Source organism: Talpa occidentalis, unplaced genomic scaffold, assembly GCF_014898055.3.
Source record: "Talpa occidentalis isolate TD23 unplaced genomic scaffold, MPIMG_talOcc4v2.1 talOcc4.5, whole genome shotgun sequence".
Lineage (NCBI taxonomy): Eukaryota > Metazoa > Chordata > Mammalia > Eulipotyphla > Talpidae > Talpa > Talpa occidentalis.
The window spans coordinates 109,043,417-109,115,505 of NW_023604861.1; the positions used below are offsets into that span (position 1 = coordinate 109,043,417).

The 72,089-nt window shown below is 34.8% G+C and overlaps 1 long non-coding RNA gene across 1 annotated transcript; it reads right to left on the reverse strand.

Annotated features, from left to right (window-relative positions):
* Window positions 1-21,659: 21,659 nt before the first annotated feature.
* On the reverse strand, window positions 21,660-53,993 carry LOC129146930 (uncharacterized). Its single transcript, XR_008554314.1, has 4 exons — window positions 53,904-53,993; window positions 53,452-53,497; window positions 23,081-23,148; window positions 21,660-21,810 (listed from the first exon to the last, which is right to left on the reverse strand). It is a non-coding gene; the product is annotated as an uncharacterized LOC129146930 (long non-coding RNA).
* Window positions 53,994-72,089: the final 18,096 nt, after the last annotated feature.

Sequence of the window (72,089 nt, forward strand, 5' to 3'; positions counted from 1 at the left end):
ACATCTGCTTTTGGATTTCAAGGAACTCACCCACATCTGCAAAAGGCTGCTGTGTAGGTACCTTGCCAGTTCCACTGTGCTGCTTAGAGGGCCTACTGGGCTACCCAAGCTCACCCTTGCCCGCCTGCCACCCTGCGGTGCCTTTTTGGCCTATTTCACTGTTCTCTGGGCTCGCCTTCCATTAAAATCCAGATGCTATAATCATCTGTGTCTCTTCTGGGAATTTTTGGCTTTGTTCTGCTGTAATCTGTGAGTATGCAGAGGAGATGGATCCCAAATCTTCACTCTGTTGCCATCTTTCTCTGCCCTTCAGCCTTTCTGTCTTTCAATTTAAAAGTGCTAATCAAAATTATTGCTATTTTTTAAATAATGTTGAAAGATGTTGTATGGGGGAATATAAAAATAAAATTTATTATTTAATAAAAAAAAAAAAGAAATCACACCAGTAGACCTTAATTATCTTTCCTGCTATCATTCACATGTATGTATACTTACATAATTATAAACTTACCATGCATAGGATGTCACATCCTTCTTGGTATCATTTAAAAGTCTCCTATATTTCCCTTTAATCTTCATAACCATCATCCACAATGGCAACAACTTATTGGCTCATGTTGACATTAAATCTTATAATTGACTTCTCTCTTCGCTTTGATCTGTTCAAATTGGAGTTGCGGGGCCTCACCGGTGGCGCAGCGGTTGAGCGCTGGGTTGTGAAGCTGCCGCAGCCTCTCCAGCCCCGGTTCAATTCCTGGCTGCTCCCCAGCCACCGGAGGAGGGTCCCACATGGCACGCAGACCTCTGCTGCCACCCGCTGCTCCCCTCAGCAGTGTACTTCGGTCCTTCTGCCTGCTCTGCTCCCCGCTCTGGCCCTGGTGAATTCTCTCACCCTCCCACGCTTCTGACTTTACCCAGTGCTTGTATAAATAAATAAATAAATAAGTAAATCTTTAAAAAAAAAACAAAAAACAAATTGGAGTTGTGTTTTTCACCCAATTTTTTTATACTTTCTCAGACTAGTTCTTTTAGAGCTAAATTTCTGTTATAATTATCCATTACTGTATTTCTGTGATTTTTAAGTTGTATCAATTTACTGCTATAATTAATGCTATCATAATCCCACTTTCTATTTTTTATATTGTAAACTTAAAAAAATAAAAAGCTGATGAACAAGTTGTTGCTCTTGGTAAAACTGGAATAGGATCCCCAAACTCTGCCACTCCTGCCCTCACCCTTTCTTTGTCATCTGTGATAGAGGCCAAAATTTCTGGAACACAATTTTTTAAAACTATTATCTTAAATGCTACATAGACCGTTTAGTCTTCCACAAATCCTTACTTTGTTCCTTGTTTAAACAAGGCCATTAGGGACCTGAGAACTTTTAGCACCATTTGGTCCCCTAGTAGAATTGTTTTACTGAGCTACACTTTAGAATATGACTCTTGATTTGCAGTTCTGCTGAAGAACTTTTTGAGTTCATTTAGTAGAGTCACTTTTACGAAGCCCCATAAGAGAAATTTTTATCAAACTTTAATAACAGCAGGAAATAAAAGCTTGGTTCTAGTTATTGGTATGTTATATTAGGGACACTAAATCTTATAATTGATTTCTCTCTTTGACTTGATTTCTAGTTAGAATGAAATTTGTGACCCAATTCTAACAGTTAGCACACTACTTCTTTGTGTAATAAATTTACAGGATTTTCTATCTTTTTTATTTTGCTTTGATTTCTTTACTTCATTTCTCCCACCTTCCATATTTTCTACAATGTACTTTAGAAACTACCTGTGATTATTTACTGCGTCAAGTCTCTGGTACTGGAATTACTGTGTGAATGTTTATGAATCTTCTTGTAGCCTTTGATATCTATTATATTTGTTTTGAAGAGACTCCAACTTACTTCAAGATATTTTTATTATGAATTGTTCATGAATTAAATGAAAATAATATGAGCCAAACCTATCCAAGATGAACATACCTGCCTCATGTGATTATTATGAGAATTAAATAAAAGGATATATGTGATAGCTCTAACTAGGTACATAGCATTCATTAATATTAGCCACTATTAGACTGTTTTCTAACCAATCACATTACTTATGCCTTTAGTTTCCATTCAATAAAAAAAATTACAGGCTGTATTTGCAGCAAATGATTGAGCAGCAGAAAACTTGTTTTTCTTTACTAATTGTGTCACCAATATCTTAAGAGTCCTTGGGCAAGTAATAGTCACCTATAGTATTCATTTTAGCCAACTGAATTTCCTCCTGCAATCTCCCTTTACCTGTGCTGTAATTGCCCTGGTGAAATGGCCAAGAGATACAGTTTAAAAAATTAATGTCTATTAACCAAAAGACAACAGGTTCTCAACTACATAGCTGTGTAGGGCTTTGTTTGCTGCACATAATGAATGAAATTATCACAGTGTTTATTTTCACCCAATAATTAGTTTTTAATTGCAAAAGGTAGGAATTACTGCCAGGGCTTTTTCTTTATTGAGTTGACTCCATCTCCCCGCTTGGGGATAATGCACTGTTTACCATGGAGTACATGTTGTTTACTGCAAAGATTACTTTCACACTCACATAGTTCTGAATGGTAAATTAATTCAGGTGGAGACTCTCTATTAACATGTGCAGTCAGACTAACTGTCCACAAACTGCAAAAGCAGATTTAATTTCTTTAGTAACAGATTGAACAATAAAGATGTGTCAACTTTGTCTGAAAATATGTACTTCGCTGTAGGTGAAATAAACTGCATCCTTGTTTTCTTTGTAAAAAAGAGAAAAGAAAGGAAAAGAGTTCATTTGTTATGCATCCCAACTTTAGAAAATTAATGTGTCTATAGCTAGCTGTAGTTTAGATTTTAATTGCCTGTTTCACAGTAAACCCATTTCCATAATACAATGACTATATTTCATGTTTTATTTGAAGTATGTGCTCCTAATTCTAGTTAACAGTTTTTAGTTGTTTTTGTTTATATAGTTTATTTGTGCCTCTTAATAAAAATCGCCACGATGAGTTTAGGCTCTTTACAGGCCTCTGAAATGTTTGCATCCCTTTCTCATTATTTTTGAACAAAGTCCAACTATAAGAATTTGGTCAATAAATTGTGTTTTAAAGAAAGAAAAAAAAAGTAGTTTAGATGTATAATCTCCCTGACCTTTCCCTATCCCCCCAAAATAACCCCAACCAATTTACCTAATAATACTTTACATCAGTGATCAATCATTTTCTTATCTCACTGAAGCTTTAACTGGATATCATGAAATGATAACATCCAGATCTATTAAACATAAGAATAGCATATCAATATGTAAGGAACAGTGAAAAGAAGTTGCATGTTAATAACTTTGAGGCTAATCTTGCACATCGAAAGCTTTGAATTATCTTCCTTCAAGGTCCCATGAAGTACAATAGGAACTACCTCAATGGAGACAGGTGTGCCTAAAAGGGTTGTGTGCTAAACCCCAACACCACTTCAACTAAAGCAACTCTGCATTTATTTATTATATCTATATATTATGTTTATGGATCAGATTTATTAAAAAAAACCCACAAAACTGTTGGCATCCAATCATGTTAATTTTACAAGTTGGAAAATTGAGATTCAGAAAAGGTAAAGGGCCTGCTCAGTTAGCGTTACCTACATTTGTAGCTTCGTCTGTTTACATCCATGTTGAAACTTTTTGCCTAATCTGACTTAATGACACTAGACTCATATTTTTTGGTACTGACAAGATGTCCTGTTGTGTAGGAGAGTACAAACATTTTATATCTTTCATTTGGAATACATGAATTTCCCAACAGTTTATCTATTAATTAAAGTAATATTTACATATAATGTAATGTACATATCTTAAGTATACAGACTATTTGTATTTGTATCATGTTTTCCTGTTCTCTCTCCCCACAACTCTGGTAGAAGTAATCACTTCTAATTTTCATCATTTTGCCTATACTAGAGCTCCATACAAATGCAGTACAAAACACCTCTTTTTTGTCTTTTGATTTCTATGTTCAAAATAACATTTTTGAGTTTCCTCCATATCAATGCACATAGCAGCAATTGTTCTTTTTTTACTGCAGAGTAGTTTTCTATCATTTGAATATACTTTAATCTGTTCATTTGTTGATGAACATTGGGTTTTTATCAATTATTTGTTATTTATATGCTAACAACATTTTTACATAAGTCTTTTTGTGTGTGTTCATTTTTCTTGGGAAATAATTTTATATGGCACTGCTGGGTTATAATAAAGGAGTGTGTTTAACTTCATGAGAAAATGTCAAATAGTTTTCTCAATTGGGTATGGCAAGGTATACTGCCAGCAGCAATGTGAGAGAGTTCTATAGGCGTCACATCCTTCCAAAAATATGAATCTTTTAGATTTAAGTCATTTTGGTGACTATGAGACAGTTATCTTGTTAAAGTTTCAATTTGTACTTCCTTGTAACTGATGATGTTGACCTTCATTAGTTGCTGGTAAATCTTATTTTTTATTTGAAAATATATTCAAGTCTCATGATCATTTTTAAATTTGATTGTTTTCCTGATGCTATTGACTCAGTAATTATTTATTCTGAATATCAATCTGTTATAAAATACATGGTTTGAAAATTTTTTATCCAACCTGTGATTTGACTTTACTAATGGCAGTTTTTAATGAATAGACATTTTGATAAAACTCAATTTTGATAAAGCTCAATTCTCCATGATTTTTTTTTCTATTTTTGATTAATGTTCTTATGTCCAGGATATTTTTGCATACTTCAGAATATGAAAATTTTTATTATGATTTTCTGTAGAATTTTTATATTTTTAGCCTTTATGTATTGACCTATGAATCTCCTCAAATTATTTCAAGTGGTGTGAATTTGTGGTTGAGACTCAATTTCTTTCTCCACACTTAACAACCACCATTTGTTGAAATGGCTTTCTCTATTAAGATGTGTTGATATCTTTGTTGATAACCAGTTGACCATATATTTCTGGATTTTTCTATTTTTTTCCATTGATCTGTACATCTACTGTCATCACAATATCACACAATCTCAATTAATGTATCCATATAGCACATTTTGAAACCAAGTATATATGCCTTCCGTTTTATTGATCTTTGCAAGATATTTAGAATATTCCAGACCCTTTTTCATATATATTATAGATTCAGCTTCTCAATTTCTATTTAAAAGATAGCTGGAGTTTTTATTGGATTGTATTGAACCTATAAGTGAAATAGGATAGAGTTGAATCTTAATATTATCTTCAAATTACTCTATATTGTATACTTCTCTAGTGATTCAAGTTTAAAAACTCTAAGTGATGTTTTATTTTCAGTATAGGAATCTAACAGATCTTATGTGAAATTTATTTTTAAGTATCTGATTGTTTTGCTATATAAATGGTTTGCTATATAAATATATAAATGCTATATAAATGTTTTGCTATACAAATATAAATGGTATTTTATTTTCCAATTGATGTTGCTGCCAGTATTAGAAATAAAATTGACTTTTGCATGTTGACCTCATATCCTGTGATCTTGTTAAATTCACTTATTAATTTTATGCATTTTAAAGAAATTTGTTAGGATTGCTATTTAAAAAAATCTTGTTTCTAAATAGAGGTAGTTTTCTTCTTAATTGTTACAAACCTTTTGCTTTTTCTCCTTGCCTTATTTCACTCACTGAAACCTCTAGTACAATGTTAATTAGAAGTTGTAGTAATACATCTTTGTCTTATTTCTGATATAAGGCAACATTCACTATTTTACCATTAAGATGTTAGTTGTGGACTATGTAGATGCCCTGTTTTTTCAGGCTGAAGATATTTCTCTCTATTCCCAATTTACTGAGAATTTTTTTGTTTTAAATCAAGGAGATGTATACAATTTTTCAATTGCTTTTTGTGCCTATTATGATTTTTCTACTTCATCGGTTATTGTGGTAAATTATATTACTTGAATTTCAAATTTAAAAGTCTTGCATCCTGAGATAAGCTCCACTTAGTCATCACATATAATCTTTTGAATATAGTGTTGGTTTAGTTTTGTGAATATTATCTTAAGTTATTTGCATCTATATTCTTGAGAGATGTTTAGTCAATATTTTATTTTCATCTAATATCATTGTCTAGTTAATTTTTGTTGCCTTCTCAGTGTAGTTGGTGTTCCTGCATTTATACAGTCTTAGTTTGCATACTATATGCATTTCTACCTGTAATAGCTGGTAGTATTACCAATGAAAGTATATTTATGTAGTAACTTTTTAATTAAATAGCTTCTTATGCCCATTTAATGATTTTCTTCCTCTGATCCCCAATAGAATTTCTTATCAGGATAATTCAGTAGTCAAATTACAGTATATTTCATTATATGACTGTGGCTGTCTTCAACAATTATTTATTTTTGCTGTCTTAATTTAATTTTTTACATTTTTTTTCTGAATCTGCCACAAATTTCTTCATGGGCAGGGTCTGGTTTCAATGCCCTTTACTATCCACAATTCCTAGTACATTGCCATGATGTCTTGAGTACTTAGTAAATTTTTACTCATTTGCTCTTCTGTCAAAACTCTAAAGGAAAATGTCCTTTATTTGTCTTTAATTAAATCTTTCAAGAGTCCAGGGAGTACCCTTAGTTCCAATATCATTAAATTTGCTGATTGTCAAACCTCTATTCTTCATTAAAATAGATTTTATCATATCCATTTCTCATTCCACAATAAAATTTGAAGTATCACCAACTTCTATAAGTAGATGCCTTAACTCCTGCAGATTTGCAATTCTTGAACTTATTTTTTTTCCATACATTTACTTCTAAAACAAAGAACTATCCCTGTAAAATGTCCCTTGCACTCCTTATTTGATTACTTGTAGAAAATTATATTTGAGATAATTTTTAGAAAGATGGTGGAATATAATATTAACAAAGGCTTTGAGAAAATCAGAATTACAGATTGAAAATATACAATTAATACATACATTTTAGATATGGTGGTGGGTTCTTTTGTCATTATTGCCCCTTTCATTTTTGAAATGAGATTCTGTTTTGTTAACTGGATATTTATAAAAATTGATCAAATAACATTTACTTTCAAAATTCAGTATGTAAAATCCTATGTGTGGGTTTTTTTTTTATCTATAGTGATCAATTTGGGAAGATTAAAATAAGGTGGCCTACACTATACCATTTTCTACTTCCTGCTAATTCTATTCAACAAGAGAAAGGTGGCAGATGCCAGGTGAAATGGGAAGGACAGAGTCCAACCATGCCTCCACAAACCAGACATTCTAATAAAGGCAGTCTAATAAAGGCTTGAATACATATAAAAAATAAAAAGAAGCACAAGTCAATCCACTTACTTGTAACAATTTAGGAATAGACACATTGCCCAATTCTGGCCAATGAATTGTGGAAAGAAGTTGGCAGACGTTTGGTAGAGTCTTTTTCACCCTTAAGGGATGACTTTCAGGAGCATATACCTTTATCCTTGTGAATATAAAGAAGAAAACTGGTAGTTTTTTCTGAAAGATAATTTGACGCCATCAGGGGAAAGACTCATTTTCAAATCCACACTGTGGTTAGCAGAGGGAAGTAATAACTAGATATGCACACTTGATATTTTTTAATTTCTCAATTGGCTAGTCTCAAAAATTGCCCTATCTCTGGACTTTATCATTAGAATTAATTAATTACATTATTGTTAAGCCAGATCTTTCTTTCTTGGAGATAAAAATGTCCCTAATGTTATAACTTCATAGTTGCAAAAAGATAATGAAAACTGTACAATGTAAGTGAATATTTTTTGGATTAGGGAAATTCACTTTTCAAAAGGGTGGCACGTAGTCCACAATTGAGTGTAAACCACTGGAAAATGTATATACATCGGACAGATTTTAGAAAAATTATGGAATGTGTTAGAAATTGTGGTTTGAGTATTGTATTTGGGAAGAAAGCCAGACTGGAAAAGATCAAGGAGAAAGGTGGCTCGGAGGAAGTGGGTAGATAATATCAGACTCATTTTAATATGGATATGAGTTGCAGATTAATTACTTAAGTGAAAGCCTGATAATTCTCTTTTCATGGTCTATAAAATTTCCTATGTGGCCAAAGTCAAAGGAAAAAATATTAATTACTAAGTGGATGTGGTATTATATCAATAATTGCTGTTTTCCTAAGTAGAATGTATATATTTGAGCACAATTTAAGTCATCTATAATTGCTACTTGCTTTTTATTTTTATCTTTATTTTTTTCCTGTGTGTTATATGGCCCTGAGTGTTACAGGACTTTGATTAGCAGCACTTAATCAGTTTGGCAACAAAAAAATCATTTCTGTAATAAATACAGATAGAAGAAAGCAGAACAAAATACCTGTAATCTTATATAATTGGCATATTTATTTATTTATTTATTTTTTTTTTAAATATATTTATTTATTTATTTATACATGCACTAGGTACAGTCAGAAGTGCGGGAGGGTGAGAGAATTCACCAGAGCCAGAGCAGGGAGCAGAGCAGGCAGAAGGACCGAAGGACACTGCTGAGGGGAGCAGCGGGCGGCAGGAGAGGTCTGCGCACCATGTGGGACCCTCCTCCGGTGGCCGGGGAGCAGCCGGGGATCGAACCGGCGCTGCAGAGGCTGTGGGCAGGTTCGCAACCCAGCGCTCAACCGCTGCGCCACCGGGGAGGCCCTAATTGGCATATTTAATCAACCTTTAAAAGGTTCACAATTTTCAAAAATAAAAATATCCTCTTACCAAGGCCTGCTAGAATTTTGACGAATCTGGAAAATAGTCTGCCCAATTCATGCTTACCCCATCTAATCTGCAGCAGCAAATAACAGTTTCAGCTTGATATAACTGAATTCTCAATATGATCTCCATAACTATATTTACTGTGTTCACTGGGTTTTCTCTGCAATGGTATTTTTCTTTGTGTTATTTGTGCTTACTTCAATGATAAAGTTTAGAAAGAAATTTAAGTAGCTATTTCTATTGCTACTTTTTCTTTAAGGCTGTAATATTCCTAACTTTTTTTCTAAATAAGAAAATCAGGAGAATGATTCTTGAATATGAACTGGGCATATAATTATTGCATAATATATACACATTGCTTATTTTTCCAGAATGACATGGCACTGACAGACTATTTTCTCAGAATTCTGAATGTCTAGGGGCCTCCCTGGTGGCGCAGCGGTTGAGCGCTGGGTTGCGAAGCTGCCCGCAGCCTCTGCAGCGCCGGTTCGATCCCCGGCTGCTCCCCGGCCACCAGAGGAGGGTCCCACATGGCTCGCAGACCTCTCCTGCCGCCCGCTGCTCCCCTCAGCAGTGTACTTCAGTCCTTCTGCCTGCTCTGCTCCCCGCTCTGGCTCTGGTGAATTCTCTCACCCTCCCGCGCTTCTGACTGTACCCAGTGCATGTATAAACAAAAAACAAACAAACAAACAAATAAATAAATAATAAAACATGCCTCTATTAAATAAATAAAATAAATAAATAAATAAAAAATTTAAAAAAAAAAAGAATTCTGAATGTCTAGATATTTCCATGTCTGCTTCATTTCATTGACTGCCTTTATTAGAATGTCTGGTTTGTGGAGGCATGGTTGGACTCTGTCCTTCCCATTTCACCTGGCATCTGCCACCTTTCTCTTGTTGAATAGAATTAGCAGGAAGTAGAAAATGGTATAGTGTAGGCCACCTTATTTTAATCTTCCCAAATTGATCACTATAGATAAAAAAAAAACCCACACATAGGATTTTACATACTGAATTTTGAAAGTAAATGTTATTTGATCAATTTTTATAAATATCCAGTTAACAAAATAGAATCTCATTTCAAAAATGAAAGGGGCAATAATGACAAAAGAACCCACCACCATATCTAAAATGGGATAAAAATGGACAGTTTCATATATATATATATATACTGTATTTTGGAGGCATCAGGAAAAAAGAAAGAATGCAGAAAGAATTCATCAGCCATTTAAAAATACTTCACTGAAAATATGCCTTTAAAACTATTCCAGCTTTTCTTGGATCAACAGAGTCATTCTGTAGTTATTATCTCAAAGGAAGAAAAAAAGCTTGCTCTTTGGAAAGGAATATTAGATTTAGGAGAGATGTGGAATGGGTATGCATGGTTAAATGTTACAATTTTTAATTATAAATTTTGTATTATTACTTTGTAACTCTGTTTATTTCAGTGTTTCAACTTCTGCAGCTGTCAAACAAATATAGTATGCCTCAGAGAGGACCTGCAAAAGATGAAACAAAAAATGGAATTGGTCTGGGACAGGACATGTTGACTCAGTTCTTCCTGTTCACATACTGCTCCACTTCTGTGACTCCCAAGTGCTTGTTGTCTAAATGAGACTATGATATTATAACTTTGAGATGCAGTGACCGTTTATAGAAATTCTTTAAGACTTGCAATAGAAGACATAAAAACAAGTCAGTATTATAGTTCCGTGATGTACAGTTTGTAGAAAGTCATTAAAGCAGAGAGAAGTCATGAATCTGGAAAATATTATTTATTGTATTACTACAGGCAAAACTCCTGCTACTATTGATATTGAAGGCTAATATATAGAGATTAGCTCCACTTTTCAAGGTTGGTTACCTTGAACCACATTCCACATTCCACATTCAAGCTGGAATGTGAACCAAAGGAGACTAGAAGGATTTCTATGCCTGTAACATAAATAATACACAAATACAATTCAATAAAATACTTTGCTCTAAACTTGGTGGCATATAAAGAGCTGATAGAGATAATATCCACACTGGAATGCAAGCTTAAAGAACAAGATCACATATTCTGTTTAAATGGTACATCCTTGACTAGGTGGAGTATACTCAGTGTACAACACTTAAAAAAAAAATCTAAGAAGAGATTTTATGAATGGTGACAATGATAATGGTGATTATAGTCTAATAAAGCATGATAAATGCATCCAAGCCATTTTAATTGCCTTACTTCATCTTCATATCTCTGTGATGCATTAATTTTATCCCTCCTTATAAATGAAGAAACTGAGGTATAGCAAACTTAAATTATTTACCCATGATCACACTCCTAAACAAGAAACAGAGAGCATTTGAGTGTAGTAGTCTTTCCACATCACCAAGATGACCACAGATATCCCTGTGTGCTTACACACATGCTCCGGCTCTGGGTTCCTGAGGAGTGGGCAGGCAGAACACAGAAACCTGCTCACATAGCATAATTGAGAGAGAGAATACCAAATACGTCTCCTAAAGAAAGAAAGACATCTCCCACAGAACTTGACAACCAACACAAGCTTGAACAGACTTGTGAAACATGAACAAAATGAGGGAAAATGACATGTGAAATTATTCAGAGATGTGAACAGAAATGAAAGTCCAAGAAATAGAAATACAGAGGTGGAATGGAAGGGAGATTTTTCAGTTAGGATTACACTCCAGAAAATCAAAACGCACTCCAAGATAAGAATAGTCTAAACAAAATTTTTAGTTTTTCTCATTTTAAAAGCATCTACAGGTGTGCAGATTTCCTAGGGCTGTTAACAGTGTAGGCAGAGACTCTGGTTTTAACATGTGGTTTCAGTTCCAAGATAACCAAATTCCAGCTTTGTATCCACATGTTAGTCATCAGGAAAAGGAAGGTAGAAGAAGGTATATTCTACCTCGTATAGTATAATTATCACAAATTAAATACATTTCTAATTACATCAAGGTGGCCAGAACATACCCTTAATATCTAACTCCAAGGGAAACTGGAAAAATAACCTTTAATTGAAGTAGGCATGTACCTAAAATTAGCATTTTATTACTTAGAGAAAAGGGAAGAATTAATGTTGGGAGGCTGCTGGTAGTTTCCTCACGGGAAGAAAGGGTAAGTCAAAGTAAACAAATCCAGGGAAAAGCATATTGAAGTTATACAAGACATTACTCCACAATTGCTCCATTTTATTGACAGGTTAATAAAAATATTCACTAAAATGTGATAGTTCAGAATGAGATTACAAAGGAAATTGCTGAGCTATGAAAGTGAATTCAAAAGTGAAACTCTTAAGTAAAGGAAAAGAAATACCAAAATAATGATAGATTTGAGATTTTAGATAATCATAAAAAAATGCTGAGGAAAATAGTCAATATGCAAATTTGAAGCAAATGTAATAGAAACTAAAGTCAGACAGTAAAAATTCAACATGAGGATAATTTGTGTCTCTGAATGGAAAATTTAGTGGATAGAACAAAAGCAGCACTTCAAATTATAAGAGTCATTGAAAATAATTTGAGAATTTAATATTGAAAAAGAGCACTAATAGTGGGAAAAAGATACAAATTAATTGACATTACCATATACCCTCTTTAGGCTATCATGAGTGAATCTTTAGTCTTCTGGGTAGGAACATAAGGAAAAGATAAAAACAGAGAAGGATTAAGTTGGCTTCCAAGGAATCTATCTCAGCACTGAGTGACAGAATAACAAAAAGAAGAATCTGTTTGGTTTATAGAAGAGAGTGTGATTGGAAAAAATTAGCATAGGAAAGATATAGTTTAAATACAAACTCAACAAAGAAACATCCTCAAACATGGAATATCCCCAGACATGTAGCAGGCATTCATGTTCCTTTCTTTAAAAAAAAAAAAAAAAAAAAAAAAACTCAAGAAAAGGAAATACAACCCATTATAACATGAATAGAAATTTAAAATCAGGGGTGGAGAAATGGTATGGACAGCTGATATTCAATAGAGTCTATTTAAGTGTTGAATTAAAACAGGAATAATGAGAACTGTGATTATAAAATAGAATCTAGGTATTAAATGTTGATAATAAAATATCAATAATAGAACTCATAAAACTTGGTAGGTAGAGCAAAAAGCAAGCACTAATTATATCATTAGTGCAAAAACTACATTAAGGCCTCCAAATTTGAGACATGTTATCCAGAAGTACTTCACCTTTAATGATTTTCATAATCTCTCTCTTTAATCTTTTACGGTACTTTGAAAAATACTAGCTATCATGACAAAGGAACATTTATTCCACTTCAACAACTTGTTCAGTTTCACTTCACTTTCTCATTATTTTTGAAGTAAAATGAAATTAAAAATCTTCATCAGAAATAGCATTCTGGTTGCTCTGAAGGACAGTTGCCAAGAAAGCTGAATTACTTAATAATATTTGATAGGTAGTTGGATTTTGTGCAGTATTTGTTTTCTTATATTTAAGCATTGTTCAAATTCTTCTTATTGATATAAATCACTTAAATGAGACAGTAATTCATTTTTCTGGAGAATAAGATGGTCAGCGAAAGCCTGTCTCTCTGATAAGGTAACATTTATGAAAATATCTGAAAGGACTAAGGAACTGGGCTTCCCTGGTGACCTAGGGAAGAGGTTAAGTCTCAGCACTATCACTGCTGTGGTCTGAATTCCATACCCGGTCAGAGAACTATAGTGCTGGGTATGCAGCTATGGTGCTGCACCATGTGTACAGCACCCTCTCCTATCTCACTGGCTGCTCCCCTCAGCAGTGTACTATGTCAGTCTGCCTATTCTGTTCCCCACTCTGTCTCTGGTGAATCCTCTCACCCCCTGCACCTCTGGCTTATACCCCAGGTCTTCTACACAAAAATTAAATATACATACATATATATATATATAATTAAGAATTTTAAAATCATTAAAATAATAACTGAGGAACCAACAGCAAAATCACCAAGAGAGGAGTATATAGATGTATTCGAGGGACTTCTAGAAGGCTTTTGTGGTATAGTAGATTCTATAAGGTACAAGTGGTAGAAGTGAGAGTATGTGGTGTTTTACAGATCCTTATACTGGTTTTTATTCTGATTGAGATGGGAATCAAGTGTAAATTTTTTAACATAGGAATTTAATTTTACATTTAAAAAAGCCCACTAGATTTCTTTGGAGAGGGTATAATATACGGAGACAAGACTCAGGAGAGAGGCAAGACTTAAGGCTACTGTAATATTCTAGGTGAGAGATACTGTAGCTTAAACTACACGGGCAAAGATGGAGAAGATAGATCTGTGTGTTTTCATAAGGGAAATCTAATGTGAAGTGCTAATAGTTGGATTCATAAACATAAAAGAAAATGGATTAAATAAAACAAATTTGGTTGGTAACTGGAGGAATGGTATTGTCCCTTACTGAGATAGCAGTGGGAGGAATGAGTCTGAGAGTCGAACATAAATCAATTTTAGAGCTAATAAGTTTGGAATTTTTTTAGTATTGTAAGTGGGGAGGTTGAACAGCTAATTAGTGATTGAAGGATATAATTCATAGAACAGTTTTTGATTAAAAAGTTTTTCATTACATAATTCAAATAATCAGTATCGGATGGTATTCAAAACCATAAGCCTGAATGAACCACTCAAGGGTCAGTAGAAAAGAGGTTTAAGAAGCAGCCCAGCTATAGTCCAATGAGTATAGTGTTAGTGAAACAGACTAAGCTGTAGCCCATAGCTGAGGTGTTAGAAGAACCCATCAGGTGGAGTAGTTTCCTGGACACCAGTGATCAATGAATTTTGTTAGGAAAGGAATTAGCAATTGTGTCAAATGATACAAAAAGATTAAGAAAGATAAGCACTGAGAACTGAACATTGAATGTAGTACTTGGAGATGACAGGTGACTTTGATAGGACAGCTCTGATAGAATAATGGAAATGGGTATACTAGAAAATTAAAGGAGAGGAATTGAAATGGAACATGGCTATCATTTTATAAAGTGTTTGAAACGGGAGCAGAAGTATGAGTTAGTAGGTGAATGGGAGTTGAAAATCAAAAGGAAGTTTTCCTTTTAGAAAAACTATGGCCTGTGTGTACGTTTGTTAGAATAATTCATCAATGAGGAAGAAATTGATAATGGAGGTTGACATGGTAATATCTCTGAAAACTTAAAAGACACATACTCTTTAAACCAATAATTCCACTCCTAGGAATTTGTCCTAAAGGAATTTTCTTTTTCTTTAAGAATTATATATTTTTATACAAGAGCTAGGGTGTAGGCCAGAAGTGCGGGAGGATGAGAGGATTCGCCAGAGACAGAGTGGTGAGCAAAACAGGCAGAAGTACCGAAATGCACTGCTGAGGGGAGCAGCGGGGCATGACAGGAGAGGTCTGCTGCACCATGTGGGAATCTCCCTGGCCGACCAGGAATCAAACGCACACTGCAGAGGCTGTGGACAGCTTCACAGTGCTGCACTCAACCCTCTGCACTACCAGGGAGGCCCTCCTAAAGGAATTTTCACAACTGCAAATAGGGAACACTGCACAAGTATGTTCTTTGTAACAATCGTGGTAACAGAGAAAGACTGAAAACAAACTACATGTCATAAAAAGGGAGTGAGTGGGAAAATAAGTTAACATAGGCAAAGATGCAACTGTTAAAAAGAATGAAATGCAGATATGAAGATATCTCTAAAATGTGAAATAAAAAAATGGTACCTAGCAACACCTCATGTGAAAATGTGCTCAGATGTATTTTAGTAGCAGAAGTAGAAAAAATTGACTTAAGTGTTAAACAGTTTTGTATAATGTTAAGAGGACACTGAAGTTCACAAACTCTGGGTTTAAATTAAATTCTGGTTCTGACACTTTTGAGGCTATGTACCTACACTTGTAAGACTTGGTTTTGTTGTCTGAAAAAGGAAGATGAAAGTGTTTTGCAGATTAAATGTGGGATGGCAACTGGAGTTTTAGATTTAGGGTAGGAAGACTGTAGAAACCTATTCTTATCACTTACAAGTCTGTACATTCAACGTGATTTATGACTACTGATGTTAATCTAGGTTACCTGGCCAGTAATGCTGTCAGATTTTTCCACTGTAAAAGTACTTTCATCTTTTTATACTGTGTTCTTTGGAGGGAAATCTATATGGTATAACCCACATTTATGGGGTGGGTGTTATGCTTCACTCTTTTTTAAATTAAAAAAAATTATATTGAGATTTAATGGATACACATAACATTTTTTAGTTGCCAATATATATCATAATAATTTGACATTTGTATACGTTGTGAAATGATCATCAAAAAGTGTATTTTCTCAGCACCTTTCAAGTTTGCAATGCCATGTTATTGATTACACTCTTCATGCTCATTGAGTACAGTCCTCATTATTGATTACAGTATCCTCAAGGACACTATATCTCCTTGACTTATTTCTTTTGTAATTTATGTTTTTCACTTATAACTCCTTGACCCATTTCACCCACCTGTTACCCTCATTATATCTGGTAGCCCTCAGTCTGTTTCTTGGCTCTATGATACTGTTTTAGCTTGTTTTGTATTTTAGGTTATACATATGATTGAAAAAATACAGTGCTTGCTTCTCTCCCTGACATATCACACTTGACATACTCTCAAGATCAAGATTTCATTCTGTTTCTGACTAAGTAGTATTTCATTGTGTGTGTATGTGGTTGCATCACATGTTCTTTATCAATTTATTCACTGATGGACACAGGTTGTTTCCATATCTTGGTTATTATAAATTGTGCTGAAATGAACACAGAGGTACATACATGTAATTCTGAATTAGTGTTTTTGTTTTCTTTGGGCAAATACCCAAGATGGGATGGTTAGATCATATAATTATATTTTCAATTTTTTGAGAAACCTCCATACTGTTTTCCATAGTGGTTGTACCAAATAATATCCCCACCTATGCATTATCTTTTTAAGGGTAGAATATTTACAGAAATTATTTGGAATTCTGTTGTCCAGAAAATTTATTGGTATTTCTTATATTCACTAATTAATACACTTATTTGGTTATTTTAGTACAGAATCATGGATAGTTATATTTATTTTGTGTCATGATTTGATAGTATTTTATTTTGTTGCTCAAATGTTACATCTTTCACCATTAGGAGCTCTTTCAATTGCTTTTTTGTCCCTTTGAGTTATTCTCATTGTTGCTTTTATTTATTTTTCTTTGTTGTTGAAGAACTTCTTTACTTTCTGATACTACATTATTCTCTAGGATCACTTTGTATATCCACTACCCAAATCTGAGAATCAGCCATTTCTCCAGGGTATTTTGTTTCCTTAATGGAGAGTGGTATTAGAAACTAATGCCTGAACACAAGTTTTGTTCATTGCTACCGAGTGTCAATGCTTTCAGGACCTACCAGCTGATAGAGAAGGAAAATCATATGAATACTAATTGCAGATCCCTGCATATTTATGGCTCATCCTATGTGTAACCATCAGTATTGCTGTTGTCAAAGAGAAATTGGACCAGATGCTTGGTAAAAAAACAAGGAGGACTTTATTCCAAAGTCTTGCAATAGGGATCAAGACTATTATATCATGCATTAACGTTCACCTCTCTGATTGCAGCCTCGACCACCACTACTTTTCATATACATATCTCTTTTCTCCCAATTATTTATATTGTTAAACCATAATTTAGAAAATGAGTACCTGTCTTTATGTTGTATTTACTAAAAGCTCTATTCACAGCTGGGTCATAGTTTATTATGTTTTTTTGTTGTTGTTTTTGACACAGCCACTATTTTCCTGGGAGATAAAAATTTTCTATTACTTGAAGTTTTATTAATTCACATTTTTTCTAGCCACAATTCTGTTTTGTCTTAGAATTGTCAAACACAGAGAAATTCTATTAATTCGTCTTTGCAAATAGATATTTCCCCAAAGTTTTAGATCTTCTTTCAGATGGCTTATTGTATACAAGCTTTCTGGCAGTTGTCATTCTATTATCTTTCTTCAAGTCATGCTGAAGAGTCCCTTCTCCTCGCTCTTAGATTGAAAACATTTAACTTAATCCTGTGTTTTCCCCTTTCTCATGTTTCTTGTTTCTGAGAATGAGTAAGCAGATAGTCTTTTGAAAACTTTTGTTGTTTAAAATGTCTTTAAATCATTACTCATACTTTATAAGTTGACTGGATAGCATATTCTAAGATGGAAATGAGTTTTTATTCAGTTTTAAAAAGTTCTTGTTTCTTTCCACTATTGATGATTCCTTATCCTTTGTATTTAAATTCTTCTTTCTCAATCTAAGCATATCACAGGTTTATGTTGGTGGTTGCACCATTATTAGTATCCTGTTTTATGAATGATAATATTCCACTGTGTTCAATTGGTTTATCCACTTATCTATTGATGGCCATTTGGATTGTTTCCACATCTTGTCTGTTTGTGTAAGGTGCTCCACTGCAAATTCATGTACACACATTTGTCTTGCATACATAACTAGGAATGGAATAACTGATCATATTATAATTTTGTTTAACTTTTTGAGCAAACATTTACCAGTGACTGAAACATATTACATTTTAACTAACAATGTATTAAGTTTGCAATTTTCCACATTTTTTTCTGGCACATATTTTCCTTAAAATAGTAATTATAGCCATCCTACCAGCTGTGAAAGGTATCCATCATGTTTTTGATTTCCATTTCCTTAATGGCTAATAATATTGTGAATTTTTTCATGTGCTCGATGGCCATGTGCATATTATGGGCAAAATGGGTTTTTGTCTTTTTGTTGCTGAGATTAAAGGTGCTTTTTATATTCTGGAGAGTAAACCGTTATCAGATATATGATTTGAAAATATTTTGTCCTGTTTTGTAAGTGGCCTTTCCACTTTTTTGGTAAAATCTTTTGCACACAATTTTTAATTTTGTTAAAGTCCAATTTATCCATTACTGTTGTTGCTCATGTTTTGGGGTCAGTCAAATAATATTGAATATTTAGCCCTTTGTCATCTTCTTAGAGTTCTATGACTTTAGAATATTTAAATATTCAATTTTCTTCTTATTTAGTATTTCTTCTTATTTAGTACATCAAACATTTAATATTTAGTATATTTATACTGCTACCCATTTTGAGTTAATTTTTGAATATGCTTTTCATGGGTCTAGCTTGTATTATCTTGAGGAAGGCATATATTTCTGATCTTATTCTGGGGTTGTATTGAGTTGTTATTCTGTGTGAGATGTCAAAAAAGACTTTGATCAGTCTACCTGTTTTCAGTTCCACTTTTGTTATTGTCCCTAGAAGTTCTTGAAATGCACATTCAGAATCCTTTTACTGCCTTTGTATTGGGTTTTTGGGAGAGGGTGGAGATAATGACTTGTTTTTATGTCATATTTAATTTCAAGACTCCCCTTTTGTTGTTACTGCTATAATGTGGATAGTTTATCTTAGATGTGTGTCAAAGTTAACTCATATAGAGTGTTTCTTTTTCTCTGTTAGCTTTGACAGTGTATTGCATTTTGTTTACATGAAAGGGAACCTTATAGTAAATATTGTGTAGAATGTCTTTAATCACCCAATAAAGAAAATCAACAATTTGGTGTAACATTCTTGGAAGTTAAATGCATGATTTTGTTTCATTTCTATGCTTCTAGAAAAAGTGAATGAGTACTTGTTTTATTTTGGAATCTCCCTTAGAACCTGGCCATTTTACAAAGAAATGGGAATTGTATAGTTACATTTAAATAATAGTGACATCAAATCTTGCATCATATAAAAATTGACAAAAATTATTGCTATATTTATTCTTGAAAGAAAATATATTTTAAATATATATAGAAGTTAAATGCATGTGATTATATAAATGATTTTCCTAAACTATATGAAACTTAGAGGGAATACGCAAAATAATAGATAAATATGGCAAAAGACATAGTCCTTAGGTTACCTTCTGTATTCTTCTATTTTTCTGCATTCTTCCACATGTTCTACAATTAATATAAACATATGAATACATTTGTGTGTATATATTAAAGCTTCAAAAATATTCCCCAGAGCTAGCTATATGAGAAAATGTATTTCTGATTGTTACCAGGTTCATAATTTTTTCTGTGATAAAACATAGAAATAGGCAATAATTAAACTAAAATCCACTGTGTATATATATTATGTTTGAAGTACTGTGCTATGAACTGTGACAAGTAGAGAAGTAAGACATGATTTTCACCCTCAAAAAAGTAGTTCTCCACAGAATTTAATAATTCTGTAATTGAGGCAAATAAAAAGAGGTTCTAGGAACTATGGCACTCTTTTGAAAATTGCCAGTGAATGAGAAGCACCTGGGGAAATTATTAAAAATGGAGATTTCTGACACATTCCCTAGCAGTTCTATGACTAGAAAGTTACATGTTAGCAAGTAGCTATAGGTGGGTTCTGGTAGGTGATTCATCAAAGAACACCAAAATATAAACAAAATGAATATAGATTTAAGAGCTATACATCTTTGGTAAGTCTCTGTTTCTAGCAATTATTAAAAATGTGGGCAAATTATTTAGTTTCTTTTGTTGAAATCCTATATATATATATATATATATATATATATATGGAAGTCATACTTACCTATATTACAGAAATATTGTAAGTAATTTGAGTAGTATTCCTAAGTTACCCAGCTCTTTCTGAAGTATATAGTAAATGCCTTTAGTTATATGGTGTAGTAGTTTTTATCAATTTTAAGCAACTCTAACTAGTGTTAGAGGAAAGAAATGCTGTATCTAATGAAGCAGAAAGGCAATCAGGAAATCTTCCTACAGAAGGGAAATTTTGATTGGCTCTTGAGTGTTGAACACTTTTGATAGATTGAGATAAAGAAGAAATGATTCCAGTCAGCAAAGCACAATATAAAAAAAAGTTACGTGTAGTTAGGAAGTCTTACCTGTAGACATGACAGGAGCAGAGAAATCTTGAATTGTCCTGGAAGATAAATGTGAAGCTATACCTTGTGGGCACATTACAAAGCACCTTTAAAAATCTTCCTGTTGAGCTTTAAAGTACTTTTGAATAGTGGTATATTAAACATAACTTGGGCAAGGAAGTGATTAAGGCAAATAGTTTACAGCTAAAGAATTGAAGAAAAGCAATAAATGTTATTGTCATGATGACAAGAATTTGAAGATATAGGAATAGATGTTATTTTTTTCTGAGCATCATTATCACAATGTCAAGGGGTTAATAGTGCTGTGGACCAGGCATTGTTTAAGGCACTGTCTTATCTAAATCACATATGTTCACAAAGCCTTGAGAGGAAGGCACTATTATAGTCATCATTTTATAAATCAGGAACTTGTGGTGATGAGAGGCCACATGATCTGGACAGATAGCTGTCATGCTTCTATATACATTTAGAGTCAGGACTTGAGCCCAGTCAAACTCAATTCCAAACTGAGTTTTTTAATGTTAGTAGTCTGCTATTCTCAAGGAAAGTATAGTCCAACAGGAGACGAATCCAAAACTAGAACTTTTAGAAATACCTATGATAATGTCTGAGTGGAAAATATGCATATCCAGTGTTAGACAGTAAAAATTGCATGATAGGTTGTCAAGCTATAATAGGAGGAAAGAGAAGGTTCAAGAAATAACTAGTTGCTGTTAAATGCTCCACAAGGAACAAGAAAGATGATTTTTGTTTTTTTCTTACCCCCAATGAGAGAGAGGTCTAGGGTTTAAAAAATCTTTTCATTTAATAGAATATGATTTGAAGGTACGTCCTCCCTTTTATGTCCCTTCTACTTATCAATATAACCATATCCAAGGTCATTTAGCACTTAAGGAAGACATGCTATGATTTGTAAGGATGGAAAAACCAAATCTGTTAGCAAACTAACATTTTTTATTGAATGAATGTCCTGGATGTTGCCACACACTTGGTTCATCTCTACTCATCTGGACTCTCTCCATTACTTCCCTTCTACTTTTTCAGGATTTGTTTTCATTGTGGCATTCTGTATTTCTCCACAATTTCTCCTTAATTCCTTCACCTGATGAATATGTAAAGTCTTCCTCCTAACACAGAGGTAGCAAAATTGAGAACTATTTCAAAACATCATGAGGTTACCTTTAAAACAATCCATATTTTATAAATGCATACATTGTTATTAAATTTTATTACACATTATTATTAAGATTTGGTCAGAGTGAATTGTTATTCTCTCCAATGTCTGAAAAGTTGAACTTGATGGGGAAACCTGGAAATATACTACTTAACAGGAAGGATACAAGAAAACAATTGGCTAATGCCAATCTAGGGATTTTTCTTAGAAGTTTTCTCCATCTACATAAAGCTGAAAATCCACAAACTGAGGACACAGTAAGGAAAAATAGTGATCTCTCAGGCATTGCACACATAGTGGACTTTAGAGGGAAAATGATACTTAAAATATTCAGGATAAAGAACTAGGAATAGCCTCATAAAACTGGAGAAAATGCACTAGTAATAAAGAAATGTAAATCATATAAGTTGATTGAATTGGCAAATAGTAAATTAGGTCATAAAATTTAATGCTGGGCCTTTACCTATACTGTTGGAAGAGTCTAAATTTAAACAATTCTTGAGGTAAAAATTTGGCAGCTTGTAGCAATTATTTTAAAAATATTTATATCTATTACCAGTAATTCTAATTTTTAAGCATAGCCTTAATTCCAAGGTTGTTTATTATATTATTATTAATGCTTTGAAAAATTAGGATTGTGTAATTTCCTGACAATAGTAAGTGGTAAAACTGTGGTATTACACCCAGATGATAAAACTATAGATCATCTTCTAAATATTCTGAAATATTCTCAAAATATGGAAAAATGTTCTTCATATAATTAGGAATTGATACTATAAATAAGAAATGAGCTATAATCAGTATGATGACAACTATATGAATATATATGAACATGTTCATGGAAGTTTTCCTTCAGACTGTGTGATTACTATAAGTTTCATCTTATTCCAATTTTCGAAGATTCTTAACTTACCTAAAGTGAACAGTTTTGACTTTTTTTTTACATCTTATGAGAGCAATAAACTTTTAAAAATGATAATTGTAAGCTTTAGAAAAATTTCCTTTCAACTCTTTCAGCAGAGGTGTTGCTGTGGCTGATGGAGCACAGGTTAAGTGTCAGGAGATCTAATTGTTCCAGTAACTAACCAGCTTTGCTAAAACAAATCTCTGTGATCCTGTTTCTTTGTCTTTAAAGTGTCCAATCTATCTTGGAGGGTTTTTATGAGGATCAAATGTCATACTGTATTTGTATTCTCTTTAATAGTACAAAGTGCTATACTTACACCATTGAAACAAAGCACCATCTTCCTGAAAAATGATCAGAAACGCATCAGCAACTTTTCTCCCTACACTTGTGAGAAGAACACAGGTTGGACAGTGTTATAGATTATGAGTGTAATTCATATATTTTTTTCTTGAATGAAATGAACTTTAGTCATTTGAGTGGGCAAAGGAAAAGAAGATTCCTGAGACCCAAATATAAAATTTCTTTAATTCTCCAGAGACAAGTAGCTAACTACTATCACTTAATTAAGCATTCCAGGATGAAGTAAGGTGAAGTTGTTAATTGAGACATCTGGAGACTGAGTGCAAAATAAGTCATCTAAAGGACAAGAAAACTGGAAATTACTATGAACACTGAAAACTTGGGCCATACTACCTTGATGAAAAAAAAAAAATACTACCGCATTCCCACATCAGGCATAATGCTTTTATGGGTATCTTAAAGTAAATTATTGTTTGGAATATCATGGGAAGAGTAGGGAAAAAGGAGATGGTTCTGGTGAAGCCTGAAAAAGCTGGGAAATAAAGGGTATATTGAAAATGAACACAAATTTCTACATAATTGCAACTTCCACTTATGGTTGATGCAGAAAGATTTAATTTGGCATCTACTAGCTAATAACTCAAGAATCTTCATTCTCTCAGTCTTGCCACAATTGAAAACCAGTGATTAATGTGAGAATTGAGTATGCTATTTATCATATAGAGTAGAGAAACTCTAGTTTCCTTAAGAGCCTAGACATATCACTTCCCAAAGCAGGAAAACACTAAAATCATAGGCCAGAATCATCCAGGATGCCCATTAATATCATGGTTTCAGGTTTGTAGTTTCCCTAATTAAGCACGTGTTCATTTCATTAGATTATGTGGAAGATATGGGGCAATTCTTTGCTTTGTTATTGTAAAGACTAACACAAGGCAACACTATATACATCTACTGAGTGAGGAGAAGGTAAGTGAAATAAATAAGATTCCTTAGTATGCCTAAAAATTTGTTGCTCAAAATCTTTTGTCATATTTTCCTTATGGTAAAAAGAGATCAAAAAGATCTCTGTCCTATCGCATTTATCACCCAGCAGAATTAGGAGAGCAATCGAGATAACCTATGTAAGAATATATGGAGCCATTTTGAATAATATTAAAAGGAAATTTCTAGCAGCTAATATTACTGAGAGATTTTCAGTGTGTTAATAATGCCTTTGGTTGTTCAACAACCATAGACCATCTATCTCTGTCTCTCTGTCTACCTATCTACCATCTGTCTATTTTAATTGATCAATAGATTAATAGTGCATAGGTATCATAAGTACCCAGGAAAACATAAAAAGTTAACATAAACAAGATGAGTTGGAACAGTATTACTAGGAGAAAAAAGTATGTTAATAGGAGACATTAATTTCATTGAAGATGTTTCATGAATTCTTTTCACTTTAAAAAAAAAACTTGGATATTTTACTAGGCTGGGTAGTTTTTAGATATTAGAAATTTTGAACTCAGTGACATTTTGAGGGAAATAAAGATCAGTGAAAAACAATGCTGGGCAGGGTTGAAATAAAATATAATAAACAGTGATTATTTAAAATGAGAAGGATTTCATTTGTCTACTCTAGCACAATAATTCTGATCCGATTAAGGAACTGAAATATTTCTCAGTGGGTTTAGTCCAGATGCAAACAAAATCCAAGATGAGAAGAAACATTGAAAAAGGATTTGGAATTATTATGTATTAATTTATAAAATCCATTATGAGTAATAAGAGGGACTCCTAAAATTTTAAAATTTGAGTTATCGTGACAAGATGGAAAGACATATAAAACTGAAAGTAGAACATGGGCTATGTCATTTACTCTGGGCCAATTGACCTCGATGAACCCTTATTCCTTCACTGTGTAACTCATAGCAAATAATAATTTCCCTAACAGCTTTGAATAGTTTTTATAAGTTTCAAACAAGTTAAATGAAATAATTGTTTTCAAATACATTAATCTGTAATGAGTTCTCCAAAAGTATGTTGAGAAAATAGATGCACTTTTTAAAAAAAGATCATATATTGAATATTCTGTATGATTTTTTTTTGTAGAAATCATCCAAAATAGTATATATAATACTGTGTGACATTTAAATGCATCTTATGGGAAGTCATTATGTGCAACTAGTAACTATCTAGATTTTTTAATGCTAGATTCCTTTGAAATCAATTCTATTCGGTAGTTTAGTATGCAACATTTTACACTAAAATAGAAAGACAAATAGTTTTCAGAATTTTACCTTAAAATAAGAAAACCTTTCTATGCAGTTTTTGAATACTTGTACTTTGCCCAACAAAGTCAAAATTATGGGTATTATTTAGGTTTTATCATTGTGAGAATAATAAGCTAATAATCTTTTCAGGGTATTCCACAGGGAAAAGATATAAGACAGTAGGAGTTAACAACATTAGTCCTTTAGCCCATATAATAATGGGCTTTGTTTCATTTGCTGATATTTATTATGGGAAGATTATAGCATATACCTCATGTTTCTCCTGTGGTCCAGTATTTTCAAAGAATGTAGGCAGTTAATAAATATTAATGTAATACTGTGAAATCGTATGACCACTTGACAACCCATTTCATTCCTTTAAGGAGAGTCCATTATGTCTGTAGGTGGTTTTTGCTACTATATTTTATTCTTAATGAAAATGTAATAATAGAAAAGTTAACTTTTTACATTTTCCAATGCATAAACGAAATCAGAATAGTGGAATTGAACTATTTTTCTCATGACATTCTTTGCATCTGTGCTTGCATCTGGTGAGCTTCTTTAAGATCAATCTACAAGGCTGCTCCCTGCTACCAATCTCTAATCTTGGCTCTTAGATTCCTCACACATAACATAACTGCCAGTTTGAAGTTAAAACAACACATGTAAATGTCTACATAAATCATTTATTTGGTAAACTAGATATGTTCTAATGTGCATGATATGTCCGATATGAAAATTAAATGCTTATATTTTGTTGTAATCTAGCTGAATGCAAAATGAACATGAAATAATTCTGCACCCACCCCCACAATCAAAACACAAAAGAAATGTTAGGGAAATACAACTTGCACTGTGATTTTGAAACTGAAGTATGATATACAACACTATTTATTTTTGCACTTTGGATAACCTAGCAAAAATCACTGAAACCTTAGGGTCAGATGTTTTTTGCTTGATTTCTGCACAGGTTATTATGGGCTTGAATGATTTACAGAAGTGAAAACTTTCACTTTCCTCTAAAATAAATTATATGACCACTCAGAAAATACTTTTAACCTCTATTTTTTATTTCATTTGACTCATTGATATTGGTGTTATAGTAACAATCAGGAGTCTAGAAAGTTCTGTATTGTCTTGATATAAATTTTCATAGAAAAAGGGAGAAAGTGAAATAAACACCCAAACAGCTATAATACAGAGATAAAAAGACAAAAGAAAATATGGGTAACATTTTGTGTCAGGTTTTGTTCATGTTTGGTTCTCAGTGAATATTGAACTGAAATATTTTTGAAAGAAAAATCAATTACAGAAGAATGATAGAAGGTAAAAGAAATTTATTTGGAACAAAATCACATGTATAGATAAACTGTTCAAGAAGCATAGGTAAATAACAAAATGAGATCAAATGGCTAGTAATGAAAATATGATGTCCCAAAAATCCTTAGGTGAATAAAGTTTCAAAATGAATGTGATAAATAATTATACAAGATCTATTTGTTTCTATCTTTGTTTACATTTTAAATAACAGATGGAAAATATTGATTTTAAGAGACAAAATATTGGTAACATGGAAGAACAGCAGAACATGCCACCCTAAAATATGCCAGTTTGGCATAAGGATTATTTCAAGTTAAAGGCACTTCAAAACCAGCAGAAATAAGAAAGGCATTTTGACCCTCCATTTTTCCTTTCTAAATGCAATAGATAAAAACATATAGATATCCTCCTATGCCAAGAGGAAAGGGACATTCTTTTTTTTTTAAAGATTTATTTATTTATGTGTATAAGAGCTGGGGTACAGGCCAGAAGGGGGGGTGAGAGGATTCACCAGAGACAGAGTGGGGCACAGAACAGGCAGACTGACTGAAATACACTGCTGAGTGGAGCAGTGGGTGAGACGGGAGAGGTTGGCTGCGCCATGTGGGTTGCTCCCTGGCTGGGGATTGAACTCATGCTGCAGTGGCTGCAGTTAGATTGTGACTTAACCCCTTGTGCCACCAGAGAGGCCCCTTTGTTTAGATTTTAGAGTGAAAGAAGGAAGAAGTTGCTCAGGACCACTTTCTTTGTTTGAGTCTCTAATATATGACATTTTTTTTTTCATGTATATCCACAAAAAGTACACATGTACACATATGTGCATAAATAATTGATGTTTCTTTAGCAATCAAGAAAAATGCAAAAGAATATCCTGGCACATCTGAACTGTTAGCATCTGGAACATACACAATGGATGTTCCACCAACTGCTTCTTTCACAAGGCTTCACTGATCTGAATGAACTAGCCAATTGGAGTCTGTCTCTCCTTTTCTCTGGTCCATTGATTTCAGCCTGGATATATTGATCCCAGACTTTCTAGGTGGTTCACAAACAGCTTAGGTTAAATTAGCTTGATGACAGTGTTTGAAAATGCAGAATTACTCTCACTTTTTCATGCCTGTTATTAAGCATTGTTTCCAGAAGATCAATCTTTTAATTACATTGAGCCTCCCTACTGGTGACTCTCAGTAACAAGAAGTGTATTGTGCACTGATTGGAAAAATAAAGAGAAGGAAAAAAATCTTTATAGCACATTTACTTTGCAAGAGTAACATCTCCAGGGTATTTAAAAATAGTCTGGTCTTTATCAGCGTATCTAAGATTGGTCCTATGATCTCCAACAAAGATTCACTTTCTTGAGTTCGCATTTGGTAAGAACTTATAATCACTGTAAGTTAACATTTATTAAGTGTTTGTTAAGTAATAGGAATTGTGTTAAGCACTTAAATATATGCTGTGAGTGTAACACAGTTGTGCTGGCCTGTTTTATTTTTTGACTATTTATATACAATAATGTATTGCTTTCTTTCCGATATTTTGTGAAAGGTTTATATATTTATATATATATATATATATATATAAATCATATTAAGGTTTAAAGATTGCTCAGTGCAAACTAAGCATTCAAACACGCAAAGTGTGAGAACCTGGACCACTGAGTGTTCACCAGCGGAGATTCACTGACATCTGAAACAAGTTCCCCCAGGTTTGTTTTCTCCTTGGGAGAGCTGCCTTCACACCATCTCACACAACATACTTGGATTATTAGTCTAATTCACTGGAGTGGTACAGAGGTATTTAGATTCTCTTCTACCTGTCTATAAAATGAAATTTTCAGTTTGTTTCTGAAATATAAATTGGTCAAAAAATTATTTTTTCTTTTACTTAAAAAAAGCTTCATATTCAGCCCAATATCTTACAAGGTGTATTTTCTTTCTTGCTATTTATTATTTCTTAGTATTGCTGATGTTGGACTTCTCGCTGCTTTGCTATACATTTGAACAAGTTATGAGCAGCACCAAATGGCCATCAACTTCTTTTTTTTTTTTCAAGATTTATTTATTTATACAAGCACTGGGTACAGTCAGAAGCGCGGGAGGGTGAGAGAATGAATTCACCAGAGCCAGAAGGGAGAGCAGAGCAGGCAGAATGATGAAGTACACTGCTGAGGGGAGCAGCGGGCGGCAAGAGAGGTCTACGCGCCATGTGGGACCCTCGCCCAGCGGCCGGGGATCGAACCAGCACTGCAGAGGCTGCGGGCAGCCTCGCAACCCAGCACTCAACCGCTGTGCCACCGGGGAGGCCCCATCAACTTCTTATATTCTGCTTCTTTTGCAATTTGGCCAACAAACTTGGTGGTCAACAAATACACCTATCTTCTGAAACAGGCCAAAGTAATATTTTATTCTTCCTTGAGCTGTATGGTCTGCTGGTTAACCTCTTGGTCCAGCACCCATAGTTCAGTACAGTTCATCTAAGTGCAGCCCTGCATCCTGGCCATAGCTACAACCCTATAGGGGTAGTGATCTGCCACTGAAGGTACTTACTCCTGCCCAATTCACCTCTCCTTCCCTATCTTAGAGGTAATGAAACTAAAGCTCAGTGATATTTAGTACTGGTCTATAACCGTATAAAAATAAATGGCAGAGTATGTTAAATTTAATTCTGTCTTGTCCCAAAGGTAATGATATTAACTCTATGCTATTTTTCTAAGTGTAAAATAATTTTTCTTTGAATAACTTAATGAACTGCCATTTTTTTTACCTTTTATATTGTGTCACCATTATTGTTAAATAGAAAGGGTAGGAATCATTCTTACCACTTTGTAGATGGAAAAAACAGCACAGAAAAATTGAGTGACTTAGTAAAGTATGTTTCAGAGTATGAATAGAATTAAATAAATATATCTCCTTTCTGTTTGAGATGTTAGAGATGTTGTAAATTCTTTGCAAATCTATTGTAAAGTGGAATCTAATTTCCTACCCTAATATTTGCTCTTGGTGACTATAGGACCAATATAACAAACACAGTGGAAGTAATGGTCTTAAACTTCTGAAACTTTATAGAAATCTCTGCAGCCCGACTTAGCCCAGTTGGTTTAGACAAAACCAGCCACCTGTAGGAAACTATTCTAAGACTACCATTCTATGAGGAAGCCAAAGCTAGCCAAACAAGAGGTCGCAAGAACGGGGAAATAGATGCTGCAGATCCAGTTATTCAAATCAAGTCATCAGACACCAGACAATTGAATAAAGAAATTGTTTGGAACTGTCAAGCTGCAATGTGGAGAAATGAGGAACCCAACAGTGCAGAGCAAAGTCTCAAAAATATATCTCACAGCTATCTTAGTCATGTTCAGTCATTCTGTTCAGACCCTAGTCAGCAGCAAGGAGAGAGCTCAGTGAATCAGTTGCTCCAAGAAATACCTGAAGGTAGTGGTGTCCTGTTATCTAGAGTTCAGTTTCTTTGTCCCATAGTTGACATGTTTTTTTTATGGACTGTAAATTTGAGCTATAATTGTAGCCACAGATTTCCAGAGAAATATTATCCAGAGACATCCAGATCCAGAGCACTGTCCCCAAGCAGATTTGCAAATCAATTATAAACTTTCAGTTCCCTCCCTTTGAAGTTAAGTAAGGGGAAGATTTCTAGGGAATTTTTAACTTCTCATCTGACTCTTTTTTTATGATTCTGAATGTGAGGAGGTGGAGAATAGAATGAATCCAAGAATATGAATGATCTGATGATAGAAGGCCCACATTCAAACTGCATATATACCAGAAAGTCTTAACACTTTACTAATAGTGTGGTTTGAGGTACATTTTCTCTTTATAACTGTGACCTACTCGCTTTAAATCTTACTGCTATTTTTTAGGAGTTACTGAGGCTATTCAGACTTTATAGTGGGGAGGAGGGCACATAGATCTAAGAAAGTCTTCAGGGTAACTCTCTGTTCTTAAAAGTATGAACAGAAATTTTAGGCAGGCTTGATTTCATGCTTCTAAGCATCTGTCATCAACCCATAGGTATATACTATCACCCCCAGGGTAATATCCAGTCACAGGAGCTACAGAATATATTCATCTCTTGTCCATTAAATTCCTAACCTTTGAAATGTCTAGGACCTATATTTTTCTCAGATTGGAGAAAGGGCTAAAGAGTAACTCAATGTTATAAAAGAGGAAAGAAAAAAGAAGTGATACCTTTTCACCTCTGTTATCTCTTTATGCTGATTCTAGTCCATTCTAATATAAGTTGGGATGAAATAGCAAGTTATATAAAAACATTAATGTCACTGGAAGCAGAATAAAGACAGTGCAGAACTTTAAAGGACATTCCTATACAGAGTCAAATTCTAGCTTTATTCTGAGGAGTTTTGGTAACAACTCTTGATGTACTTCTGTTACCTGTTTATTATCCTCTCCAAATACCTGTCATTCAATTATCAAAAATCTACTGGTTTTAGGTGATGTGAAAGCAGTAATTTCTTTATTCAAAAATACAGAAGTATTTATTTTTGTGATGGGTGATGAAAATTATTAGCAGATAGTATAATCACTGGAGTCTGATTTGAAAACAATGGAATTAACTCCAGACAGTACTATAATTACATTTTCTTGACTAAACTATAGACTAGTTTAAAAGCTGTTCTATTTTCTTTATCTTGAGAATAGTGATCAAATCTCTATCATGCCATACAAGGTCTTATAAATCATCTGGAAGATAACACTTATCTTCAGTCTCCATTAGTATCACTCTATACTTATCTTTCTGTACCTCACCACTTAGGCTTCCTGCAGTGCTTAGTATGGTCTGTTCGCAGTTCTGAAGTAGCCAGTTCTTCATTGTCTCAGTATCAGTCATATTACATTTATCATATTAATTTTACTATCTCCCCATACAATATTTTATTGATTCTTTGTCTCTTTTCTGCCATCCTCTACCCTGACGTTTATATTAATATAAAGGAGCAAAATAAACACTGTATTACAGAAATATAGTTCATGATAATATTCTAGATTAAATGACATCATTGTTGTTATGTGGCAGACTCAATCTTCAGGGCAATTGAGAAAATATTAACATTGTATTCTGTGGCTTTTATAGCCACCTGATGAGGGATCTATTTAAAAACTACACTGAATGAACCATGGAAAGTGTGTCTTTATCTTTTCCCTATAATTTAGATCAGAGAATGAGTTATATCAAGTTGCATAAAGTATTTTCTTCATGGCAAGGCAATCTGCTAGTATAAATTATACACTGTGTAGATATGATAATTCTAAGTATTTGGTTTGTCATTAATCACTTAGCTGGTCATAAAGTAGAGATAGATGACTATATGATATACATACTATTTACAATATGACAACCCATGCTGTTATGGAAGATAATTTGAACTCATACAGCAGTGAGCATTTATAATTTGAATAGTTAGACACCTATGATAAGCTACTGAGATTTTATTGATGAGAGTGATATAAAATCTACTTTATGAATAAATTTAAGTTAGAAAGTGAGTTAATTCAAAAGAGAACAAAATGTGTAGCAAGTGGTAATGGATACTTTACATAAAAATTATAAAAATGGAGTGTGTGCAACAGAAATGTTATTTTTTTTCATTTTTGTCTTAGTTCCAAGGACTATGCCGGTGTACATAGTAGTCCGTGATAGGGGTCATTGCCAATCTTTACTCACCCAACTTGAATTTTCATTGTTAGTCCAAAGATACATGACGACTTGTAACATTTTTGGTAACTAGACTTCTAAAATTATTTTATCTTGCACATCATATTTATCCTTAAAAATAAAGCAAGATTTTTATCTTTAGATGTGAATTGCTTTGTCCCTTCTTCCAAGTGAGAAGTCAGGTAAAAAGTGAATGGATTGGTCAAGCTGTCATTTAAAGTTTCTTATATAAAATAATTGCACATGGAGCAAAGTTGTGTCTGTGTGTGTGTCTACATGTGTGTGTTGAGAAAGATAAAGGATGATAATGCTAGCTTAATATTTGTTGAGATTCTGGTCCAAAGGGGAGTGAGGTAAGGTTTGAGAAAAGATAAAAAATTAAGGAGACAATGAACGGGAATTTGTACTAGACTATCAGGCTAGTCAGGAATGAGTGCTAGCGAATGGTAATGGTCTAAGACATGTTAGACACCAAGGTTCTGTGCACAAGGCATTTATCAGTATGTTACAGAACATTCTAGTACAGGGGATATGTTTACTTGATATGTGTGGGGGAGATGAAAAAACCTGAAATCTAAATGAAGCCTTGTGGACTGCTCCTAAGCTATCCATAATCTAAACCCTTTCTATCCTAGTGGTTGGCTCCATAGTTACTATACAATGACCTCTTTATAGATGCCTCCATTTGGATTTATCAGTCACATCCTTTAATATCAATATCCTCAAACCATGCTGTTTGATCTTCTTTACTTTTATAAGGCCAACTTCTTACACATTCTTTCAGCCCTATCCATGTCATCCTTTCACTTCTTTCAATGATTATTATTTTAAGAAAATGCCAAATTTAATACATAACCACACTAATCATGACTGCATGGTATTGACTATAAGAGCTAGACATCATAGATCAATGCAACAGACTACATAGCTCAAATAGATCCAGACAAATAAATACACACAACTGCTTTTTTTGACAAAATGCGCACTTAACTCAATGAGGGAAAAACATTATTTTCAACAAATGGTACTGAGCAATTAGACCACTACAGTAAAAAAATGAACTTCAAGTGAGTCTCATACGTTATATGACATTTAACTCACTGAATCTTGAACCTGAGTGTAACACATAAAACAAACTTTATAAAAAGCATCGGAGAAACCTCTGTGGTCCGGGAGTAGGCAGATTTCTTAGATTTCACAATGTTAAGTTCCATTAAAATGAAAAACTGATAAAATTACATCAAAATTTGAAGTTTTGTTCAGTGACAACCCTGTTGAAAGATGGAAAAGGCAAGCTATAGAGTGGAAAAATTTACTTCATATCCTCATGTCCAACTAGTATCTAGAAAATATATTGAACTCTTAAAACTCAACAGCAAAAATACAATCTAGTTGGGAAAACAGGCAAAACAAAGATAATTTACAGAAAAGGAAATGTAGCTGACTAATAGAAACATCAGTAGATCTTAAGTATCATTAGCCATTAGGGAAAAGCAAATTAAAGTCACAATGAGATATTACTACAAAGCTATCAAAATAGATAAAATGGAAAATAATGAGGAGACTGTACATTAGTAAGGATCCAGAAAATCTGGATCACTCATACTTTGCTGGTAGGAATGTAAAGTGGTACAGCCATTTTGATAAAGATTAAGCAAGTATCTACCACATGCCACAGCAATTGTAGTACTGGACCATTATTCTAGAAAAATAAAATCCAAGATTCACACAAAACCTATATATACATTTTAATGATAGTTTTAGCCACAATAGCCAATAGCTAGGAACAACTCAAATGTCCTTTAAGAGGTGAATGTTTAAACTGTGGCATGTCCGCACCATGAAATGCTACTTGAAAACAAAAACACACGAGGCACCCAACAACCTGGATGAATGCCCAGAAAAGTAGCTGAGTAAAAACATAATCCCAAGCATCTTTGCCCCAAGTAGGCATCATTGACTGGGAGTCTTCACTTTTCCTCTAAATAAACCTTTTCTATATTCTCTAAAAACAAATAAAAATAATCCCTAAATATTATTTAATGTGGGCCTCCATCGTGGCACAAGGGATTAAGCACAGCACTGTGAAGTTACCCACAGCCACTGCAGCATGAGTTCGATCCCTGGGCAGGGAGCTACCCACATGGTGCAGCAGACCTATCCTGTCTTGCCCACTGCTTCCCACTCTGATGAATCCTTTCACCCTCACACCTCTGGCATTCACCCCAGTTCTTAAATGCATAAATAAATCATTAAACAAAAGATTATTAAGTATAAGATTCAAGTTACACATCATTCTTGATAAGAAAAAAAATTCAGAACTGGAGAGCAGAATAGGAATATGGAAAGGAAAAAGGAGGTAGGTGTGGCTCTAAAAGGTAACACAAAGGAGTCTTGTGGTAAAGGAAATCTGTCACTATCCTGGTTGTAATGTTGTGCTGTGGAAATTACCACTGGGAGATGTTATCGCTGGGAAAAACTGAGTAAAGTGTATCCAAGATCTTTTTGTATTATTTTTTATAGCTACATATAAATCTGTAACATCAAAATTGAAAAAGCTAAAGCCCTCTGGATATGATGTCGAATGTTTCTAAAAAAGTAAGAAGGTAGTAAAATATGGAAATGAGCTAATGGAGAGAGGGAGTAGATGTGGTTTAGGCTAAATCAGTGATAATGGCATTGTGGGGACTGTGCCATTTGGAAATACGTAGAGGTGGTGGAATCAGTATGATTTCCTCAGTGTTTAGGTGTGAGAATAAAGGAAAAGTAGTATCATTCAAGTTTGGGGGTTGGATAATTGGATGGATAGTGGTGATGCTAGTCATTGAAACAGTTTCTTTAAAAATATAAGTAGGTTAAGGAGATTAGAATAGGCAAGCAAAAAAAAAAAGATATGGCCAAAGAAAATATGGAGAAAATGGTGCCATTGTCTCTACTATTTCAGGAAGGACCATAGCATATTTTCTACAACCTGTTATTACTACTAATAATCTCTCAGTTTTGTTTGTTTAAATGATAAGCTTTGTTCCCTAGGTCATGATGTACATCCTCATTGTATTTTTTTTTTAATCTTAAATTTTATTTTTATATTCCCCCATACAATTGCGAACGCCCCATTCTGACCCCAATCCTTCCCCTCCCGCCCCCCACCCCCCAAAAGTGTCTCTGGTTCATAGTTTTTGTTGATTTTGATTTTCACTTTCTTATATTCATTTTCCTGGTCCCTTATTTAAGTTTTCTAGATTCCTGCTATGAGTGAGACCATCCGGTATTTTTCTTTTTCTTTTTGGCTTATTTCACTGAGCATGATCCCTTCCAGCGCCATCCATGTTGCTGCAAATTGCATGTGTTTATCTTTTTTGAATGCTGAGTAATATTCCATGGTATATATGTACCACATCTTCTTGATCCAGTCATCTACTTTTGGGCATTTGGGTTGTTTCCAAAGCTTAGCTATTGTAAACAGTGCTGCTATAAACATAGGGGTGCAGGTGCTCTTTGGAATTGATGTTTCTGTGTCCTTGGGTAAATACCTAGGAGTGGAATTGCTGGATCATATGGAAGCTCTATGTTTAGTAGGTCCAGAAATCTCCACACAGCTCTCCATAGTGGTTGGACCAGTTTGCACTCCCACCAACAGTGCAGAAGAGTTCCTTTTTCTCCACATCCTCGCCAACATTTGTTGTTGCTAGTTTTTTTAATATGTGCCATTCTCACTGGTGTGAGATGGTATCTCATGGTAGTTTTGATTTGCATTTCCCTGATTGCAAGTGATGTTGAACATTTTTTCATATGTCTGTTGGCCATTTGCATTTCCTCTTCAGAGAAGTTTCTTTTTAGCTCTTCTGCCCATTTTTTGACTGGATTATTTTCTTTGCTGTTGCTGAGTCTCATCAGCTCTTTGCAGATTTTTGTGATCAGTCCTTTATCATTAGTGTTGGGTGCAAAATGTTCTCCCAGTTGGTGGGGTTCTCTTTGTTTTTGTTATTGTCTCTTTTGCTGTGCAGAAACTCTTTAATTTGATGTAGTCCCAGCTGTTTATCTTTGCCTTCACTATCACTGCTTTGGGTGATGTGTCTGTAAAGATGTCTTTGATGTGCAAATCCCGTAGTGTTTCGCCTATATTTCCTTCTATGTATTTTATGGTTTCAGGTCTTATGTCTAGTTCTTTAATCCATTTTGAGTTGATTTTTGTGTATGGTGTGAGGTAGTGGTCAAGCTTCATTCTTTTGCATGTAGCGACCCAGTTTTCCCAGCACCATTTATTGAACAAACTTTCTTTGCTCCAATGCATAGTCTTTGCTCCTTTGTCAAAGATTAGTTGACCATAAATCTGTGGGTTATTTCTGGATTTTCTATTCGATTCCATTGGTCTGTATGTCTGTTCTTGTTCCAATACCATGCAGTTTTGATGATTGTGGCTTTGTAGTATAGTTTGAAGTCTGGGAGTTTGATGCCTCCATTTCCTTCTTTTTTTTTCAGTAGAGCTTTGGCTATTCGGGGTTTTTGGTGATTCCATATGAATTTCATCAATAATTGTTCTATTTCTTTGAAGAATGACATTGAAATTTTGATTGGAATAGCATTGAATCTGTATATTGCTTTTGGTAGGATGGCCATTTTAATAATGTTTATTCTTCCAATCCATGAGCAGGGGATGTCTTTCCATTTCTTTGTGTCTTCTTCTATTTCTTTTAACAGTGTTTTATAGTTTTCTTTGTATAGGTCCTTTACCTCTTTTGTTAGATTTATGCCCAAATATTTTTTTTTTTGTTTCAATAATAAAAGGGGTGGTTTTTTTGATTTCTTCTTCTTCAGATTTATTGTTTGTGTATAGGAAGGCTACTGACTTTTGCGTGTTGATTTTGTATCCTGCCACTTTACTGAACTGACTGATGAGTTGAATTAGTTTTTCTGTGGAGATTTTGGGGTTCTCTATGTATATTATCATATCATCTGCAAATAGTGATAGTTTGACTTCTTCTTTTCCTATTTGGATTCCTTGGATGTCTTTCTCTTGTCTTATTGCTCTGGCTAGGACTTCCAGTATTATATTGAAAAGCAGTGGTGAGAGTGGACATCCTTGTCTTGTTCCAGATCTTAATGGAATTGCTTTCAGCTTTTCACCATTGAGAATGATACTGGCTGTTGGCTTGTCATAGATGGCCTATATGATGTTGAGGTATGTTCCTTGTATCCCAAGAATTTCAAGGGCTTTTATCATGAATGGGTGTTGCACTTTGTCGAAAGCTTTCTCAGCATCTATTGATATTATCATATGGTTTTTATATTTCTTTTTGTTGATGTGTTGGATAACGTTGATTGATTTTCGGATGTTAAACCATCCTTGTGCCCCTGGAATGAATCCTACTTGGTCGTGGTGAATTATCTTATGGATACATTGTTGGATTCTGATAGCTAAAATTTTATTGAGGATTTTTGCATCAGTGTTCATTAGGGAGATTGGCCTATAGTTTTCCTTTTTTGTGTTGTCCTTATTCGGTTTTGGTATTAGTGTAATATTGGCTTCATAGAACGTGTTTGGTATTGTCCCTTCCTTCTCAATTTTTTGGAAGAGTTTGTGAAGGATAGGCACTAATTCGTCTCTGAATGTTTGGTAGAATTCATTTTAAATCCATCAGGTCCTGGGCTTTTGTTTTTGGGAGGTTTTTGATTACCATTTCAATTTCGCTGCTTGTAATTGGTCTGTTTAGGTGTTCTATTTCTTCTTTATCTAGCTTTGGGTGATTGTAGAGTTGTAGGAATTTGTCCATCTCCTCTAGATTGTTGAACTTGTTTCCATATAACTGTTCATAGTAGTTACTGATTATTCTTTTGATTTCTGCTGTGTCCGTTGTGATTTCTCCTCTTTCATTTATGATCCTGTGTATTTGTGCTTTCTCCCTTTTTTCCTTTGTGAGCCTGGCTAGGGGTTTGTCTATTTTATTGATTTTTTCAAAGAACCAGCTCTTGGTTTCATTGATCTTTTGGATTGTTTTTTTAGTTTCAATTTCATTTATTTCTGCTTTGGTTTTTATTATTTCTTTTCTTCTACTGGATTGGGGTTTTTTTGTTGTTCTTTTTCTAGATCTTTGAGCTTCGAGATTAGGTTGTTTCTTTGAGTTCTTTCTTGTTTTTGATGTGAGCTTCTATTGCTATATATTTTCCTCTTATTACTGCTTTTGCTGCATCCCATACATTTAGGATATTGGTGTCCTCCTTGTCATTCAATTCAAAGAATTTTTTAATTTCTTCTTTGATCTCCTCATTAGTCCAGTGGTCTTCCAGTAGTGTGGCTTTTAATCTCCATGAGGTAGGATAGTTCCTTGCCTTCTTTTTATGATTTATTTCTAGTTTGATGCCTTCGTGGTCAGAAAAGATGGTTGGTATGATTTCAATCTTGGTGTATCTGTTGATGTTTGTCTTGTGCCCCAGTATGTGATCGATCCTGGAGAATGATCCGTGTGCGCTTGAGAAAAATGTGTACTCCGTTTTTTTTTGGGTTTAGTGTTCTATAGATGTCTGTTAAGCCCAAATGCTCTAGGTCCTTATTTAGAGCTTTAGTTTCTTTACTTATTTTTTGTCTTGTTGATCTATCCATTGTTGATAGTGGTGTGTTGAAGTCTCCCACTACGTATGTGTTTTCTCTGATGTCTGTTTTCAGAGAGGACAACAGTTGTCTGATATATTTTGGTGCTCTTTCGTTTGGTGAGTATATGTTAATGAGTGTTATTTCTTCTTGAAGTATTGTCCCCTTAATCATAATGTAGTGACCATTGGGGTCTCTTTTTATTTTTTTGAGTTTGAAGTCTGTTTTATCTGATATAAGTATAGCTGTTCCTGCTTTCTTTTTTGGCCCATTTGCTTGTAGGATTGTTTTCCATCCTTTGACTTTGAGCCTATTTTTATCTTTTGTAGCTAAATGTGTTTCCTGGAGACAGCAAAAGGTTGGGTTTTGTTTCTTAATCCAGGCTGCAACTCTGTGTCTTTTTATTGAAGAGTTTAGTCCATTTACATTTAGAGTTAATATTGATATGTTAGCATCTGTATTTGCCATTATGTTTGTCTTTCCTTGATTTATTTATTCTTTTAATAACTTTTTTTTTTTCTGGTCTTCTTTCGTTGTTATTCGTCCCTCTGAGGTTTGGCTTTAGGACTCCTTGTAGTATTTTTTGGAGTGGGGGTTTATTCGTAATGAAATTCCGGAGTTTCTCTTTGTCTGGGAAGGTCCATATTCTTTCTTCATGGAGGAAAGAGAGCTTTGCGGGATAGAGTATTCTTGGTTGGCATCTGTTTTCTTGGAGTCTGTTGACTATGTCCCTCCACTCTCTCCTTGCCCGTAGTGTTTCTTCAGAGAAGTCTGATGTCAGCCTGATTGGTTTTCCTTTGAATGTTATCTGTTCTTCCCTCTTGTCAGCTTCATTATTTTTTCCTTGTCCTGGATTCTTGGGAGCTTTACTATTATGTGTCTTGCTGTGTTTTTTCCTTTCGTCGTGGAAGTTTGGTGTTCTTCTTGCTTCTTGTATATCAATTTTCAGCTCCTTCTTCGCATTTGGGAAGTTCTCTTCAATTATCTCCTGGAATATTTTCTCTGTTCCTACATCTCTCTCCTCTCCTTCTGGAATTCCTATAACTCTTATATTTCCTTTCCTCATGGAGTCAGATAGTTCTCGAAGTCTTTCTTCATTCTTTTTCCTTCGTACTTCTCTTTCCTTTTCTGTTTTGGTTCTTTTTATTTCTGTGTCTTCAAGAGAACTTATTCGTTCTTCCATTTCATCTATTCTGCTTTCCTTGCTTTTCCCGGAGTTCTTTAGTTCCTCCATTAATTCTTTGATCTCCTGCATTTCTTTTACTTCCCTCTTTAGGGACTCAATTTCATTCTTCTGACCATTGTTTTCCCTCTTTAGGGACTCAATTTCCTTCTTCTGATCTATCACTTTTTTAATCATGGCAATTTTAAATTCTCTTTCTGGAAGGCTCAGAAGTTCTTCCAAGTTGCTGTCGTTGCAATCTGGGGAGTGGTTTTTTTTTGTGGTGTGCTTCTTTCCTGAGGAGTTGTTAGGTTGCGTGTGGTTCTTCTACTCCCTACTGTCTGTTTTCTAATTTGTCGTATGCGTTGGGACACTGTGATGCTCGGACTGACTGGCATCTTGGGTGAACTTCTCCGCTCCCCTCTGGCTCTTCCAGGAGCCATCTCTGCCTTCTGGGGGAGCTTTCTGCTGGTTTTAGGCAGTGTTTACTGAAGAAATGTCCCTGTTCTCAAATGGCAAAGCGGGATGCAGTCCCTGCGCCTCCGGTTTCAGGCACACTCTTCTGCGCACCCGGTCTGCCCGGACGTGGGTGCCTGCTCCCTCTGTGGGCTCAGACTGCTGGTCGGAAGGGGCCTGGCGTGGAATAACTTCCCGGCTGGCCACTGCAGAAGCCTTCTGCCCTTTTCAAGCAGTCTTAAGAAATTTCCTGTTCTATGGAGTGTTAGTGACTTTTTTTTCCTGGTCACTAGGTGGCGCCAGAGATCTCTCCTATTGTCCTTGGGGGGCTGTTTTTCGTCCCCCCCACCCCGTGGGACAGGGAACAGAGCGGGAATGGTAGGGTACACCTCAACAGCTTTGGGGTGCTGTGTCTGCCTTGTGCCCCACCGTCGTGGAGAACCCACGCCCCGAATTTTCGTGCCCCGGGTCTCAGTTCAAAGCACTCAGTTCCAGGACGCGGGCTGTAGCCCAGTTCAGTGGCGCAGGAATGGCGCCTTTTGCACTGCTCCCGTGCCCGGGTGCCTGGTTCCTGCTCACTCAGGGAGGGACCTTCACCTCAGTGAGGACCTCCGCGCGTCTCCCCGCAAGCCTAGGTCGTCTCCCCGCAAGCCTAGGTCGCAGGCGCGGGTACCTGGGCAGCCGCGATTCCGGTCTGCACTTGCTTTTCAAGCTCCCCAAGCGCGCCGCGTTTCCGCGCCAGCTTACCGGCAGCCCGGGCTGTGTGCCCGTCTCCTGGGGTCTTTGTTCTTCTCTAATGGCGCCCGGAGCCGTTCGCTCGCTGCGGCGAATCCTGCAGGGTTCGCCTCAGCTCCCGTTCACGGGGTGTGGTGGCTGCAATAGTTCCTTTCCACTCACGGTCCCGCTTGCTGCGTAGTTTGTTCTTGTTGGTTGTTTTGGTTTGTTGTTTTCCCATCCTCATTGTATTTTTTTGTTAATATGCATTTTATGTTTGACACACTGGTATTAATTGGGCAGGTTGAAAAATATGTACATTACATTCCTGATACTCCATATGGACAACTGCACCACCCCAGCTTCAATTCATCTTATAAGCACATCTTTGTTGCTGTAGGGGAGAAAGAGTTCCATTTTGCATCATCAGATCTTGGCTCACTGCCCTCAAATCTATGTAACAGATATCTTGTGTCTAAATATCCCAGTTCATTTCATTAGTGTGCAGTGAGAGAAGGAATGCACATCTGGAGATTGCAGCTTTCTCTAAAATGCATAATTTTCTATTAATTTCAGAAGTGACCTGATTCTCAGCTGAAATACACTGCTGAGTATTTTCAACCTAAAGAAAGATAATGGTAAGAAATTAAAATTCAGGGAGTTGGTAGATTATTTGGATAACTGCATATTCTTGAATCAAAATCAAGCATATTCTGACCTAAATTTTTTAAAAAACTTGAAATCACATCATTTGTAATGTACATGGCCTCTAGTATTGCATATTATATTTTCTCCCTCTGCTGGCCAAGTGCTACCTCAACATTCAAATGAATAAAGAAAAGCTATGTCTTCCTCTGTGCTGCATAATTAGGTTCTAAAACTAAATATATATTGAGAGGAAATGTCATAAAATATCTTGTACATTTTTCTCAACTTCAGAGCCCTCAAGCATTTTGTATACTTGCCCTTAGAAACAACAACAAAACATTCTGCCCTCAGGAAAGATTTGTATTAGTAATGTCTATGTTAGTGTAATTTGAGTCAATAGGCCCCCCTGGAAAAGTTGATTAAATTTCACAAACATTTATTGGATCTGCATCTGTCAGGTATTCTACTAGTTGCTGGGCATATAAAAATGAATACAGTATTGTCCTCTGTCCCTCAGGATCTCAGAGTCTAGTAAGCAAGTGAGATCTATGAACAGTTAAAATTCAACATAAATGCTGCCAGTTGTCTAAAGCATTGGGAAATTCCAGGTAAAGAAAGAATCTGTAGCCTGAAGAGTCAGACTTGTAGGAAAAACAAACAAACAAAAAACAGATCATTGTGATTTGAAACTAAAGGATTTTACCACTTGGAAGGTGTTTTTTGGAACAATGAAACAGCCAGTGCAGAAGTAAGGAGAGGCAGTGAGTTTGCATTTGGGGCTGATTATGAATAATTATGTAGCATAGAGTTAGTGTTAGTGGGTCAAAAGCCTGCAGCAAAAACCAGAAAGTTAGGGGCCTCTCCTGGTGGTACAGCGGTTGAGCCCTGGGCGCAAAGCTGCCCACATCCTCTGCAGTGCTGGTTCTATCCCTGGCCACTGGCGACGGTCCCACATGGTGCACAGACCTCTCCTGTGCACCCACTGCTCCTCTCAGCAGTATATTTCATCGGTCTGCCTGTTCTGCTCCCTGCTCTGGCTCTGGGGAATTCTCTCACTCTCCCATGCTTCTGACTGTACCCAGCACTTGTATAAATAAATAAATAAATCTTAAAAAAAAAAAAAGTTAGGTTTCAATCACATATTTAAGAACTTAGTTACATAGTCTGAGGAATGAAGACCACTCCTTATGGCAAATAAGAGACCATAATTTGTAAGTGCTTGAAATAATTATCTTAATACATTTGCATTTGTAGCTTGATTTTGTTTATTGTAAAGAAATTTACAGCATAAGTAAGAAGGAGGGGCAGAGTGTTTATGAGAGACTGTTGTTTGAGTCACTGCTAATGATCTCAGGTGGGATGCTGGGACCTAAGAAGGCTGAAATTCAGACCTGGCTCTTTTCCCTCCATTAATTTTCATTCACTCTTTGATGACTTAAGGAAAGGAATGTCAACTTGACAGGAGAAGTGAGGGAGATGGAAGGCATCATAGTAATTCCAGAAATGCCTGGTGTACAAGTAAATATTTAAAAAACGAAAGTGTGCTAGCTCTGATTTTCTGAAGAACAGTGTCAGATTGGTTGATGCATAAATAACATGATTTGCTTTGAACTGCAAGATCTCAATTTGTTTCAGAAGTTGTATTTTATATTTTATGTTGTATTAAAAATCTCACATGCAGATGCAAATGAAGGCAAATCAGCTAAGCTGTTGCTAAATTAGTGTTCTGTCTCTGAACATGGACACAGTGTCACTGAGGGCTCTAGGGAATTTTTTTATTTGTGTTGTGCCTTTTTTCCCTGCAGCAGTTAAGACCGGGTCACATTTCCCAAAACAGAAGATACTATTTCATTGACTTCTCTGCTTTCCTCCTCCTCTTCCTTCCGCTCTCTTTTCCTCTTCTTCCCTCCATGGCTTCTCCCTTCCTTCCTCACTCTCACAGCAATGAGCTATGCTTCCATGATTAAATTAGTATTATCCACAGAACCAAACAAGTTGTGAATAGACATCTTCTAAATGTGCCTTCAGAAAATATTTGATATATAGTTAATGTCTTCGAGGGAAAGGTCTGTCTCTTTTCTAAGAACCAGCTTCAAGCTCAAAAAAGTCACGTGACTTCCCTCACCCCAAAATTATCTCACCCTAATATCAAGAGTTTATATTAGATAATCTGCAAAGACTCCTCCAGTTCTAAAATTCTGGTTTTTGTTTTTTTTTTTTTTTTACATCCATGGGGAATGCCCAAGCTTGCCTCTAATAATTGCCCTGTGCTCTGTCCCCAGGTCGTAGCCTGGACAGGCAGTGCTGCTGGTATCATCAGACGATGTCATGTCAGCAAGCTGATCCCAGACATTCAAGAGCCCAGGCAGGCTACCCAGGCCAGCAAAACGTAAGTCCACGTAGTTATAAGTTGTAAAGCATTCTGTTAAATGAAACAGGTCCAATACTGCTACTTTGATAAAAAACAGTTTCCTAATGACAAGACTGGTCAAGGAGTAATGCTATGCTTATTTTAATACCTGAAATTTGGCATTAAAATGCTAAAACTGGATGAACTTAATTATTGTTTTATATAGCTGAGTGCTTTGTATGGCGGTAGTAACATTTGGATGAATAAAACAAAAACAAATGATAAATTAGTTATTTTTTACTTAAGTATTTTATTTACCTTTCCTTAATTTCAGCAAAATGACTGATTTTTGTTATTAAAATCAGGATTTCCACTTAATTTGTATTCTAAAACACTCATAATAGAAAGGATAAAGATAGCCTGAGTTATGTAATGTTTAGATACAGTTAGAGCAATGATGTTAAGTAAAAAAGTGTTTAAAAAGTGAAATTGTTTCTCACATATATTTTTGTTATTTTCCTGATATTCAAATTTTCTGTTAAAATCAAAATGCATTATACAAATTATAATTGATTCTTATAAATAACCAGATTTGATCAGTAAGAATGAATTTTTATTTAACTCTTTGAAGTAGTAATTAAAATTTATTAACTGATCAAATACAAATAACAAAATTTGCAATTCTGGTGTTTAATGCCTATGTAATTGACAAAGGAAAATTAGTATTAGGCTTTTCTTGTTAAACTACATGTGTGCATATAATCCACGTATATACAAACTTGAATATTATGATTTGTTTAGCATTGAAAAACGACGTTCAGTCTCCCATGTAAATGTTAGTAGTAGAACTCTAATGTATGAGTGTTCAGAACCTCCAAGTGGAAACCATTAAAAGTAATAAAAAAAAAAAAAAAAAAAAGTAATAAGAAAGTGGCACCACTGTGAAACAACACTTTGTTAAGCAGGAATCCATTACATTTGTACAATCTGAGATGATATATTTAGAGGTTAATGAATTTGATTTTTTTTCTTAACCTAAGTACTTTTACACTCCAATATGAACAGCAGCACAACCCATTAACCTTTATGACATTTGAATACAATTGTATTTTATTTTTCCTGAATGATTTTAGTTAAAAGAATTCATGTTTGGGGATTATTTATTGGGTTCTGCCAGATTTGATGACCTGATTGCAAGATTCCAACCTAGTGTCTTTAACACATTTTTGTGAACATATAATATGTAATCCTTCCAAAACATGGGACCAGTCAGCAGTTTTACTAGTTATACGTAAGGGCAGGACTGCCATGGTTCTACAGGGAGTCTTGTATAATATGGGCGACAGGCCACGTCATTGTGAATCTCGTTTTCTTGAATCCTCTAGGGTGTATGCTTATATTTGGGTGCATGAGAATTTTGAAGTTACTTCCTAAATTGACTTTTCTGGCATGGTCTTCTCCCCTTGTGTCCTTCGATGGGTGGGGAAAACAAATTGGGGCGGAGAGGAAGATCATGTTGGCAAACACATAGCGCCAATGGGTAAGGAATTTTTATTTACATGGTAAAACTTTTTTATTTATATGCAATAACGTGATAAAATACAGCTTGAGAAATGAATATTCATATGAGTTAAAATGGCTTTAAAAGAAATTGGTTTGCCAATGGCTTTTTCGTAACTGTGAGTCATCCTTGAGACTAAAGGCAGTCAGAGAAGATATATGAAAAGGTGCATCTTAGACATTAAACAATGGAAGACCTTTAAGCAAATGATTAAATGGTTAGAGGAAATCTAACATTGAGAAATAAGTTATATTGAGGGAAATGAATAGTTCTGATTTGGCTCGTCAGTCAGCATAGACAAACCTTCAAGATTAAATAGTGAATGATATTTTGGGTAAGATGGAACATCGGTGAGCATTCTATCATGCATGTTAGCCAGAGGAAACATGCTATTGTGTCTATTAGGGCAGAAACTGTTATGCTTAGAAATTAGATCTGATATTTTGTAGCTGAAATTTGAACCAGTGACTAATATTGCCAAGATTATTTTAAAAAATAGTTAAAACTGGAAGAGACTTAAAGAGGACATGTAATCTGGTTACTTCAGTTTATAGTGGGAACAGAGTGTGGAAGCATGAAAATGTGAGAAACTGCAAATAGTTGCAAATGAGTAGAATACTAATTCTCTGCATACAGTAGAACCAAGTTGATTCTACTCTATTTTAATTGCATTTCATTATATTTAATAGAGATATGTTATAAACTTTGTTCTAATTGGTAATTCTGAGTCAGAAACCTAGTTATTTGAATTGTGTTTCTCTGTTAATAAGGAGATTCATTTTTAGAACTCAGTATCTGAACTCAAAATTTGTGTTACTGTGAAATCAGATACCTCCATCAAAGGTTGTCCTATCTTTCACTGTTTTAAAGTAATTGGTACTTGTTTTCTCACAGCAGCAGTAAAATCTCAAAGTGCGGAAAATACTCTACAGACAATACATGAAAATCTAGCCAAGAATTACTCTGCATTCTTTAATATAATATGTGGTAGCAAGTATGTTTGTGAGCAGATTGAGAAGGGAAATTTTGAAAAGCTCCAAAGCTGGTTGAGATTTTAGCAGATTTAGCAGAGATAAATGATATTCCAAATAATGAAAGAGAACAAAAAGAAGATAAGTAACATTGCCAAATATTATTTTACCAAAAATCCAGTGACAGTTTGATAAAAAATATTGGACACCAAATTGAAGAAAGTGTTGTTTGCTCTTGTAACACAGATTAGAAAGGGTCTCATCACCTTGAAATTTGGAGAGAAACAGGCACCCACAATGGCTTTATGTTCAGAGCAAACTCATCATTGGTCTAAGGCTTCGAAGCATGTTAGGGGTCAAAACAAATGCTGAAGTATTTAAGATGAGAATACTTACTTCTAAACCTCTTTGTTCTCCTTCTCTTTCTGTTCTTTTGAGTCCATGTGAGGCAATACCATTTGTCCAATTGCCTTGCTTGGTTAGGAATTTTATAAAGATATTTTATAGAGATATTTAGACCTCTTTTTTCCCCTCATATTCCACAGTCAAGTAGCGGTTCTGGTAATTGTTAAAAAGCCCCCTAATATACCCTTCTCTCTTTACCTTCCCTGATTCATGCATTTATTAGGGACATTTATTGCTACTCTAAAGCAAGCATCGTACTAGGTGCTGAGCATGCAAAACTGTGTGAATCACAACCCCTTGACAGTCCAGAATTCTCTACCTCACCTATTTAAAAGAAAATATGAAAGATTATAGATGAAGGGACTGAAAGGAGGAAAGCATTTGATATTAGTGGAATGGTTATTAATTTCTCAAAGGTTTAATTAGAGAGAATCCTCATTAGTTCCACAATCTCTAGAATATCTTATCTCAAAATATTTTCCAATCTGCAACCTTATGCCTATCCAAGACATAAATCTATTTGTGGCAATCTGTTAGAATGTCAGTGGGTCCCTACCATCTAAAGAAAAAAGAACAAATTACTAGTCAAGATTACATAAATTTATCCAGGGTCTTACCAAGGACTTCTTCTCTGTCCTCAAATTCCTGCCCTCATTACACTACACCTTCCATTATTTTATCTTCTGCTTTAATACCTTGCAACTATTTGGAATTTCTCATATTTTCAATGCCTCCACACTTTTGTACACCTCATTTCCACATTGTGAATATCCATTTGTCATTCCTTTTTTACTGACCTTTATGACCCACTTTAGTTTTTTTCTCAAACCCCTCCTGTTTTTCTCCATGTGCTGAGAAGCAGGGACATACTCTGCTGGGTTGACTTAAATGATTACCACATCTAGGACAATTAATTACTCTCTGCATATCTCACCTAGCACATATTCATTCTTTAAAACATTTTTAGGATTTAGGTAATACCTAAAATATAACAGACCTGTAATACAAATACATGGCAGTAAAAACATACAAATGAATGAAAAAATTCTGGAACACAAGTATCTCCAATATTATATTTCCTTGTGATTTAAAAAGAAGGGCAATCTGTACATGAAATGTTTTTTTGTTATAAAGCTATATAGTATGCCTAATGTTCTTAATTTTTTATGTTAGCTATAATTTTGATATCTAACATTTTATGTTGCCTATTAATATTCACAAGTATATCCAATTTAATGAATTAAGCTTGAAATGTAATCCTAAATCTAGCATGTAATTAAAATATTAGGACATTGATGCAGTCTCTTTCTAAATTATACCAGGAAAATCTCCAAAAGTAAAATAGATAATGTAAGAATGCTATAAAAAGGGACGTTCTTCTTGGAAGAAGGAAACCAGAATAAATGTGAAATGACTCAGAAGAAAAAGCTTAGATCTGATGACTACATTAATTTCCACCTTTGGACTCTTTAGAAGCTGTGTGAGGAGGACATGCACGAATTTGTCCCTCTAATCTACGTGACCATGTTTCTGATAAAAGTCCTAGACTTTATATAAAATCAACAAGCTGGAGCACTGTAATATAGATACAAGATGCAGATCATTGAGAAGATAGTCAGGGTCCAAGTAATGATAGAAACCACACCAATGATTGAAACAAAGTTTAAAATAGAACATATAATATAGGGGGCCTCCCTGGTGGTGCAATGGGTTAAGCACTGCACTATGAAGCCGTCCACAGCCTCTGCAGCACAAGTTCAATTCTCGGCTGGCCAGGGAGCCAACCCACATGGAGCAGCAGAACTCTCCTGTCTCGCCCACTGCTCCCCTCAGCAGTATATTTCAGTCAGTCTGTCTGTTCTGTTTCCCACCCTGTCTCTGATGAATCCTTTCACCCCCCACATCTCTGTCCTGTACCCTAGCTTTTGTGTGCATAAATAAATCTTTAAAAAAAAGAGAAAATATAATATAAAAATAATTAGGGATAAAATTAGTAAGTAGGAAACAGGTGGGAAGCAAAATAAACATACCAAAAACCAACCAACCAACTTGTATGTTATCAAGAAACAGCTATTATATATATTAGGAATATATAAAGGAGAGTACCCAGGGGACTGAGACCCAGCCCTCTTGGCATTCAGCTAATGCTCTGAGAACAACTGTTATTGCTGGGATAAATAATTATTTCTGGGTGGCAGTGGCAAGAATAAGTAGCAGTCAGGAAGTAGACAGGAAAAGACTAAGTCCTGTCTCACTAAGCCTCTGTTGCCCACTGTTGACTGAGCCCAATAGGAATTTCGATGTTAGCAAAAACAATGCAGAGACCAGCCCAGCATTAAGAAATGGTGTTTACTACAAATCAAAAACAAATAGACAGTTTTAAATCAGAGACATCCTGCAGGGGAAGAGGAGGGAAAGAGATCAGAGGGAGGGAGAGAAGAGCACAGGGGACTCTGGTGATGGTACACGGATGCATTGGTGAAGGAAATTCTGTGGGAACTGCACCTCAGGGGGAGATGGGAAAAAAATCAAGCATTGTTTAAAAATGAACAATTTTTACATATATATCAAATATATATATAAAATATATAAAAAACAAATTAAAAACAGCAAAAAAATAAGTGGTGTTTAGAAGTGTGGGTTTGGAAATCTAGAGTGATAGGTTAATCGCTAGCATGACTGATTACCTTGATAACTGGTGGGAGGATAGACAAGGTGTGGAATAAATGCATGCTAAAAAACTTTAGAGCCTTTGAACATGACTAAGTGAACATTTCTCTCTCTCTGCCCACTAGTTGCCCAATGGCTGCCCTAATTAATCCATATCCAGCAGTATGTCATTGTTCTTGATAGCCAAGACTGGGTCTCAGGGTTGGATGTAGATTCATTATACTGTCCTAACAGGTAGTGTACTGAAATATTTGGTCTGACACAAATTGTCACTTGCTTCTTATGGTTCTTGGACAAAGAAATAATCCTGACAATTCAATAACACCAGGGAAGTCAGTTTAAGAACCAAGCCAATCCAGAGTTACTGGTTTAGTGTTCTACAACTTCTGAATCAACCAAAAAAGGAGAGCAAAAGCTAATAAACTAATTACTCACAAGTGTATTCATGGCCTATGGAAATTTTAATATTATTAAAGATTGTCATCCTTTTGCAGGGATGGGGAAGACACAGACACATTTAAGTTCTCAAATAAAAGTTCAAAACTCTGCCCTAACAAACCAGTTAATAGATGCCTAATTCATCAACAAGAAAGAAAGGCTCTTAAACATCATCCCAATAGAATCACTTAAAAAAAAATTGCTGTTCTTTTCCACCTTTGTGTATTTCTTGTTATTTGAGGGTAAGAAGTCACCCAGCTAAGAATCAAATCAATACCTGCCTTACAGGGTAACTTGTCCTTGAATACTGCTAATGCTTCTACAAGCCTCCTCTAAGCTAGTTAATACTGACAGGTAATCAGGAAAATTAATACAAGTTCACTATGATTGATATATGAAGAAAGCATAATAAACCTAAAGAAATCAGATAAATGATAGCCCAGTAGTGCTTAGTGGAAATGTACAGTTCAAGTCATTTAAAAGGTTTTTACTATCTGATCACAACTGTCTTTCCAGTTTCATCATATATCATGCTTCCAAGAACTCTATAAGCCAGCGCATCTCGTCTGTGTAAAGATTAAAATATAAGGTCTCCCTGGTGGCACAAGGGGTTAAGCACCACACTATGAAGCAATCCGCAGCCTCTGCAGCACAAGTTTGATCCCCGGATGGTCAGGGAGCAACCCACATGGCCCAGCAGACCTCTCCTGCCTCACCTGCTGCTCCCCTCAGCAGTGTATTTTAGTCAATCTGCCTGTTCTGTTCCCCATTCTGTCTCCAGTGAATCCTCTCACTCCCCTAACCCTGCATCTCTGGCCCATACCCCCAGCTCTGGTATGCATAAATAAATAAATCTTTTTTAAAAAGTTTAAAATATAAAATGTTCTTGCTATTTTCTATGACCCAAAGGTCTCTCTGTCCTCCCTCCCTCTTGGCTGGTGAAATCCTTTTGCATCTTCTCAGTATTCCCATTGAAATAACTCCTTTATGAAATTTGACATTGTTTTCTTCCATTTCCTCCTTTGTTCCTTTTTTTTATTTTATTTCATTTTTTTGAAAAAATTTTTTTTATATTTATTCATTTATTTATATAAGCACTGAGTATAGTCAGAAGCGCAGGAGGGTGAGAGAATTCACCAGAGCCAGAGAGGGGAACAGAATAGGCAGACTGATGAAATACACTGCTGAGGGGAGCAGCAGGGAAGACAGGAGAGGTCTGTCGCACTATGTGGGACCCTCATTGGCGGCTGGGGATCGAACTGGTGCTGCAAAGGCTATGGGCAGCTTCATAGCCCAGTGCTCAACCACTGCGCCACCAGGGGAGGCCCTGTTCCTTTTTTTAGAAATATTTATTTCTGCATACCAGAGCTGGGGTACAGGCCAGAGATGCGGGGGGGGGGAGACGATTCACCAGAGACAGAGTGGGTAACACAACAGGCAGAATGACTGAAATACACTGTGGAGGGGAGCCGCGGGTGAGATCGGAGAGGTATGCTTCGCCACATGGGTTGCTCCCTGTCTGGGGATTGAACTCATGCTGCTGAGGTGCAGTGCTTAACCCCTTGCACCACTAGGGAGGTCCTCCTTTGTTCCTTAATAACATGTACAAGACCTGTATTTCTTTGTAATCAGAGTTATTATAGCTCTCAACTTAAGGTGCCCTTGATCGCAAGATACCCCATTACTTTATATACCACTACGAAAGAGAAATGTCAGCCTTAAACTACAATGCCATTAATTTTATGAAGCATCTTGACTTCAGAAGTGAGAGTACAGATAAAAGGTGTATTTTAAAATTAAGGAAATGTGATAGTTGTATATAGGATTGACTCTCTTGCTCAGTTGTAAGTTGTGAGCTCCATGACAGCAGTATTCATAACTCAATTTTGTGTCTCTGATGTTAAATATGTTGTTTGACACATAGCGGGCTCTTCAGTAAATACTTGCTAAAGTATACCTCCTAAATATTAAGATATGAAATTGTGTCCTCGGCAACATTTACTGATATTGTTTAGGGTACAAATAAGTGATATACAGTCACAAGATAAAACTTTACTCTTGTAAGCCTTCATGAATTTCATTCAAATTTAGTTATATTAGCAGGATATTTAAGCATTTATAGATGTACTTTAATTTTAATAGACATGAGAAGGTCCATGCTCCTAAATCATCCATTTGTCACCTGATAATCCCACCTCTAGCTAATCCTTTTCTGTAACAAAATGCACAGTTTCCTGAAAGGATATTCTCATTAAGCTTTATCAGACAGAATCATTATGTGAATTAGTTCACTAGGTCCCTCTTCAATGTCAACAAATAATAACCACCTTAAATATAGTTCTGATAAAATAGAATCCATCAAGTTTATTTTTAGCATTGCCCAAGGAAGGCAGATTTGGAAAAGAGCTTTCAGAGCAGGACTGCAAGAGAACACTAGGTCACTTGTTCAAGAGTCAAAAGTAGAAACTGAAGAGAGAGCAGCAAGGTAAAAGACATGACCTTGGTAAGAGCCTCTGCTCTGCTGCAATGCTCCTTGTCAGGGAAATAATGCCTTTATCTCTGCTCTATTCTCTAGGCCTTTTTTTTTTTAAATTTCTGTAATTATGCCTACTCTGCATGCCTGCTCTTCATTATGCTTATTTAGAGTGTTTTAATGCATATTTGCTTGGTGAGGTCATTTAGATCTCAGTGCCTCTCTCTTACTTTCTTCTCTGTACTGCCTTTCCTCAGACTTCTGTTTTCTTTTCCTTCATATTAGTTTCATAGAACAAGAACTTGACTTGGGAATGAGTGCTTGTCAATATCATAATACACACATCTTTGTAATTTTTCAGCCTTTTTCTCATCCTGAGACCTGTGGCTGGTTTTCCCTGGATCACTGGCTACTCTAGGGTTGTGGGGAGCAACTTCTCAAGTCAAACTACAGCCTCTGAAAAAAATGTGTTTCCTTTTGTTTCCTTTTTTTTCCTTTAGTCCTTACATATGTAACTGAGTAATTAGACAAGCTATGCTCTTCCATGTCATATAATTGCCTTGAAATATTGTTTCTACACCTGTGCATTTTGTTTCTCCTCTCCATATTGAAAGCATCTAAATAAAAAATACCCTGTTGTTTACATCTGGCAGTCTCATATATCAGCAAAACCTGTTTACTTACTGAAAAGAGTCTGACAGATGTCTCACACGTGGCCAGGGTAGTGCACCTGCAAAGATCAGGAACAATAAGCCTTGCATTATATGACACTTTGAACTTTTTCTGAATGCTTTTACTTATATTTTTCATTTCACCTGTTCTTATTTAGTTGAAACATGTGTCATTTCTAGTGCTTTTTCAGTCATTCACTTTTGTCTTTTCTAGCAGCCATTTCATTTCTGAATAGCAGTCATATAGTTTTTATCACTATAATTTTGCATAATCAAACTAGCAATTTTGAGAAATTTTTTATTATGAACTGTATTTCTTTCAAAACATACTCCATTACCTTACATCTAAAACTTCTATTTAATCTTTGGAAGCTGAATTACTGCCAACATGTCTTTAAGAGTTTTCCCCAATAATTTTACAGTCATAGTTTTCCCAACGTGATCACTGGGTAAATGCTCTCTCACTTCGTTCATTTAATTCTTCTCTTGACAAGGCACCGTCTTCCTTTGGATAATTATTAAGTTTCTTCCTCTGCTGTCTTCCCCAGAGACAGCTGTGTTCACTGCTCTCTACCCCCAATTCTGACATTTCTCTTACAGAATGTTTGGAATCGAAAGTTCTCACTCTAATACAGGGAATCCTCTGAACATTCTTCCCTTTCTTCTTCTTTTCTGTGCCTTTTGTTTTTGCCCTTTCTCAGATGTTACTCAGTCTCTATGGTAGGGAAAATTATAGCATGACCCCCAAGAATTCCACTGACTGATGTATATACCCACTACAGTCTTCTCTCTGGTCTTGGTTGGGATAACTGAGACTGATGGAGAATTGCTGAGAGCTGTGGCAAAAGGGACTTCCTAGTGTAACAGAGTGGTCCCCAGGAAAGGGGGAGGTTCCAGGTTCCCTGCCCCACCCAAATGGAGGGTGGAGCTGAGCAGAGTTGTAAATTTCCTCATTTCCCCTTCCCTTGTAAATAAACCTTTTATTAACCTTTTGTGTGTATCTGCAGTAGAGTATTAATAAGTCTCTTTTAAGCATGTGGGTAAGGACCCACAGCCAGGCAACACGTTTTATGTTGGGGCTGCTCTGTAACACTAGCAGCAATTAAGACCTGATCAAGAGGGAGAAAAGCTGGGTGTACATTAAGCAGTAAATTAAAACTTTAAAAGAAAGAAGCAGCAGCATCTGATGATCTCCAGGTCGCCTTGAAGATGTAAACTACCATGTTGTGGAGAGAACAGTATGGCAGGAACTCTGGAGAAGGGTGACCCACAAACACCTGCCACTAAGAAATCTGGATCTCAGTTATACAGATGCATGGAATTTCAATTGACAACAACCACATGAGCTGGGTAAAGAATCTTGAGTTCCAGATGACAACCAGTCTGACTCCTGCCTTGAATCAGCCTTGCAAGGCCCTAAGCAGAAGCCCAGTTCTGGTGTGCTCAGACAGACCCTGTGAGTGAGGATAGTCTGTTACAGAACAAAAGAAATAATGAAGAAAAGAAGTATGTTCTTTTTCTCCTGCTGCCCATTATTTCTTGCAACTTTAATTCTGACTTGTCACAACTGCAACATTTTGGGGATAAAATGGTTTAAATCCGATCCACATTGACCGCTCTGTTGGACCTCTTTGCATTTCTCTTCTCTGATCCTTACTCTGTCTTTACTCAGTCCAATCCTCTTCCCCTCCAGGAATATTTTTGTGTGTTCATTTGTATCTCATTTGGCTTTTGCATTCTCCAAAGGAATAGGCTTAAACTATTTTTTTTATTCGCTATGTGGCCTGCTTTTCATTAGTAATTGGAGGTGAATTCAAGAGATTCTGCTGTAATGCCATGGTTCTGATGCTCCAATGAAATAGATTCATTAACTTATTCATTTGTTCACTTTTTTTATTCAACAATTAGGAGATCAACCCAAAATGTTTGGTAATTGCCTAGGCACTTCTGTTACAAAGATAAATAAAACACAGATTTTATTTTATTCTGAAGTACTCAAGTTATAGTGGATATAGGGTAGTTGCCAAAATGAAATAAAACATTAGATAGAACTTTAAAATTATCAAGTTTAAGACACTACTATTTGGAATAGTATAAATATACTCACATACAGGACAAGTAGCAAATCAGTTGAAGAGAAAAAATGAAGAGGAATATAAATTCACTGTAGTGTTTCATCCTTGAAAAATATTAATTGGAATTTTGATTTTCATCAAGCAGTCACTGTCAACTTTTAAGTACCTCTTATATGTAGAACAATGTAGCATGAATCCAGGAATGGGTCGTAAGAGGTATGCAGGATGAAGAAACAGTTTTGCCCTCTAAAAGCATACACTCTGTTTTCTGCATAATGACAGCACAGCCTGGCCTTGTAAGTGATTCTGCAGAGTGCCTTACCTAAACCAGATGGACAAATATTGACAAGTGCACAACAGTGGAGGCACAGACCATGGGTGGAGAACTGGCATGGTAGCAATACATAGTGGTGTCATTTTCTGTCAACAAGCACAATTTGACCTGCAGCATCCTGTGTAGGCAGAGGGTGTGAAAATTACTATGGCTCAAGGGTCTGCAGCTAAGCATGAAGTTAGCAGAATGGATGTTAAAAGAATTGGGGTTAAAAAAAAAAACACTGCAACCTGTATAAAAAAGCAAATACATTTCACATGAAGAGTGTGAATTTTCCATAGAAATGAGAAAAGAGAATTCCTAAGAGAACTTATTTTCCTTGTCTATTCATTTCTGCCCTGTAGGAAGATGATAATGGGAAATATTTTTATAACATCGTAGGCTTTAACAACAGCAATGCTATTTTTGAATGGTATATTTTTTTCTAGCATTATAAGCATAATCAACATCTCACTTTCAGAATCTGTGCATCAACTTGAAATCAGTCTGACCATGATATTTCAATGTCTTGAAGTACCAGGTAGGCATCTACAGGCACCAAAGCAAGTTATAGATGGTTATGCGCTGTAGTTACTGTAAACTGGCTCATCTAACAACTGTCTGACCATGTGAAATCACTAGACAAAGAAAAGTTACTTTGTGCAGTAAATGTATCCTAGGAAGCAGTTCTGTTTATTCAGGTAACATTGTATTTTGATATCATATACATTTCAGACGTGCCTCATTGTAATTCATTGTATATATTAAGTTTACCACTGAAGGTCCAAACTTTATCACCTTACAATTGACCCTTTTACCTGAGCTATGGTGCCATCCCCTTTCCCTTCTTCCCTTATAGGGAACACTATTTTGGTATTATCTAAAAATTATTTTTGTTTTATTTAGTTCATTTATTTTGTTTATATACCACATGGGAGTGAAATTATACAGTATTTGTCTTTTTCCCTCTGACTTATATCACTAAGCATAATACCCTCTAGGTCCTTCCATGTTGTTGAAAATGGCAGGATTTCATCCATTTTCTTTTCTTAATAGCTGAATTTATTCCATTGTGGATAGAAACAGCAGCTTCTTTATCCAGTCATCTGTCAGTGGGAACTTAGGTAGTTTTAAACTCCTGGCTATTGTAAATAATGCTGCAATGAACACAGGGGTCCATATATCTCTTTGAATTAGTGTTTTCATATTTTTCAAGGAAATAGCCAGAAATAGAAAATCAAATAATTTTTGTTTAAAACTTCACTCAGTTCTTATTTGATGTTAGAATTGCTAATTCTTTTTTTCCCTTCCAAACTACTAGGTTATCAGCAAAACTTATACATGAACAGTTTTATTTAGGTAATCCTAAAGTCTAAAAATATATTTCAAATATTACTATAATAAAAATCCATGATGACTGTTTTAGAAGTCCCAGTTTACAAATCATTTGATATAAAAATTTATCAGTATGAATTTTTTTTGCAATATCCTGAAATTGGATGTAATTAGGATCTGCCCCCATTAAAAATTAAGATATTGCTGTTAGAGTCTGCACAGGTGTGCATCTTAAAAGTAGATGTGTGTCTGTTCATTCAGTGAAGTTGGTCATTAATTTATGAGAAAACATTAAAAATCTTAACATGGGATCATGGGAGCTGAAAAGCTCCAATCCTGCTAAAATAGTTGCAGCCTAAAAAAAAAAAAAAAAAAAAAATGGTGGAGCAATAAGTGGAGTAGTTTCATAGAGTTAGTGATTGAATTAGGAAGGAACAGTCTTATCAATATTGATTTACAGAGAATCATTTTTTATTGTATATTTCATTTGATTTTGGATTGGAAGAGAACAGATTTCTTTTAGTACCCAATGCATTAAAATATCCTCATATGTGATCCCATATATACACACATATCTCCAGGTATACACATATGGTCAGGTACATATCTGTTTTGTAGCTGGCTGTTCAGTTTTCCCAATACCATTTGTGGAAGAGACTCTCCTTTATCCAGTGTATATTCTTGGTTCCTTTTATATGTATTAACTGTATTAATTATATGTATTAACTGTATTACATTTATAGATGTGTGGATTTATTTCTGGATTCTCAATTCTATTCCATTGGTCTGTATGTTTTTGTTCTATTACCGTACTGTTTTTGATTACTATAGCTTTGTAGAAGATGAAGTCTAAGAGTGTGATACCAAAGCTTTTTCTCTTTTTTTTTTGTCAGGATTGGTTTGGCTATTCAGGGCTATTCAGGGTCTTTTGTGGTTCCATTTGATTTTAGTACATGGATGGGACTGGAGGGGTTAATGATACGTGATATCATTCATAAGGGAAAAGAAAAATACTGGATGGTTTCACTTATACATGGAATATAGATAAACCAAATAAAGGGTCAGATAAACCCAAACCAGTAACCAACCCTAGAAAGCTGACTAGGGGGTAGAAGCTATAAGATGGGGAAAGGGAAAACACATTGGAAGAAGGAAGAATCAATGCACTGTGGTGGAGGACTATGGTTACCTTGGTTTGAGGTGTGGTATAAGGATATTCTTCTGAAGAAAAGTGATTCTATGTCTCTGAATCACATACCATATTAAAACCCAAAGTTAACTAAAAAAATAACATTTTCTAATGACTTTTTTTAAAAAAAAAGTCTATCATTCAGTCATAGCATTCCACAAACCTTTATACTTGACAATCACCACGTAGTCCATAAATTCTTCAAATATTGGTGAGGTTGAATAGTACAAATCTTAATTAAAATGAAAACCCACTGGTTATTCAAAGAAAGCCTTAGCATATATCTGTACTTGTGATACCAAATGATTGATATGTAGAATTAAAAACTGTTATGTGATTACCATCAAATATATATATATATCAAAAGTATGATCATACACCAGTAATAACAGAAAGTTCCAGCAGTTATATAAATGAAGGCTATGATCTTAGAATTACCTTTGAGCACTTGACATATAATAATGAAGCATCAAAATACAGAGAAGATGTAGATTGAACTTTTTCCCTCGAAATGTCCTTCTCTAGCTTAGGCTGAAGCTTAACCCGTAGTGGGCAAAGCAGGACTGAGACTAGGAAATACTATCAAAACTACAATTTGCAAAATGTATTATGCCTTGCAAAAGTAGGTAACTGTACCAAACTATAATGTGAAATACAAAATACATAATTTACTTTAAAATAAGCTTTTCAAAATTTTATCTCAAGAAACAATTTTATCTCAAGAAATCCAGAGTGTAAGTAACTGCCCATGTTAAAGTTTTATTCTTTTTTCAGGAAACCGATTTTTTAAAATATTTTAATTCATCTAATTCTTACATTATTTTTTTCAGTTTTGCACAATGTATGCATTTTCATTTTGGTTATATTCCCCATACAATTGCACCCCCTTTTTTGGACCCTAATCCTTCCTCTCCCTGCAACCCCTCTCCCCCCGTAGCGTGTCTCTGGTTTATAGTTGCTTGTTGATTTTGATCTTTCCTTTGTTATAGTTAATCTCTTTCCTGGTCCCTTATTTAGGTTTTCTAAATTCCTGCTATGAGTGAGACCATCCAGTATGTTTCAAAATCTACATGTTTTAAAGAAAAGATCTATTATTATTTCTGAAATGCATATATTTTACAAACCTTGCCTAATCCCTTCTCAATATTATGCTTAATAATTTCAACCTAAAATCAATTTTGATCCCCAGACCTCTATCCTGCAAGTGCCCTGCTTTTAATATCCTGTCAGACTCTGTGGAGATGGAATTTTCTTCCTTGTTCAGTAAATTTGTTGAACTCAGATTTGTCTGATCAACATGTTTCCTTGATGATTTTTATATAAGGTTCTAATATTAAATAAATTTAGAATGTATGTAACAGTAAAAATAATACTAAGAAATGATTTTTTTTTTTTTGCCTAGAGATTAAGTAAATGCATAACCTCATTATACTCTGATAGGTAGTTGCTGCTCTGGTTCTCATGTATCATTGAAGAGATGAGGGGTGGGATTAAACCCCAGTTATATATTGGTTATTTCTTTTGTTTGAAAATTTTTAATTTTTAATTACATAAAACTATTTTAGTGTAAAGCTTAAAAAAATTCCAAAAACTTCCTAAGCACTTAAGATATTCCCAAAAATATTTATGGGATATCTTAATGTTGGTTGTAAATGGATTCTAGTGTTGATGAATCTTTAAAATGGGCTACTATCCTGGCTCCATAGCTGTCTTAATAAGGAATGTGTAGAGAATTCTGAATTTTCATAGCACGTTATAATCATTACCAAGTTAATTCGTGTGATAGCCAGTGAAAGATCTAAATATTCCCATCCTTCTCTAACAATGAGGAAAGTAAGACCTAATGAAGATCAAGTTTAATTTCCAATCCACTGTACAAATTATGTACAAATAATATAATCCCATTAATGGGATATTTTTTTTTTCTTTAGCAACACTCTAACTTAGAAAAAATCTAGTTTGCTATTTCAGCATCAAATAGCATATAAACAAACTGCTCAATATGCAAAATAACTTTAGTGGTGACAAACTAATTCACCTAAGAAAGCAAAAGTTCCCCCTATTAAATTACCTACAACCATTTCTGGTTAGCCTTTACAAAATAACAGCTTATAGATATAATTTCATGTAATTAAAAACTCCCTTTCTTTTTCTTTATTCTTGTAACAAGACAAATTAGATTGGCAAGGAAGGACTATATTGGAACTAGAATTTGATTTTGCTCCAATAAACCATATTTATTGACATCAAAGTAAAATGTTTCATGTATTTTATACACTATATGTCATTTACTATTACAACCTGGATGTAAGAGATAGCTCTTCCTATACACAAATAGGAGAACTGAGCTAAAAAGTGCATATACTGCTTTCATGAAAGGAGCAAGTGATATTGGGAGTAAGTACCTATGCCTGTGACTCTAAACCAGCAATGTCTCCAACATATTACTGTAGCTCCTGTCTAGAGCCCTGTTCCCAAAGTCCAGTGGCCACAATTCTTAGTAAAACTTGATTTTGTAAAATCAAATCTGTGATTACTGAATTATAAGTAGACATATAAGCTTGAAAGCATATCTTCCCCAAGCTATTGTCACATTAAAGAAATTCCTAATGTATAAATAAATGTCAAATTGATTAATCATGATAATATACTTTAGATGTATTTATGGCCATCTTGAAGGTTTGCTACTAATGGCACTTTTTTTTATGCTGGGGCTGTTTTTTCTTCCTGATTCTAGATTTCCAGAAAAGTGGTATTCTCTTTAAAACATTCATGATTTTATATTTGTATTTATATTTCAGCAAAATAGGTCATCCTTATTAATAATTACTTATTTATTTATTACACTTCCTTAAAACACATCTTGGTTATCTTCTATTATAATCACCTTTTACTATTCTTAAAGGAATTCATGCTATTGTATCTCTAATGTACATCTGAACCAGCTCTTTGTCACACAAAATGATTTTGAGTAATGAATGAGGTACACTGTTCAAAGCCAGTCATTTTGAGAGCTTTGCTGTTAGGAAGTATAAAGCAATTAAGAATGTATCATTTAGAAACTGATACACTTGAATTATTAAGCATGCCTCTTACCTGAAGAGTCCTAGAATGTGTTCCACATATAAATTGGCCATAGACTTAAGCTTAGGTACAAGAAAAAATAAAATTTAGAAATTAAATATCTGACTCAAATGTTTTTAAGTATAGGATGGAAAGTTCACTGGGCTTTTTCCTGCCTTTGCTCACTCAGCTTCAATTTCTACAGTCAGAATTCTAGGGTTTACTTTGGTTTGGTTTTGTCTGTTCTTTGCTTTGTTTCTCTATATTTCACGTATGGTGAATTCATCTAGTGTTTGTCTTTCTCCTTCTGATTTATTATACTTAGCAGAATCTCCTCCAATTTCATCCACATTGTCATGAATGACAAGTTCATTTTTTTTTAAATAACTGAGTAGTATTCCATTGTGTGTATGTATACCTATACACCTATCTAACTATACACACGCACACACATACATACACAACTTCTTGATTTATTCATCTTTCATTGGGTGCTTAAATGATTTCAAGTGACACATTTTCCATATTGTGTAAAACAAAAGAATATTTAGGTATTTCTTGTCTGTTTTATGTGCTCTGTATAGAATGGGAATCATGCGTACCTGCAGAACTGATACTACTCTCTTATGTCTGGTAACAGATAACAAATTTGGAACTATGGGTTTTCCTCATTTCTGCATTACCTTATGTAATAATAAATTAAGGCAATAAATGTCCTTGAATAAATGCAGTAGAATTTCTAGGAGTTAAATAAAGATTCTGGGTGGTGGGGTGGGGGCTCAGGGGGGGAAATGGGTAGTGAAATATTTTAAATGTTTCTTTTTAATCTAATCTCCTTTTCTAAAGAAGAAAATGTGGGCTTTAGCATCGTTTATGAAGTCATGTAGGCATTTTCACACAAATACTATTTACAAAATTACTGGTGATCACTTGTCTTTTTTGCTTTTACTTTTTGTGTTTTTTTGTGTGTGTGTGTGTCTGTAATTTTTTTTTCTCAGATTTGTCAGTCATTTGCATAGATATATAATTTTTGGATTATATCTTCACACCTCCACATTTGCTTCACTAACATTTCTCCTTCACCTAAATTCCCTTACTAGCATCCTTTCCCTTAACCACTCTAATAGCCCATATATTTTCCACAGCTTGTAAAGATTATTTTTACCAGTATGTTTTCTGTAGTTATTTATATTCTGCAAATAAGTGACACTATTCAGTATCTGTCTTTTACTTTATGACTCAGCATAATCATTCAAGATCCATATCTATTTTGTCATAAAATGTACTATTTCATCTTTTTAAATAACTAGTAGTATTCTGTTGGTATGTATTCCACAATTTCTTTATCCAGTTGTCTGTTGTTGGGCACTTAGGTTGTTTCTACGATTTGTCAATTGTGGATAGCGCTGTTTTGGTATAGGCACACATGAAAATTTTTGTAGTAGTGTTTGCATTCTTTGGGTACATATCTAGCCCTGGTATTGCTGAATTATATGGTATTTCCATGTTCTTCCTTTAACCCAGCCACACAAATAATTTGACAGTTTGGAAAGGAAATAAGTCCGTATATTATCGTAAGACTTAATTCTGCATAATTTTTCTTTTTCTTTTTCTCATCTCCAATCATAGATGTGACCTACTAAAATTGCACCATTTATGCCTGGTCTGAAATAAGTGATTTTAAAAGAGAAGTTTTCCTTGCCAACTTAAGGATAAGTTATACTTTCTTCTGGAACCAGGCAAAATGGACTGTGCCTTTGTCATGACCAGTGTGCTGCTTTTCTTTAAGTTTCATTCCTTTTCTTTATTTTAAAATCTTTTATTGATCTGTTAGAAGGAAGTATGGCTTTAATTTTTGTTATTGACTAAGTAGATCTTCCTGCTTGCTTAGTTCCTCTTTCACTGCAAAGGAAGAATTCATTTGATATTATCTCCACAATGACAGCAATGATAGTGTGACCATTGCACATTGCTTGATGTTTTCATTATTTCTCTGCACATAAATAAGGTGTCAAGAGTTTTAATACTTCATGAGCAGTATTCTGTAAATTATAGTAATATACTGTACTTCTTTGACCTTTTCAATATTGTGTGATTTGGTTGGCTGGCCTCTCTATTTATAACCCTGCTGAGCAGTGGGGAAGGAATGAATACCCTGCCACTAATGAAAATATCATATATTGAAAGAGTCAAATCACGATTATCCTGTCTTGGTCCAGATGACTATATTTTGCAAGATATACAGCAGCAGGCATTGTAATTCTGATAAATCATTCTCCTGACAAAAGGTATAATGAGATTAGAAAATTGCCAAAAATTAATTCATTTACTGACAGAGTTTGTACCCTAGCTAAGAAGAGTGTGACTTTTTTTTAACAAAATCTCATTAGAATCCCAACTTTAATTCTGCAAATCTTTAAATTCTCTACCAGTGTTTAAGTTGGTATGTTTAGTACTTAGATTAGTAAGTATGGTTAAGAATCATGATGTAGAATTTTTATAGCCTAAAAAAACAATGATCAAATAACATTTTCTCTTTCTTTCATTCGGGGTTCTCTGCTTAATTTTGTCTCTTGTGACTAAAAAATGCATCCTTGATGTTTTATACTAAATGACTTTAGTGACAGAGATAATGTAATAGGAAACATTCTGAGAGAATTATGCATGTGATGGTCTTTTGGCTATATGCATATGCCAACATTTGCTGTTTCCTGTCTAAGGAATATTTAATGGCATTCCTGACTTCCATGAGCTCTTATTAAACAAATCAGTATTGTTATTCAAGTTCTTTCAGACTGTGCTTTACCTTACTGACAGGGCAGGGATGCATAAGACAATTTTATCCAAGTTGAGAACCTCCTCTGTGTCAATTTGTATAACTATGTTGTCATTATTTAAAAGTAACTTTTGGATTAAAAATATGTGGAAGAGAAGATGGTCTCACTTGCAATCTTTTCAATTTGTCATGATATGATAGTATGTGCATGAACAGTCCTAATTAATATAATGACCCAGCTTGCTTTGCAGACATCTGAACTCTGCCTCAAGATGTCAGTGCATCTAAGTCCAGGCTTTGAGAAACATGACCCTTACAAGCTGCACTCTGTTCTCAAGAGCTTTTTCTGTCTTATACATTGTAAGTGAAGAACTTTCACTTTAAAGAGACTTGTAGCCTCCCCTTCTGAGAAACAGCAGATCTTCTTTGCTGTACAAGTTCTTTTTCAATTAGTGTCTTGGATTTACTCATTTGAAAAGCTTATGGGAAGCCATTATGTATTAAAGGATTTTAGACAGGTTAGGTATGATTTATAACATAAAGCAGAATTAGGTTTAGTTTGATTAAGCAGCACATCTGTTGAGGTGATGGTGAAAAGATTTATGAAGTAAAATCAAGTCAAAGAGGGAAAAATGAAATACCCACATGTAGCAGGAGAAAGGATAAACAGAATCTATGTGATTGGAGATACTTAATCATTATCGTGACTGTACCTATCTGAATTCCTAATACCCATTGAGGTGTTTTCCAAATCTTGGCTCGTTTTCTCCTCATGATGGTCCTCCAAAATAAGACTGCTATTCTTATTTACAGAAAAGAAACTGAGGTTCTGAGAAGTTAAATGTTTTACTCAAGGACAAACAGCTAGGCTGAGACAGAGCCATGAATCAAACTCAGATTGTCGTTGTTTTCTCCCTGTCCCTAAAGTTCATTCTCTTTCCATTTCTCCACAATGTTCTGCAATTTATTAGTCCATTTCTCTCCTACTGCTCACATAGGGCAATGTCTTGGGTCTCACCTGAAGAGTTGAAGACATTTCAATCTGCCCTAGTACAGAAAACCAGTTGGAATTTCTGATTATAGGATATATTGTTTATAATCTGTAGAGAAACTCATGAGATAATAAATCAGTGATAACATCTCTTTCAGTACCTAATATCCTGGTGTCTCTGCCTGTAACTGGGTATCACACATAGATACACATGGCAAGCAAATCCCTGTTAATGTTTGTACATTATTATTATTTGACCCTTGCCTCACTCCAGAAAGAATTTCAGTGGACTTCTCCATTGAAATGATAGCTGATATTTATTTGTCTGTCAGAGAAATACTAATATTTTCATTTGGATACAGAAGAATTGCTATCTTAACTAGTTGCCTGATTTAAAATATGTAACTGAACAGACTTACAAAATGTGTGAGAAAGAAGAGACTGATGTTTTAAGTGAGCAAAGCTTTCCTGATAATACATAGGCAGCTAACCACCTTGCCTATCCTTAAGACCATTTCTGTGCAATCAATAATTATAGAGAATTTTCATATGTTGTAAAGTGTAGACCTCCAATCAGAAGGACAATTGGATTAATGCATTTAGTTGATCCTTTTATCTCCATTGCCAATACGGTACTCTGTTAGATGTGGAAGAAAATCCACAACCATTCAGCAAAAGAGAATTTGCTGAATATCCAAATGATATCCAAGTAAGATTATCATGTTTAGAAGGTCTTGTCAAGTAAACTTCAAATAGCCAACTTAAAAAAGACTAAAAAAGAACCAGCATATACTATGATCATCATATTTGCTACTTTCATAGATTCTAATGAGATTGAAATAGAGTATTATGTTTTATTTATCTGATGTCATTAAGTCCTGCACACACCTAGAAGGATATTCAGATTTTTCTGGTTGTCTGGAATTTCACAGAATTAAATGTTGTCTAGGGTAAGAAGGCTATTAACTGAGGCATATAAGTTGATTTAGTGGTTTATGAAGTAATTCTACTTTGCTACAATACTTGACCAGTTTATTAAGTTGTATCAAGTCACAGTAAATAATGGCATAGCATAACAAAATCCTTTCCTTTCTTATTTTTACATAAATATATAGAATAGTTATTTTTCAAATGATTTTTTTAATTTTTTATTTTATATATTTTTACATCATTTTTCATTTTTGCACAATGTATGCATTTTCATCTTGGTTATAGTCCCCATACAATTCCCACCTCCCTTGTTTTGATCCTACTTCTACCCCCCACCCCCCTTAGTGTGTCTCTGGTTTATATTTACCCAAAGGACACAGAAAAGGGCACCTGCACCCCTATGTTTATAGCATCACTATTTACAATAGCTAAGCTATGGAAACAACCCAAATGCCCCAAAATAGATGACTGGATCAAGAAGATGTGGTACATATACACAATGGAATATTACTCAGCAATCAACTCATACAATAAGAGATAAACTCATGTAATTTGCAGCAACATGGATGGAGCTGGAATGGATCATGGTCAGAGAAATAAGGCAGAAGGAAAAAGAAAAATACCAGATGGTCTCACTCATAGTAGGAATTTAGAAAACCTAAATAAAGGACCAGTAAAAAGACTAATTATAATAAAGTAAAAATCAAATGATTATTTGTAAAATTTTAGCATTATGTGTTGGTGCTCTTTTAACATCACTTGGGGGAAAGTAGCTAAAAAGGCTGGGTGGTTTGTGTCCTTAAGTTTAGGTTTGTTGGCCTAGAAAAATGCCATAGGAGTCAGAGAAAATGTGTTACTTAAAGACCCATTCAGCTAGGCAGATTGTTTAAACATGGTCATGCCCACTATATCATACTTGACCGAAGCATTGAGGAAAATCTACAGAATAAGAGTTCCAGGTGTTTCTATTGGAGGCTGTGCATCACCTAGAAACCCCAATACTGAATTATTCACTAGCACCCCAGGCAGCTCTTGCTTCAGTTGTAGCACATAGAGCACTATAGCTCCCTTTCCCTACCTATAGGCTTCCTTGATTATGGACTCTTGTTTAGTAAAGAAAACAACTTTACAAATTTAACATCTGCTACAACTTGTACATAGTGTGACTTTTGTTTTTGTTTTAACTGAAATGGCACCCTTTGTGGTGTCCAGCAGCAGTTTTCAGAGATTAAGTATTTGTCTGCAGTTTTATAGGAACCAACTCCTGTCAAGATCTATAATTTCACTGCAGAATAAAGGCTCTCTGGGATGAAATTTGACATGTAAAATTTCAGACTGAAGGAAGAGAGGAAGAGTAGAGAAAAAAGTGCTTTTATGAGCTTAAGGTGAACTCTTTATGTGCTAGATGATTTCAGCCACATACTTCTCCAAAGACTCCCAAGGTAACTTTATGGCCCTAACCTTTAATTTTAAATAAAGAAATTCATAAGAGAGGAACTCAATTTTCTGGCAGATATGTTTGATACTCAAGAAATAACTATTGTGAATAAGTAGAGCCGAACACGTGGGATCTGAATTCTTTATCAATTTCATTTTTTTTATTGTACATTCTCCCACCTCAGAGTCAATAGTTGATAAGTTTATAGATCAATTAGACATATTTCTGTGTTAAATTATTTGATGCATACTTCAGTGTCTAGCTTTTGCTCTTGCCTTTAAGAATATTATATTCTGTCTAGAGTGATAACATAAATCACAAAATATGGAAAAAATACTCAGAAAATGGATAATATGTTATAAATCATCTCACTTTTTCTCCTAGTAATGACTTTCCTGTTCCCTCTTGAGATCTCAAAATTCAACTTTAGTTCTTTTTCCAATTTCTTCACAAACTACCCTCCTCACTTTCCTAACTCTAGGGATCTAAATGTTGACAAGTTTTACAATAGAAAAATAAGACCATTTTGAGTAAGATTATTAAAAACAAGTCCCTAAAATTATGTCTAGTGTATATTGCATTTTCCATAAAAGCTACATATGTACATTTGCATTAATATGCATCTTATTACTTTCATTGTTATATTCCCAAATCTGAAAAACCAAACCAAAAATCCTGCAACTAGCAAGGTCCAGATTTAAAGTGAGTGAATATTTTGTAATCAACAATAAAATAAGAATAGGGTGTTCACAGTGAAAATCAAAATCAACAAAAAACTCTGAACCAGAGACACTTTTGGGGGGGTGGGGGGCGGGAGGGGAAGGATTGGGGTCAGAATGGGGCGTTTGCAATTGTATGGGGGAATATAAAAATAAAATTTATTATTAAAAAAAAAAAGTAAACCAATAGTACTTCAAAAAAAATTTAAATATTTTCCATTTGAAAGTAAAAGATGATTTTTTTTAAGTATGAAAGTCAACCAATCTCCCAATATAATGTGAGATACACCCTGAAATGTAGCCTATGTTCAATAAAAACTTCATACTCTACATGCATATTTTTGGGTAGTCAAATTCAAAACATGTGTCCAGGCAACCATGGACCACTGTGACAGATTCTGCCTATCAATGTGGTTTAGGAGAAGTATAATTATATAAAAATAGATATATATAAATTAAAAGAGTCCTGCTAAATTTGTTTCAGTGTAAAAAAAATAAATAAATAAGAATAGGGTGTCTGTTTTGGGTAGAAGTGCCCTAGTCATTCACACTCATAATTATGGTGTGTTGACATGAAAACTCAGTCTTATCTTCCTACATCCATGCTGGCCAACATAAAAATATTAGAGCCTTCATTCTCAAAGAATAGTCTGGAATTTCCTCCCTTAATCCACTCCCCATTCTGGTCACTTAAGACCTAAAGACCTCTCACTACCAAATCATGACTTTTCTGTTGCTTACACTGTTGTGGTCCTTCTAGTTACTGCTTTGCCTTTGGTATCCTTATCACTGCTAGCACTCTGTAATGGGTCCTTAACTGGAATCTGTCAGCATCCTTTCTTTTCCTTAGAATGGGTTTTTTCCGTCCAAATAGTATAGAAATAACCAAATATATTTCTAGCTAGTTTACTTTCAGTGTTATCGTTAGCTGATTCCTCACTAAAATGGGACCTCCTGATTATCAGCTCCAGTCCAAATAAGCTATACTTTATAATGCCTTTTTAGAAACTGAAAACAGGATACTTTTCCATTTCACATGAAACGTGCTCCTATAACTGGGTGGGTTATTTTAGCCTACATTCAACTTTCCTCTCCTTCTCTAATAACTTGGAACCAGTCTTAGAATTTTCTTTACTGTTGGGCAGAGACATAGCCCTGTTCTGTAAAATTTGAGTTCACAAAATGTGGAAGAGGCCTCCTTTTAGAATAAGAAAATGCAATTTTGAATACAAAATTTAGGTTAGGGCCTCAAGTCTGTCCCAAGTTAATAAAGCAATCAACCTAAAGTTTAAGTTTCATTAGCTTTTTGGTAAACATTCCTGTACCTGAGAATTAAAAAAACAATTAATGACAATTACATATTCTCTCCTAGAAGAGTGTATTGAAAAAAATACAATTTATTCAGTCAAAATAATTTTTTAAATCTTTTACTTGAAATAATTGTAGACTTACAAAAATTTCCAAATTAATATTGCTATTTCCTGTATACACTTTACATAGTTCCACTAATATTAACATTTCACATATTATGGTATAATTATCAAAATTAGCATGGGTACAGTTCTATTAGCCAAACTATGGATGTCAGTATTCAGTTTTCATCTGCTTTTCCACACATCATATTAAGAGCGGTCAGTTGCTTTACCACTGGTGATGTTAGCATGGATCTCTTTTTTTTTTAAGATTTATTTATGTATACAAGAACTGGGGTACAAGCCAGAGGTGTGGGGGTTGAGAGGATTCACCATAGACAGTGGGGAACAGAATAGGCAGATTGACTGAAATACACTGCTGAGGGGAGCAGCAGGCGAGTCAGGAGAGGTCTGCTGTGCCATGTGGGTTTCTCTCTGGCCGGGGATTGAACTTGTGCTGCAGAGGCTGTGGATTGCTTCATAAGTTGCGTCTTAACCCCTTGCGCCACCAGGGAGGCCCCAGAATGGATCTCTTGGTTAAGATAGTGTTTGCTGGATTTCCTTTGAAATTAATCAGTGACTATACATATCAAATATTCCATTTCTCTCCAAAGTTTTGTCCACTAATTTTAACATTCATCCGAGGATTATTTTATTTGAGCTATTTTGTAGTTCTAATGGTGGTTTGCTGTTTTTGTTATTTATTCTTCATTTACTAAAGGAAATTCTTCTGTAAGAGAGCAATAATTTTTGGAGACAAGATCCGCCATTTATTTATTTGTTCAATTGCTTATTTATTACACTAGGGGCTCATGGATATTTGTTTTATTCTCTGGGTTACAATTTAGTGTTGTCATTATTTTATTGCTCAAATTATTCCAACTTGGGCCTTTGGGAGCCCTTTCAGGTTGGCTCTTCTGTCAAAAGTAATTTTGAAATAATTTATCTCTTTGTGTTTTTCGAAGATACTCATTCCACAATCAAATTGGTTAAACATTTTCTGTGTTGCTCCTAGTCAGTGACTTGACTTTACACACAACGGCTACTCCCACACCTGAATCCTCAGTGCTGCCCCAATTCTTCAAGTCCTTATATCAGTTCTCCATTGTACTTAACTCTACTATATAAGCCTAGAAATAAATTCTCCCCTTATAGGAGACTCGAAAAGTTTGAAGATTGGAGGAGGCTAGCCTGGATGAGCAGTCTCTTTAGCTGCTAGACTAAGGGTATAGAATCACTAATTTTGGCCTGCCAATATGCACACAACAGACCTATTAATATATCCTGAAGAAACTTTCTTGTCTCTTACAACTTGCCTTTCTTCTTGTTTTGGAAATGACAAAAACTGTGTTTCAGTGACCCATTCAAAGTAAGTGTTCTTCACAAAGATAGGTCTCATAGAGTTAGACCAAGTCTATTTTTGCTCTGTAGTTTGTGAAGAATGACTGTGCTCGAAACAGAGAAAGGAAATTATAGATGGGCTATTGGAAGGACAATCATAAAAACAAGCAGAAGATGATTATAAAGATACTATTCCAGTGTGCCAAACTTCAATAATGTAAAATTTGTTCCTTTAGTAAGAGGTTTTGTGAGGCTATCCTTTTGGCCATAAAAGCACAGTGAATAAAAAAGACAAAAAGCAAGAAAACCAATTCCTAAAAATTTATCTACTTTAGAAGGAAAATTCCATGTACTTTCAGTTCTAAGCTGAACTGAAAATTTGTTGGATTGACAAATTATTAAAATAAATTTTTGATGGTTTTGTCAGGGTAAGAGAGAGTTCTGGGCCTTTAGGTTGGGGATACATAATGCTTCTTTGCAATAGTGATTAAAAAAGATTAAGCCATTGATATTTTAGCTCCTTCACACTAAATTTTACAAAATGATGGATCACCTGGCAACCCATTTCTTTTAAGAGATATAATTGTCCTACCCTTTTTTCCCCCACCTTTCAAGAATTGCTTAAATTCTGATACCCACATTTAAGCTTGCAAACATGACTTTTAAACATACAGTTAAAGCTATTCATCATAATTTGCTATACTACCACCATTAAATTACAGTTACCTTGGAGCATAAATGGTTTAAAGTAAGCCTGTAACTTATCTAATAAACACCTTTCTATCTCATACATGCAAATGATATCTTCGTGTAAAGGTCTTGTCGCTCTCAGCTTCTTAAGTTATCCTGTGCTCCAGAAGTCACTACTGAGGTTTATCAAGGTCCAAAGAGAAGGGAGAACAAAGATGTAGCAAGGACTCATTAAAAAAAAGATGGCACAGCAAAAGGGAATGCAATTCTACAAGTGCAAGCCCTCAAGAAACAGCATATTATGATAAACCCCTTCTTTAGAAAGGTTGTCTTTTCTATCACTGATACCACAGGCTAAATTATTTATCATGCCATCAAA